This window comes from Apium graveolens, chromosome 10, assembly GCF_009905375.1.
Source record: "Apium graveolens cultivar Ventura chromosome 10, ASM990537v1, whole genome shotgun sequence".
NCBI lineage: Eukaryota > Viridiplantae > Streptophyta > Magnoliopsida > Apiales > Apiaceae > Apium > Apium graveolens.
The window spans coordinates 60647295-60719383 of record NC_133656.1 but is presented as its reverse complement, the minus strand read 5'-3'; the positions used below and the strand labels follow the sequence as shown (position 1 = coordinate 60719383).

Here is a 72089-nt window from a genome sequence, read left to right as displayed (position 1 = left end):
ATATACCTTTAAGTGTTTTTAACATTTAGATGTATACTACAGATTACAAAATGACTTCAAGAAGTGAAAAGAAGAAGAGATGGTCAGGAATAAAGAATGTAGCGAAGCAAGAGTTGCAAAATTTGGTTATAACGTGAGCAGAATTCAATAATGACATGGAAGAAATAAATATTTTCTTCTTATAGATGTATGTTACAATGGAAAATAGGCAATCTAAATTGTTTGTTCGTTCTATTGGCCTTGAGGAATAGTTCAAGTAATATTCAGATGTTTATCTGTTATTATGATTTATATTGCTTTATATTACAAATTGAATGGACTCAGTTTCAATATTTCACAGCGAAATTGAAAATACTCTGAAGAATGGATCAAGGAAAAAACGTGGAGAGTCATCACAAAGTAGTACTGAAATTCCACATTCTTATACAGGGAATTCATGCAGATTCCTAGGTGATACGTCCACATCTCTACATGGTCATGAGAAAAAATTCAAACATAACACAGAAGAAATGGTAAGTACATTTGAAAAGTTTGGAGATGGATGGAAAGAATATCTTAATAATTTTAATGCTCGTGCTGATATGTTGATTGAAGAAAGTGGAAAGCTTCGCATATTATTAGATGATTATGCTCGAAATATATAAATTATGTTGTAGTCGATATGCTGTGATGATGTATTGTAATTGTTCTACTTGGAGGACAGTGATAAACGCTTTAATGCAATAAATGCAAATATGATTGATTGTTTATGTTGGATTACTGTAGATGAATAAAAAGATATATATACATTGAACAAAAATTACAAATGCAGTTTATTCTATATACAAACATGTCTTCCTTACATGATCGACATATATCACATTCACATACATTAAAAGATTTTTAAACTTGCACAACCTGACCATCATTTGCTGGTTCGGGATCATTAACTTCAAAGTCTTGATATCATGCTTGCTCTGGCCCAATACCTAAATCCATGTTTAGGAAATTCTGTATATCTGCAACAGGCCTATCAAATGTTCGAAGGTCATGCGTATCCTGTCGTCCAAGTGTTGCCAAACGACGTGCAACTGCATTCCTATTAGGATGAACCAAAATAAGTTCATAATGGATATTCTTATCACTAAGCCTTGAAAGAATAAGTCTAAAAGTATGTCTGGAATGTGGTGTAATCCCTTCTTCTTTCTAATATTTGCATTCCCGATATGCTTGTATATTGTCGGTTTCATTGATAACCCGTTCGTAAGAATCCTGGAATGCACGGCACATGCCTAATAAAATAGCCCATAATGCATTATTCAAATTTGTAAGTCCTGGAATTGTGCCATAAGTAAGTCTGAGAAGATGACCTCATGCGTCTCTTACAACAACACCAATACCATTTATATTATCGCCTTCAGGAGCATGTTAGGTCACACAACACTGTAGAAGGGGGTTGAATACAGTGTAATTACAATCAAATCGATCTTGAACACAAGCAACAGTAAACAGATATATTCAATATAATAAACTCTGTTACAATGAAACTGTTCTCTCTCAGTGATGAACAAATATCAATAAGAGCTTCTAGGTTACAATGTATAATCTTCTCGAGAATGATAACACATATAGTGTAAACCCGAAGTTTGTGTTTATATAGTACACTGTTACAAGATAACTTCTAATTGATATGAAATATAATTTTGTCTCCTAAAATATATCAATCAGATATCTTTTACAAGTCTTCCAGTCTTCTAACTCTTTCCATGCATGTCTTCTTTTGTTTTAGTAGCAATCTTCTACTGTAAATCAGCTTCCTTCCTTATATGAAAGTCCTCCCGCACTTAAGTTCTGATATGACCTTAAGTTATGATATGAAGTTCTGACTTCCAGTAAGTCCTGATTTCAGTAAGTCCTGATTTGTCTTGTTGTTAAGTTCTAAAAACTAAACACAAATCATATTAGACATGACATCTCAAATATATCCAACAATCTCCCCCAACTTGTAAATTATGAAAAATATACAAGTTAATAGATTTGATGATGTCAAAAACATTTAAGTACAAATACAATAAGAGTTTAACTAGATAACTATCTACAACTTACAGTCCTTGTAGCTTTTACCAATCTCACTGAGTCAATCTGAATCCATAATAATTCTTGACAAAGTGTGATATCAGCTTTTCTTCTTTAATCCTCAGGACTCGAGAGAGTGTAGTCTTGACTTGCTTCATCTCTTCATTCTGACTTCCAATCTGGTAGATTGCAGTCCTTAAAGCAGAGATATGGTTTCTTTCTAAACCATCATTCAGTCTTATTACCCTAGGATGAGAAGAATCTTCATTAGAGCACATACATTTCTCTTTCAGTATCTCTTCAAGCTTAGCAGAATTCTTCTTCATTGGAATTTTACTTCCATCATCTTCAACAATATTAGGAACGAATTCTGTAACTCTTGAACCAGAAATTCTTGCTTTATCTCTGATGGTCTTCAATATGAACTTTGACCATCTCCTGGTAATATCAAACTTTACCTCTAAAAGGTAATGAAAGAATTGAAGTTCTTTCAGTGATTTGTTTAGCACATCTGATTCTATCATTTGATATGTCCTTCCATCTTCAAGAAATAGAATCAGATTTTCCTTAACATTGTGCTTGTTATGAACATCCAGTACCACTTGCACAAATATAACTTTATTAAGATATTTCTATGTAACATCTTCAAGAGGTCTTTCAGTCAATAGAAATGGATCCCTAGTAGCAACTTCAACTCCTGTTTTAATCTTTGCTTCATCAGAACCTAGTCCAGCCCTGTCTCTTGGTTCTCTAGCATTTAACCCGATAGTCATGAAAGTAGATAGCAGTTGGCTTTGCTTTAGCCTTTCGAACGAAAGTGTATTTTTTTTATTGTTGACAAAATTCGTTATCTGATGGTTTAACATTTTTCCACAGAAGTTTCTTTTTATCAGCTACTTCCATTTTGTCTAAATTAACTTGAGAACTATCAGAGGTTGACTTGATGACTTTATTAGAACTTTCTGTTTCAGTTATAGCTTGTTGTTCTTGACTGTGAACAACTTGAGCCTTGTCAGAGGTTGTCTTTGATTCTTTAAAATCTTCTTTCTTTTCAGAGTTTGAACATCTTTACCTTCAGCAAGAATATCATCAGTACTTTGAACCATTTTGCACACTGGCTTTATCAGAATTTGAGGAATTTTCATCTCCAGTGGCTTGGTTGGTTCATCAACTTTTCCTTTCCTTTTGTCTTTGGGATCAATCTCAGTCTGTGATCTAGTCTTGGCTTTAGATGCCTCACTTTATGACTTCTCCTTGATCACAATGCCTTTTTCCTTAGGCCTTGGAGGTTTCTTTGCAACAGAAGCTTTTGGATTTAGATTTTTCTTTTCATCTTTAAATCTAGCTTCTTCCTCCTTGAGATTTTCTAAATCCATTCCTGGATTATGTTTCAGAAACAATCTTCTAACAATTTCTTCATCAAGTGTCTGAATCTTGGGATCCTTGTAGTAGACAATAGTCTACTTTCCCTTGAGCTTCAGAGTTTGCATGAACTTTTGAGAATCTTGACTTCCACCTTGTATCAGAACATCAGGCATTGTCAAACTTTGCTCATCAGAACTTGATATCAGATTTTGAGTTTCAGTACTTGTTATTAGATTTTGAGTTTAAGAGCTTCAGAACTTGTCTTCTTTTGAGTAGAAGATTTGCTTGCATCAGTACTTAGTTTCCTTGAAGAAACCTTGCTACTCTGCCCTTTACTTTGATCTTGACCTCCACCCTTGCTAGGGTTTCCCTGGTCAACAGCTTCATCATCTTTCTTCTTCAGAAATTTATCATTTGAGCATTTGGACTTAACTATCTTCTCCCCCTTTTTGGCATCATCTGATAGTAGGAGTGAGAGAAGAAGTTCTATTGAAGATTGAATATCATTCAATTGAGCATGTTGAGAAGCTTGATTTGCCAGAACCTCAAAAATTTGGGCATGTTGCTTCTCTTGAGTTTTCTCAATTGCTTCTACCTTTTCAGAAATAGGTCTGATAAACCTCTTTTTGTCAAGCTTAGTCTTCATTTCTAGCTTTTCAGCTTTTTCTAGAAGCTTATCAACCTTTTCTTGAGTTGCACAGTGTAGACCTTGAATATTCTTGGTAGATAGAGCAGTGATCTTGAGCTGTGTCTTGACATCAGATTTATCACAAGCTCATCAGCTTTAGCAATGTGATCTATCAGAACTTTAGAGCTTGGAATGAAATCAATTTCATTCCACTTCTTGGTCCACTCTACACCTCTGTGAGTATCCTCCCAAGGAACAGGAGTAGCTTGCTTCACAAGCTTCTTAACCAATGCTTCATTTCCCAGAATGGGAGCTAGAGTATCAACGGAAACATTGGTTAAGAACTTGAAGAAGATTCATTATGTTCTGACAGCACTAGAGTGTGTGATGCAACTGGAGATTCAGCAACAACTTTATCAAAATTTTGAGCATCAGCATTTAAGATAGGAGAATGAGTTGGAGATTGTTGAGTTTCTGTTGGTGGAGCTTCCAGATAAAGAACATTGGGTATATTCAAATTGTGAATATCTATTTCAGAATTGGTAGCTTGTTCTTCAGCATCATCTGTAGCTTCAATAGGAGAGACATGAGGTGTTACCAATGTATCAGGAACAGTGTCTTGGTCTTTAGCTGTATGTGGCCGAGATTCAATGATAATTGGCTCTTTTGAGATCAGAGATTCCTGATCTCCTTCCTCAGCTTCAGTTGTATCCTCAGATGTAGGCTTAGCATTATACCTCTTTGCCCTCATTTTCTTCAATCTTCTTGCCAATGAAGGAGTTGCTTTAGCAGCAGAATTTACTGATCTATTTTTTTTTCAAAGTATCAGAACTTTGAGTTGCAGTTTCTTTCTGAGAAGTAACATTCTCAGCTTCAATTGTCACAGGTTCTGATGCATGAACCTGTGCTTCCTCTTCACTATCAGATTCATCCCTGAGAATCATTTTTCTTCTCTTTTGTGGAGGCTGAGGAACAGACTTTGTCCTTTTTGGCCTAGAAGGTGAAGGTCTGATAGTATGCGCTGATGGTTGAGGTTGAGAAGTTTGTGTTGGTTTGAAATATGTCCTGATGGTAGGGTGTGGTTGTGATTGAGAAGTGGTTGGTTATGTAGTGGTTGGAGGTTCTGATGGTTGAGGTTCAGATAGTTGGACATCAGGATATAGTGCAGTGTATATAACTGGATCATAGTTTATTAAGGCTTGTTTGACAGAAAAGGGAATTTGGAGGGGTCTCAACATAGCCTTCTTATTATCAGTAGATAATAAGTCATTAAAAGTTCTTTTACCTAGTCTAAATGGTGAAATGGACTCACTAGCTAATTGGGGCTTATCAGAATAACAAAAACTATAAATAAGCTGACAGAATCTATCAAAGTAAACTGTATTCCTATCTTTTGTCATCCTATCCCCAATAAAGCCTAAAATAGCACTTGCATAATCAAAATCAGTTTGATTAATGAGAGCATACCCGTTTTGTTGACTGAGAATTGGGACTGCATCAAAATTAGAACATTTGTTTGCAAAAGCCTTTGTGATGCAGTCAAAGAAGAAACTCCATTCCCTCCTTTTATTGGATCTCTTCAATTGACCCATCTTTGCCAATGTCTTTTCATACCCCAGACTGGCCATTAGCTGTTGAAGAACTGGCTCCTCAACAGTTGTATAAGTTCAGTTCTCAGGCAACTGCAGTGCTTGGCGTATTGTTGCCAAAGTCACTACATGCTCATCCTCCCCTGTTGAAAAGATGATACTTGAGGACCCATGAGCACCACCATCATCATATGCGCCACTTTTCCAAAACTCCAGCACTTGAGTTCCAGAGATTATTTCAGGTTGGGTCAAAGCATACCCAATATCGAAGTGAGCAAGGAAGTCCTGAATAAAGTGAAGTTCCGATGGAGCTTCATCCTTGCTAAGAATGGCCAAGTAATTGGTGGGGACAAACTTCGCTCCATTGAAAATAATGTCTTTTGGTGCCATTTCTGTAAGAAACAAGTGAGAAAATATATTGTGCACAAGGTGTTTGATAAAAGTCCTGTATAAAAAAGCTTCACAGAATATTAGAGAGAGAGAATAAGAGAGATTAAAAATAGAAAAGTAGATAAAAGATTAGAAAATCTTTTAACTCCCATATATATACTCTCTCCACCCAACAGTCCTTTTTAGAAGTAAAACTGACACATGTACACATGTCAGCCAGTAAATAGTTAAAGCAGAGTTAGTGGGCACGAGATATAAGCAATAATTAATGTGCACATGCAGTTTTTCAAGACAAACACGTTTACCACTAGCCCAAATGATTATGACTATTTTTATCTCACCTAATTATATTCTGATTAAATATGACCGTTACAGTATTTACCACAAATAAGTCAAGTAAAGAATAATGTCACGTAAGCATCAGAGTTTCCATCAGGATTTAATATCATAACTTAACTTTTATCAGATTTTAACAGTCATCAGAATATGGCTTATCAACTCAAAAAGTGAATGTTTGTATCTGTGCTTCTTCATACAAAGACTGACTTGATTCTTCAGAATTTAATCATCAGAACTTCCATCAGAACTTGTCCTCAGAATTTATGCAAATAACACTAAACTGTTTGTCAAAAACAACTTAATCACCACAGTAATTTTCATCATTCATATGGAGTGAGAGTGTGTGTATTTAGAAAAATATCAGATAAAGATTAAAGTCTGATAAACTTCAGTACATCTTAGAAATAAGGCATAACTAAGAAAAGTGCTTAAAATCTATCATTAATAATGAAGTCTACTATAGGATAAATTTGTGCATGAGTTCACCTCAACTGTTTGTGCTCATTTTATGCATCTTTTAGAATTCTTTTTTACAGTGGCTTCTCAGTGTAAGTGAGTCCAACTGCTATCAGAATTTATGCTATTATCAGAGTATTTCTCCAGTAATCAGAGAATGTGAAAAGTCACCAAGAAAATTTATTTGCTTTTCTAATGCATATAACTTAATACCAGCAATGCACTTGGGTCTTCACTTCCATATATTTACTCTAGATCTCAAAGGAGTACCTGACTTTCATTTTCTTTTATTTTCTTTTCTTTTCTTCAGATAAGTGAGGCTTATCAGCATTTAGTTCATCCTTAAGATTTACTGACATCAGAATTTGATAGATAAGAAGCAAGAATCTAGTTTGTGACATAGTAATAAGATACACAAAGTAAATTTGACTAAGCTCAAAATCAGAATTTGCTTGTGTTTATGAATTTCCACATAAACAACTAATTCAAATATGGGATTTCTAGTATGTTAAAGACTATTAGATCAGCATCTAGCACAGTAATCCTCATTGGATTGAATAGTCACTGAACATTCAAGTCACTATCAGAGTATATTGATCCACATCAGATAACAATCAGTATTTAATGTATTTCAATTTAAGTACAGATTACATGAAGATAAGACAATCTGTAAACACTGATCATAAAGTCTGATGCATGAGAACAAAAACTAAGCAGATTTAGAGAAAGAACCTGAAACCATTCCAGGTTCATTTACCAGTCTTGTAAAAGTAGCTTCACATAGTGGTTTTTTGAAGATATCTGCTAGTTGTTGATCTGTTGGAACAAAATGCAATCACACTGTACCTTCCATCACATGTTCCCTTAAGAAATGGTACCTAATGCTGATGTGCTTTGTCATGAGTGTTGAACTGGATTACCTATCATAGCAATAGCACTTTGATTATCACAGTAAATAGGTATTTTAGAAAATTCTAACCCATAATCCAGTAACAGATTCTTCATCCAAAGAATATGTGCACAACAGCTTCCTGCAGTAATATATTATGCTTCTGCAGTTGATGTGGAAATTGATTTCTATTTCTTGCTAAACCAAGAAACTAATCTGCCTCCAAGAAATTGGAAGCTTCCACTAGTGCTTTTCCTGTCTATTTTGCATCCTGCAAAATCTGCATCTGAGTAACCTATTAGCTTAAAATCTGATTCTCTAGGATACCACAATCCTAGATCAGTTGTACCCTTGAGGTACTTGAAAATTCTTTTCACAGCTATTAGATGAGGTTCTCTTGGATCAGCCTGAAATCTTGCACAAAGACAGGTAGCATACATGATATCAGGTATACTAGCAGTTAAATAGAGTAAAGAGCCAATCATACCTCTGGAGTTAGTAACATCTACTGATGAACCAGTATCTTTATCTAACTTGGTTGCAGTGACCATGGGAGTGGATGCAGTTGAACAATCTTGCATTCCAAATTTATTGAGTAAATTTCTGGTGTACTTGGATTGACATATAAAAGTACCTTCTTCATTTTGCTTGACTTGAAGTCCTAGAAAATAGCTAAGTTCTCCCATCATACTCATTTGATATCTTGACTGCATTAGTTTTGCAAACCTTTCACAGAGTTTGGCATTTATAGAACCAAATCTGATATCATCAACATATATCTGTACCAAAAGTAAGTTCTTTCCATGGTTGAGGTAGAACAATGTTTTATCAATTATGCCTCTGTGAAATCCACTTTCCAGAAGGAATTGAGCTAAAGTCTCATACCATGCTCTTGGAGCTTGCTTAAGGCCATAAAGTGATTTATTAAGCCTGTAGACATGATTTGGAAGTTTTGAATCTATAAAGCATGGAGGTTGTTCAACATACACCTCTTCTTCCAATTCTCCATTGAGAAAAATACTTTTCACATCCATTTGAAAGACTTTAAACTTTTTGTGAGCAGCATAAGCCAAAAAGATTCTTATGGCTTCCAATCTAGCAACTGGTGCAAATGTTTCATCATAATCAATACCCTACTGTTGAGAGTACCTTTAGCAACCAGCCTTGCTTTGTTCCTTATAATTATGCCATCACTGTCACTTTTGTTTCTGAACACCCATTTTGTGCCAACAACTGATCTGTTCTTTGGTCTTGGCACTAGGGTCCAGAATTTATTTCTTTCAAATTCATTTAACTCTTCCTGCATTTCTTGCACCCAATCAGCATCTTGAAGAGCTTCTTCCACTTTCTTTGGTTCAGTCTGAGATAGAAAAGAATGATAGAGACATTCATTTGATGTTGCAGTTCTAGTTCTGACACCTGCTTCAGGATCTCCAATAATTAAGTCAGGTGTATGTGATTTGGTCTACTTCCTTGCAGATGGAAGTTGATTTCTAGAACTGGATCCTCCCCTATAATCCATGCTATCTCCATCAGCATTTCTGATGCTCCCCCTGTAGTTATGCTCTCTGAAATTTCAGAATTTGAGTTGGTTCTTTCAAGATTTGAAGAATCAGAGTTTCCAGAATTATTAGAATTTGGCTCATCGGAACTTGATGAATCAGAACTTGAAGAGCCAGTGACAGGTTCTGATGCTTCTTGATTCTTGAGTTGTGGTAGGATCTTCAGCTTGTTCCCCGTGGACAGGTGCATTTTCCTTTGGAGTTGTTACCACATATCAATGACATCAGAACTTAACCCGTCAAAACTTAAAGGATCAGGATTTAAGTCATCAGAATTTACAGAATCGGAATTTAAATCTTCATTTTCAAATCTCAGCTGATCATGATCATTGAAATCTTCAAGTCCAGTAATCTTCTTATCATCAAAATATACATTGATAGATTCCATGACAACCCTTGTTCTTAAATTCTAGACTCTGAAGGCTTTTGTGGAAAGTGGATATCCAACAAAAATTCCTTCATTAGCTTTTAGATCAAATTTTGACAGTTGTTCAGGATGAGTCTTAAGAACAAACACTTACATCCAAATACATGAAAGTATTTCAGATTTGACTTCTTTTTCTTCACCATCTCATATGGTGTTTTTTCATGCTTGTTTATGAGTGTAGCATTCTGTGTAAAATAAGCAGTCTGCACAGCCTCATCCCAAAAATAGGTTGGTAGCTTTGCTTCATCAAGCATAGTTCGTGTAGGTTCAATGAGAGTCATGTCCTTTCATTCTACAACTCCATTTTGCTGTGGAGTTCCAGGTGCAGAAAATTCCTGTTTGATTCCTTGCTCTTTGCAGAACTCTTCCATCGTTGAATTCTTGAACTCAGTGTCATTATCACTTCTTATAAATATAACAGAATCTTTGACCAACTTATCCAGCTGTTTGACATGATCAGTTAGAGTAGATGCAGTTTCATTCTTCTTGTGCAAGAAATACACCCAAGTGTACCTTGTGAACTCATCCACTATAACCATAACATATTTCTTCTTTGTAATAGACATGACATTGACTGGACCAATTAGATCAATATGCAGTAGGTGATAAGGCTCAAGAATTGAGGATTCAGTTTTGCTCTTGAAAGAAGATTTTCTTTGTTTTGCCTTTTGACATGAATCACAAAGGCCATCAGGAGCAAATACTGATTTTGGAAATCCTCTCACAAGATCTTTCTTTACAAGCTCATTTATGTTGTTGAAATTTAAATGAGAGAGTCTTTTATGCCAATTCCAGCTTTCTTCAATTGATGCTCTACTTAACAGACAAATTGCAGAATCATCAGAACTTGTTGAAAGTCTGGCTTCATAAATGTTACCATGCCTGTAACCTTTCAGAACCACTTTGCATGTTGAATTGCTTACTACTTCACAGTGTTCTTCAAATAAATCCACATGATAACCTCTGTCACAGATTTGACTCACACTTAGCAGATTGTGTTTAAGTCCTGAGACAAGAGCTACTGTTTCAATGATGACATTCCCAAGATTGATATTGCCATATCCCAGAGTTTTTCCCATGTTGCCATCTCCATAAGAAACTCATGGGCCAACTTTCTCCATAAAGTCTGATAGCAGGGCTTTATTTCCAGTCATATGTCCTGAACATCCACTGTCCAGCACTAGGATATTTTTCCTGTTGCCCTGCAATCACAAAGACCACTAATGGTTAGTTTAAAGGACCCAGACTTGCTTGGATCCTTTGGCCTTTTTAAGTTTGTTAGTATTTGCAGCGGATTCAGTTTCAGAGTTTATGCTAACATCCTGTTTATCAGAACTTATATCAGACTTTGCATCAGACTTTACACTAGAAGGAATTAAAGTAACTTTCTTCAAAGAAGGTTTTATTTGATAATAATCATAGTACAAACTATGGTATTCCTTACAAGTATAAATGGAATGTCATAAACTACCACAATGAAAACAAGGATTTTGTGGCTTAAACCTAACAGACTGACTCTTAACTCCTGATCTAGGAGGTAAAGAGTTTATACTTTTATTTTTCCTGCAAAAAGAAGCAAGATGGTTAGAGTTTCCACAGTTATAACATTTCTTTCTAGGAGCATTAGGAACAGGCATATAATTATTGCTTTTATACACACCTTCCTTTCCATTTCTATTTTTCCTAGCTTCCTTTACCTTGTTGACATTCCTAATCTCTTTTAGCTTATGCTTAAGCTTCTTCTTTGTCATTAAGCCTATGTTGACTTCAGCTGGTTTATCATGTTTTAATTTATCAGAAGTTGACTTATCCTTAACTTCTGTCACAGACTCTTTCATCTTTTCAGAATCAGACTTTACAGTTTTAGCTACAAACTTAACAGGATTTATCTTTGGCTTAGCAGTCTATTTAACAACAATTGGCTCAATTTATTCAGTTCCTTTTTCACTTTATCATCTCCATAACCTAAGTCCTCTTTCCAGTTTCCACTACTTAACAAATTCTGAGTTTGTTGTGTATATGTTGTATACTTGATGATTTTATGAACAAAACACCTTGGTAGATTTTTCTTAGTGAAAATGTAGCACTCAACGGATAAGGATTATAGTCCCGACGGATAACTCATTTTAGTCCCGACGGATAATGACTTATTATCCATCGAGTGAGTAGCTTATGTAACAATAAGTCTGTAGCACATTTCTGTATACGCATTGTTTAGAATCTGTAGTAGTACTTAAGTCATGTTGACTTTAACTAGATATGCAGAATAGGTTGATTAATTGTACATAGATGATATCTTGTAATTCTGCATAAATGAAATGGAGTCAAGTGCCTGATTGCTACCCGACGGATAAACAACAATGAATTCGACGGATGATCAACAACCCGACGGATGATCAATAACTCGACGGATGATCATAAACCCGATGGATAAAGAATTCAAATATCTGTTGACAGTGACAACACAGTCACATGCGTCGAGTGTATGCAAATGGAATGTGGTAGCTTATTCAACTGGGTTTTCGAGAACAAAGAAGCATTGCCATTTCCATGCTATTATGAAGATATTCAAAGATGCTGGAATAGAGTAATGAAATAGCATTGTATTAGACTTGATAGTTTTTGTTTTATTATCCTGTCTTATTACTTTGTAATCTTGGCGATATATAAACCAAGAAGCAGCAATAGAATAGGAACCAAGGAACTAAACAACCAAGAGAGAAATATTTGTAAGCTGTATTCTTAGCATTTCTCTCGTTCTTAGTTATCATTTTATAAGCAGTTGTGAGCTTTTTGCACACAGAGTTCTCTCGATATATATTATATATCTCTGGTGGAACCATTCAAATCCACCAGAAAGTTTTTAAAGACTCTTGTTTTTAATTACTTGTGTTTTGATTCATTTCAGGTAACTATTCCGCATTCTGCTAATCAATTCACACTTATATATATATATATATATATATATTTTAGTTAGAACATTTTTATTAAAGAAAAAGTTTCAGGAATTCCATTCAATTCCCCTTCTGTAATTCTTGTTACATTGTTAAGGGACTAACAGAGTTGTTCTTCCAGAGTTAGTCCAAGTTCTGATAATCTCTCTTTCCTTTTCTAACTCAATATTTAGAGATTTATTCAATTTTAGTAATTCATCTCTAACATAAAAAGCATCATCTCTTTCTTTCTGAGTTTGATGGAACATAACTAACTCTTTTTATAAATAATCATTCCTTTTCTTAAAAGTAAAATTTTCAGAAGTTAATCTTTCACATGTTAAAGTTTGATCTCTATAACTAATAAACATGGTTTTAAGATATAATCTCAACTCAGTAATATCATCAGTATGAAAGGCATATGTTGTTTGAGGTACCTTCAATTCAGCAGTTTCAGGCATATCTCCTTTGCAGTTTTGCAATTAATTACCCTGTTTGACATGACATTATCAATGGCACTATGCAGCAAATGTCTTACCCTTGCATCCTTGGCAATAGATGAGATGTCTTCAGCTGTGTACTCACCTTTCTCCTTTGGTATGGTCATTGTTGGTTGATCAGCAACTACAACAGCGAGCTTGGTAGGCTTATGTGGTCTTTCATTAATTCTGTCAAGGTATTATGGATCTGTAGCTTCCAGAAACATAGCCATCTTCACTTTCCATATGGGATACTCAGAAGGTCTCAGTATGGGAACCCTAATAGTCTCATATCGACTGTGGGTTTGAGTCTTTTGAGTTTGTACTTCTTCAGACATGATTGTTTGGATCTTTACTGTATGTGTGTTAACAGATAAGCTCTGATACCACTTGTTAGGTCACACAACACTGTAGAAGGGGGTTGAATACAGTGTTATTAAAATCAAATCGATCTTGAACACAAGTAACAGTAAACCAATATATTCAATATAATAAACTTTGTTACAATGGAACTGTTCTCTCTCAGTGATGAACAAATATCACTAAGAGCTGCTAGGTTACAATGTATAATCTTCTCGATAATGATAACACATATAGTATAAACTCGAAGTCTGTGTTTATATAGTACACAGTTACAAGATAACTTCTAATTGATATGGAATATAATTATGTCTCCTAAAATATATCAATCAGATATCTTCTACAAGTCTTCCAGTTTTCTAACTCTTTCCATACATATCTTCTTTTGTTTTAGTATCGATCTTCTATAGTAAATCAGCTTCCTTCCTTATATGAAAGTCCTCCCGTACTTAAATTCTGATATGACCTTAAGTTCTGATATGAAGTTCTGACTTCCAATAAGTCCTGATTTCAGTAAGTCCTGATTTGTCCTATTGTTAAGTTCTGAAAACTAAATACAAATCATATTAGACATGACATCTGAAATATATCCAACAGAGCATTCTGAATAAACTCACTATGGACATTGATCTTCACTCAACCATTAGGAGGAAATTGCCATACACACTCAACATGTTCCATTCTCCCTAAATGTACAACACAAAAATTAACTGTTTATGGGTATAATTTGATTATATGAGATATTATTAAATGATTGTTGCTAGTATATAAAGAAAAGAATTCAATAGATGTGTCTGCTCCAAATAGTTGAAGAGTTTTACAAAATTAAAAAATAAAATAGAAAAGTTGAGGAGATGTGTCTATTCCAAAAAGTTGTGGAATTTTAAATAACTAATTTATTGGAACAGTTTAGATTGCAATATTCATCATAATTATGTGTCCAAAGTAGAATTATTATGTGGACAAAATTATAGAAATAATAGTAATTTCTTCACACATAATTTAATCAATTAAAACGTATAGTATTCCATTAGAAACACAATTTTAAAATACATGGTTCATAGGTTATGTAAAATAATATATTTTAGAAGATTATATTATATAAAATTCAACTACATATGATGAAAGCTAAGGTAAATTTAGATACATATACAATTATATTGAAAATTTTCTATTAAAAGCTTAATAGAATAATATCTATTATTATTACTAATAACAGTTTATCAATTAGTTGTCTTTATTAGAAATAAAACAATATTTGTTATAATAGTTTATGAATTAGTAATTATGATTGAATTTCTTTGTCAGGAATTAAATAAGTTTCTTCAATACCAATTAATTAAAATAGTTAAATTTTAAGTTTTAAAATAAATTTAATTTTTTAAAATAGTTTAAAGTGGATTAAATATTATATTAGTAATATATATATATATATATATAATTCAACCGAGAGAGGTATTAATATCTTATTTTCATTACATCTTTGAAATTTCATTTTTTCAGTAGATAAATATTATTTACGCAATTTTTATAGGTTATAAATGTTGTTTACTCGATTATTTCAGTTGATCGCAGTTTTAACACATTAACCATATAAACTCAAAATCAATTTTTGTCAATTATTACACGAATAAAATTAATATTTATTAAATTTAGATATAAATTTAGTTCAATATTACTCGGCGTCGCCTTACGGCGACCCCTCGCACTTTGAACTTTGAAAAAATACTTTGAAAAAATAAATAATGTAAATACTTTATATAAGTTATTTTAAAATATGTTAATTGACAAATATTATGTTATATTTTGTTTATCGTAGAAAACCCATAACCGCTACCCTTGGCTATGCACTGGGTAAACTCCTTTGACTCACGTAATAGCCTGCAAAACACTATGTTATATTTGATGTATACAATTTACAAAATTAAACATTAATGTATTAAGATTATTTTGCTAATATAATTTTTTTAATTAAAAAATCATTTTAATAATATTGATAGCCATCTTACACTCACACCTCCTAATTTAAACATTATAAAATTACTTCTTCAAAAAAATTATTATAAAATTAAAATATATTTTTTCTTGAGACAATTTGCTCTAAAAATTTAAAATTACATAAAATTACTTTAATTGTCAAAATATAAATATATACTGTAAACAAATAAAATTATATAATTATATTCAAAATAACTGAAATTTGATATAAAATTTAGTTCAATATCACTCGACGTCGCTTACGGCTACACTTCGCACTTTAAACTTTGAAAAAATTAAAAATATGATTATTGTAAATAAATTATTTTATAATATGTTAATTGACAACCACTATGTTTTATTTAATGTTTACAATTTGCAACATTAGTGCATTAAAATTATTTTGCAACGAAAACTTTTTATTAAAAAATTATTTTAATATTACCGATAGCCACCTTAAACTAACACCTCCAATTTTAAACATTATAAAATTAATTCTTCAAAAAAAAATTAAAATTAAAATATTTCTTTTCTCGACACAGTTTGATGTAAAAAATTTAAAATTACATAAATTATCTTTATTGTCAAAAGATAAATATATACTATAGACAAATAAAAATTATATAGTTATATTCAAAATAGTTAAATTCTGATATAAATTATAGTTCAATATTACTCCGCGTCGCCTTACGGAGACACTTAGCACTTTAAACTTTGAAAAAATATATGTAAATACTCTACATAAGTTATTTTAAAAAAATTTAATTAACAACCACTATGTTATATTTGATGTATATAATTTGCAAAAGTAAATATTAGTCCATTAAAATTATTTTGCTAACGGAAATTTTTTTATTAAAAATTTATTTTAATATTATTGATATGCACCTTAAACTGATAATTTTAAACATTATAAAATTAATTCTTCAAAAAAAGATAATAAAATTAAAATATATCTTTTCTCGACACATTTTGATGTAAAAAGTTTTAAAATTACATAAGTTACCTTAATTGTGAAAAGGTAAATATACACTATTAACAAATGAAAATTATATAGTTATATTCAAAATAGTTGAATTCTCATATACAATTTATTTCAATATTACCCGGCGTCGCCTTACGGCGACATCTCGCACTTTAAACTTTGAAAAAATAAATATAAATACTCTACATAAGTTATTTTAAAATTTTAAAATATGTTAATTGACAACCACTATTTTATATTTTTTTTATCGTAGTTAACCCGCAGTCGCTACCCTTCGGGTGCGCACTGGGTAAACCCTACGGGTTCACGCAATAGCCTGCAAACCACGTGAACCAAAGTAAACCGTATTTAAGCGATATGCTCTGACTCAGGAGGCATAATCATAAATTCTCCTCTCGTGGGATTTGAACCCGTGACCAAGACGATAGTTTTCCCCTCTTTAATCAACTGAGCCAACCCTTGCATATAATTTGCAAAAATAAACATTAGTGCATTAAAATTATTTTGTAACAAAAACTTTTTATTAAAAATTCATTTTAAAATTATTGATAGCTACCTTAAACTGACGCCTCCAATTTTAAATATTATAAAATTAATTCTTCAAAAAATGATAATAAAATTAAAATATTTCTTTTCTCGACACAGTTTGATGTAAGAAAATTTAAAATTACATAAATTACCTTAATTGTCAAATGGTAAATATATACTATAGATAAATGGAAATTATCTAGTTATACTGAATTTTGATATATAATTTAGTTCAATATTACTCGGTGTCGCCTTATAGCGATAGCGCACCTTGCACTTTGAATTTTGGAAAAAAAATATAAATACTCTACATAAGTTATTTTAAAATTTGTTGATTGACAATGACTATGTTATATTTGATGTATACAATTGGTCAAAGTAAACGTTAATTCATTAAATTTATTTTGCAACTCAAACTTTTTATTAAAAAAAATCATTTTAATATTATTTATAGCCAACTTACACTAACACCTCCTATTTTAAGCATTATAAAATTAATTCTTCAAAAAAAATATTTTCAAATTACAATATTTATTTTCTCGACAGAGTTTTTTGTAAAAAAATTTAAAATTACATAAAATAAAATAATGATTTTGAAATGCAAATAAATATAATTCTTCGAAAATGTAAACTATGTATGCATATATTTGAAATGCATAAAAATATTACATAAATATTCACCTCCATGAATTTTTACTCTAACATGATAAATTTTATAATTAGCATCAAATTATAGGAAATTTTTAAAAATAATAAGAAAAAACCTAATTGTAATTAATACATATAAGGGATCAAATATATATAAGTCACGGTCATTAGAACGAAGAGAGAATTAGAATTTAATATAAGAATGTTATCGATGTGGAAGTACTAATCAATAAAGATAATTTATTAAAAATATAACATTTAAGTTCTCATTTAAATTAGCATTAATTTAGATAATATGATTTAATAATATAATAATGTCATACTTTCTTAAAAGGTGAAACTTGTGGCCAACAAAATTATCATTATTTTTTATAATATCTCTTTTTTAAAATTTTGGAGATTTTCATTAATTCATTCAATATTTCAGATTTTATATCAAAATATAATAGACCTTAAAATCAATATTACATAAGGTTAAATAATTTATCATAATTTTATATTGCACTTTTATCTTTATAATATTTTTTTGTATATAATTTGAATGAGCTTAATAATTTTATTAGTTAAATACAATAAAAAGTATGCACATAACATAAATTTATTATTTACATACTCAAAAATTTGATTTTTTTAAGATAATGTAAGAATGAATAAACTTGTATTTTGACTTGTTAACAAAAAATCATAAACTTGTAATTTGCTGTATTTATACAAAATTATTTGATAAAAGAAAGATTATTGTACATCCATGTGAGGATATTAACCTTATTGTGAGCCCTAATTTTAAAATTTAAATTCTTGATTTTTATGCTATTAACATAGAAAGAAATGGAAAAATAAGAATTAAACCTTTAACAAATTAATATATAGATTATAGAATTTTTAAAATTTTAAATTTACAGAGTTCAAAATTTGTATTTAAAATCATCCAAAATATTTCAATATACATATTATAAAACAACACAAAACTTAAAAATATATTTTAGGAAAATAGAATTACTACTGATTACTAAAAAAGTTTTTCCTAAACAATCCCTAAAATTACTAAAAATTAAATGTGTTATTTATGTTCTGCACAAACGTTAGAATTTGGATATGTTGCAAGAACCTTTTAGTGAGTTATAATCTCCACTCCGGCTTTCATATCCTTAAGATGTGTGTCATAGTGAGCTCCTTCCAAATTTAAATTCATTCCAAAAATAATTTTCTTATAAGGTGCACAATGTGGATACATAAAAATATAAATTTTTATAAAAAAAATGTGTAGATATGTTTTCTCTAAATCTCAAATTACTTTAGCATTGCTGTAAATTATAAAATATATAAGTATGTTGAAATTTATCTTGTCTGTGTCAATTTCAGAAAATATGTAAAAAAAATTACACTCCAACCTTGTAACCTCTTAGTATAAATCATTTTTAGTTGACTATATTTGTACAACATAAAAACCCTTAGATATAACTTTACATATTGAAAATATAGATAATACCATTAGAATATAATTTCTCACCCCTCGGCTAAAATTCTAAAAAATAATTATAGCTAATCATATAGCCAACCATTTTTACATTTTGGCATTGACTATCATTATCTCTCACACACAGACAGTCACGTCCATATACATGAAATCATGAATCAATGTTACAGATAATAGTAAAGATTGATCAAGATCTTCTTCTCGCAACAGTTTTTTGTTGAGCATCAAAGTAGACAGCAACCACAGGGAGTCCTAAACCATACTCTTCAAAGTAGCATCCGGTGTTAAAATTGTCTCTAAATGATGGTGTTCTATTCACTGCATGCCTTTCTCTCTCCTTAATTAGACAATACAAACATGTACCGGTGGATCCCTATCTATGATGGCTAGTAGTACTTCACTACTTCCCTTCCTATTTAATATTGTATCCACATGTGTTAGTATTTATTAACACTACTAATCTTGTTTCGAGTAATGTGTGTCCTTATGATTACTATTAGCAGAAAAACTAACCGAAGGATATGTCTGTTGTGCCCGGAATATTAGTAACAATCCTAAAATTCATATACTATCTTTATTATTTAGGGCTTAAGGTGATTAATATGTGCACATTTTGTGTGTTATAAGACAAATGATGAGTGCTTAAATGATACTAACCAGTGAACATGCTCCTTCAGATATGGATCGCTGGGGCTTTGAGCATCTGGGTTAGTCATTACCTACAAAATGCGCACACTGCTAGATTCATACCAGATATCTCTTTCATATCATAGTGGTCGAGAGTCTAAAACTTGTGACAACTGAAATGAGTTTGTATGATTAACAACAAAGCTTGGACTCTACGGCAGAACGTACAAGTGTATAAGCTTCCCTTAAATATTGACCTTCGATCTCAACGCGAGGTCTCCAGGTAATGACAGTAGGCATCAGCTCATGACCATAACAAACTTGTTTTTACTGTTATAAGTAACCTTCATCTTCACACTTGGACTGAAAGTATCAACCACATCTCCTAACACTCTCCTTGCTGCAAGTTGCTCTATCATTTCTAAGGGAAACTTTGATTTAACAACTTTGGGTATGAAATAGCTTTATATAGACGTACAAAAGGGGAACTTAGGAGGATATTTGAAATATGGAGGATATACATTCAAGATTAGATTGCTATTATTTAAAACTTAGCTGGTCTTTTTTATTTTGTAAGTTTCCACGAAACTTTTGCAGTACCCAAGCCACAATCGATTTTTTTGGGGTCTGATAAACTGCAACAACAGACACAAACACAATCAGAGCCTTGTTTGCAATCATTTCACAACCTCAAGCTGAAAAAAAAATAGAGTCAGAGGTTAAGAAGACAACAGATGTGTTCAGATTATAATTAGATGTTATATAGATTATTAACAGACAAACATGGATTCGAATTCTAATGCAGAACCTTGGTCATTGGATAAAATATCTTTATTTACACCTTTCAGTGAACATGAACTCAAGGATGAGAGTTGTGAACTTGAATTCCAACTTCTGTTTATCATAATTAGTTTTAAAATATTTGTGACAGGTTCAACTGATAACTACTGTTTTCGCATCTGTATTAAAAATTTAGATCCACTGTTGATAAGTTGGATTTAATTTTTATATATGATTTTAAATTAGTAAGAGGATCAAATGAAGAAACTCACCATCAATGAGAAGATAGTTTTAACTTATACCCTTCATCTGCAACTTGATTCTCTGAGCCAAAATAGTGAGAAGATCTCGAGATAAGGTCCAATAATGAGGAATAATTAAGAATATTTGTGCCAAAGTTTAATCAGTAAGCTTCTGTAACTTAGATCAAAAGCTCCAATCAAGTCAATAGGTTCCCTAAAAAATTTGGTGTGAACATTGTTCTTATCAAAAGTTTTAGAATTAACATTAACACAATCACATTGTCCGACAGTAGATAACTTACAAACCTCAAAGAGAAAAAGATGGCAGTTCAAACACAAAGCATAACGTTTAGGCTCGAGATCAATACGTAAAATTAAAGTTTGTAAATGAAACACATGCAGAGTTAATATTTGAGAAGAAACCAGAACTCAAAAATCATAATATTCAGGTCAGGTTATATACAGGTGTACCTAAGTTGTTTCTTCAATTGAAAATTTTGTTTAGGACTGTATATACATAAATTGTTGGTTCAATGACTCTTAAAATTAGCCATGGTTGTCCGTGATGCGCCAGCGATGCTTATAGGTATAGAAACACATGTCAAGTGTAATACAGGAAACACATGCCAAGTGCAATACGGTTTTGTGTAATGATGTCATGAGATTATTTTTAATTTCTTTCCATACCAACTCCATGCCTTTATATTTTAATAAGATGTATATCAGTAGGTTGGTACGGATAGTACATTTATTATTATTTCATGTCATAGAATTGATAGGCATAAAGTAAATGATAAAATGGAGATGAAGGCTACAATTTATACAATTCTAAAATAAAAATTACAGATGAACTCACCGAATGAGGGCTTTGTTTTCACTGAATTCTTATCATGCCAATTAAAAAAACACAGTAACAGTGTTTATTCAGAGAGGTATTTCACCTTATTTATCATGCTTCTTCTTTACTTTATCGTGGTGCTTGACAGAGTATTTTCATTGTGATTACATAATCAGAAAATAAATTACAAATCTACAATAAATATGTAAGCAACAAAGATGGATGTAAAACAGACACATGTGGACAAACATATATCAGCATAAATTTTAAACGAAGAGCGTACACCTTAATAACGTAGATATTATAAAGAGAAAGCGCAGATGGACAAACCTTAAGAAACGCAGAAAATAAAAGCAGATCATCTAATATCATTAGAAATGAGAAAGTTTTTAACATATCAACATTGTATCTGGTAAAAATGAAATTTAATAATCAAAGCTACAAAATTACAATAAACAGAGAATCAACATGAGAAAAAAGATAATAAAAACAAATTCGTCTCATCCAAGGATCACACAAAAGATAATAAAAATTAATCTTACATATTAAAATAATGGAGATAACAATGGTCTTGACATTAAAGCTCTTTTGATATCCACTTTCATTGATCTTTAGAGAATCATCACATTAAAAAAGTCAAATAATATTGATTTTAAAATATAACAAACACATATTGGATATGCATATAATATGTAAAAGTATATATTACTAAATCGTAGGAAGATGAAGAAAAATAAAAAAATAAAAATAAATTGAGAAAAATGAGATGCTTGAGATTTAAAATCAAACAATTGGTGTACATACCTTGATTTGTGATTCTATAACTACTGTTGCAGAATTAATCAACCAATATCCATCTCCTAACTAAATCAAAATAAATATAGGTAAAGAATAATAATGCAAATATATTAATTCTATAAAACAAATAATGCTGTAATTACATAAAGGAGGGAGTGAAGAGACGAATAAAAAGAAAAATTGAAAAAAGAAGAAATATGATTTGCTAACCTGTTTGTTTGTTGTATTGCATTAACAATACTGTAATTACATAAAGGAGGGAGTGAAGAAATATATTAAATCGATTTAAGAAATATATGTATAATCTGTATAAACACATACATAATCAATTTAACAAAAATTCAATATTCATATGTAATCGATGGATCATACAAAAAATTATAAAAAAATATGCTTAAAAATTAGAATAGACGAGATAGATATGTACTCTTGATAAGAAAGTATTGTGTAATTTTTTTTATCTTTTTCTCTGTAAAGAATTAATATATAATTGTAAATCAAATAAAGCAAATATAATATATATGGTTGAAAGTTAATCTTAAAGGTGCATTGATTAGTGTCCAATGTAGCGTTACAAATAGAGCTTTTAGATTCACCTTCTTAACCATGCCTATACTTCCTCCTCTTTGGTGCTTACAATTTGTCTTATTTGTGAGTGAATCATCGGAAAACAATCTGCAATAGCATATGAAAATAACTAAGCAACTATACAGATGACAATCAACTAATAAATTTCTAAAACATGCAGAAAACATAAAGAAACATGTTCCCGACTACTACATAAAATTAAAGAAGCGAATCATGTGGAAATCCAATTCATCACCGATATCGACGAAAACTTTGAGCAGAAGCAGAATTTATCAAACATGTGGTGTGCATTAGGCTAGTCTACATATCACAAAGATTATCAAAGTTAAATAATACATGTAGATGCTCTTAATCTCACATTCATCATTCTCAAAACTCAATACATAAAAATATAAAAATGTGTTGGTTATAAAATAAAAATACATACCTTGATTAGCGATTCTTAACCACTGCTGCAGAATTAATCAACACAACATCATCCTCTGCCCAAAATAAAATAAATGTAGATTAAGAATATTTTAAATAGACTAATCAATACAAAAAATAATACTAAAATTACAAAAAAGAAAGAGCAAAAGAGACGATACCTTCAGAAGAATGTAATGTCCGATTTATCACATGAAAAAGTCACAAATAATAAGCAAATTGATTATGAGTAAACATTGGTTAGAAGCAATACATTGAGATTCCATGATTAAGTTATCGTTTTCGTGCCATGATATGATATGATTATCAGATGCAATGGTGATCCTCTTAATTGAGAGAGAGAGAGAGAGAGAGAGAGAGAGAGAGAGAGAGAGAGAGAGAGAGAGAGAGAGAGAGAGAGAGAGAGAGAGAGAGAGAGAGAGAGAGAGAGAGAGAGAGAGAGAGAGAGAGAGAGAGAGAGAGAGAGAGAGAGAGAGATTGGAGAGAAGAGTGAAAGAGTGATGTAATAGACCGGAGCAAATCATGCATTATTTGATTTTTTTTAAATTATATTCCATAGATAGATTGATTTTGAAATTCAAAAGTGGTCAAATATTAATTAAAATGGGTCAATTGAAGTTAATTGGATAATCCATGGATACAGCAAATTATATAGGATTTGTGTCATGAGTAAAATAAGGAGTAGTCATTAAGATATATAGATAAATAAGAACAAATGAAACAAGTAGAATATATTAATAATAATAATAAAATAAAATTATATCCAATAATAAATCATTATAAATAAACGAATGTACGGAAAAATCATAAAAAGCAAAAACAATAAAACAGAGTCTAACAAAAAAAATCTTTAAACACTAAAAGAAATAAAATAATATATAAATCAATATACTTATATAAAGGAGAAGACGAGACCGTTTAGGTGGTGCCTCTCTAACCGTCTCATTCAATTTTTCTAATTTTCTCAATTTTTATAATTTTTTTATCGTTGTTAATGCAAACCACGTGAACCGAGGTAAATCACATTTAAGCGACAATCTCTGGCTCAGGAGGCATTATCATAAATTCTCCTCTTGTGGGATTCGAACCTGTGACTAGAGGTGGCCAACAGTGCGGGTCGTGCGGTCCGGGCCGTGCGGTCCGGGCTTGAACCGACAGAAGCAAACTCGTACCCGACACTGAGCTCGTGAGCGAGCTGTGCGGGCCGCGGGTTGAAGGGTTCGGGCTCCGGGTTTAAATAATCTGTTTGTGAGTCATGGACCCATGTATTAAGTTTGCATGCAAACGTTGTTTGTGAGGTTGACACGTGTTGTTTGTGTAAAGTCTAGAGGCTTATTGGAGTGACACCAGAGGAAAGCTGGGACAGGTGTCAAATGAACAAATACAGGAGAAATATATGTTGTCTTATGTACAGTAAACTCTGCAATACTTGCATCACCAAATACAAAAGTGGTTATCATACTTAAATACAAATTAACATACATATCAATTAATATGCTTTAATAAAAAAATGTAAGACTTTGCCACAAGATTATCAACAGAATTAAAAAAATGTGCGGAATTGAGATTCAAGCCCGCACACCCGCGAGCCTGTGCGGGCTGTGCGAGTCTGTAACCACGTGCAACTCGCCCGGGTTTCGTGTGGACGGGTTAGTGCGGGCCGGTCCCGGTCCCAGTTCTCCAGTATTACATTCGTAACCAGCTCGATTGATTTAACGAATTGTGCGGGTTTGAACCGGCCCGGTTCGGGCCGAATAATTACGGGTTTCCGTACGAACCGGTCCCGAATGTGCGGTTCAAACCCGCACATTTGGCCAGCTCTACCTGTGACCAAGAGGATAGTTATCAACAACTGAGCCAACCCTTGCGGCCAATTTTTGTTGTTAATAAATATCACAAACTACAATTACCTTATATTCTCCTTAATATATTAATATCATTCATAATAATCTCCTAAAGTTTCTACATCTTCCATCAACATTTTTTAAATCAACTTAGCATCATAATATTCTCCTAAAACTTCTTTTTTCTCTTTAAATATTGATCGTTTATGTGGCGCCTCTCAAATTGTCTCATTCCATTTTTCTAATTTTCTCAATTTTTTAAGTTAATAAATATGACAAACTACAATTACCTTATATTCTCCTAAATATATTATCATTATTCATAATAATCTCTTAAAATTTCTACAACATCTTTCATTAAGATTTTTTAAATCAACTTACCATCATAATATTCTCCTAAAAGTTCTACTTTCTTTTTAAATATTATCCTAAAGTTTCTATAACAGCTTCCATTAAGATTTTTGAAATCAACTTACCGTCATTATATTCTCCTAAAACTTCTACTTTCTCTTCAAATAAACATACCATCTTTATATTCTCCTAAATTTTTTTTCATGTCATTTTTTCTCTTAAAATCAACTTACTATATTAAATTTTCTTAAAAAATTCTTTTAATATTTAGACAATGAAATATTACAAAAAAAATATTTATAAATATTTATTATCATTCATAATATTATCCTACGATGTGTACATCTTTTAAAATCAATTTACTATCATATTATTCTCCTAAAATTTCTCCTTTCACTTTAAATCAACTTATCGTCTTGATATTCTCCTAAATTTCTTTTTTAACACAATTTCTCTTTTTACTAAAATCAATTTACTATATTATAGTTTCCTATTTTTTTATTTTTAGCTTATGAAATATTACAAAGACAACTATATATATATATATAAATATATTCTCAATATTTTTTAAAATCGATATATCATTATATTATACCTTTTTTATCGTAGGTAACCTGCGGTCGCTACCCTTCGGGTGCGCAATGGGTAAACCCTACAGGCTCACGCAATAGCTTGCAAATCACGTGAACCAAGGTAAACCGCATTTAAGCGACATGCTCTGACTCATGAGCCATAATCATAAAATCTCCTTCCGTGGGATTGGAACCTGTGACTAAGAGTATAGTAATCCCCTCTTTAACCGGCTGAGCCAACCTTTATGTAGAGAAAAAGTCGAGAACGATAAGGTAGCGCCTCTAATATATATTTTTGTAATTTTTTTAAAATTATATATTATTAAATAAAAAAATATTAGATTGATTATTGACTAATAAATAATATATTTTATTATATTAGATTTGTAAAAAATGAGAGAGCTCTCAGCTCATTGAAGTAAACATGTGTAATGAGAGAACGGCCTTTTAAACTTCTTGATTTATTTATATTTATATTTATTATTTGTAATTTTAGTATGATTAAGATCAATTAAAAATATAAAAAATGGAACATCATTTTAGAAAACCGCCGCCAAGCGCGACTCAGTAAACAAGTTATTTACCGCAGAAACACGGACAAACAAGCCAACAAAATTGTACATGATCGCATGATTGCCTGGAACTGGAAGTGGCCATAAACAATACCATAATAGCTTTCAATCAATGCAAACAAATTTGGAACAAGATACTAATAATCATCATAATCAACCTTCGTGAAAACGTTCACAAATCACGAAATAAATTTTGATAATAAATAAGTATAACTGAACATTTCTGTGCAGCAAGATTGACGAACTATACCAACAAACGAACACATCATTCGAAGGTGCTCATTGCAACATATCCAAACCATTCGAATAGCACACAAATTAAATTAAATTAAATTAAATGAAACTAGCCTTGAATTCTGTAATGTATTTTATAGTCAATCTTTTTTAAAGAAAAATGAATATTTATCCACAAATAAACACATAATTCACAATATCAAAGTATAATTTAAAAAACTCATTGAAATATTTACGCAAATATCTTATAATCTCTATTTTTTCTTTATCAAATTGAACGTTTTGAGAAATCTAATTGAGTGCTAATGACGTGAAGAATTTGAAAGATGATTTTAAAGGGAGAATTGAAAAGGAAGTTAGATAGTTCATATTAGATGAAGTCATATACGAGGGAGAAGATTGGTAAAAAATAATTAAAAATTCACAAAAGAAAAATAATGGTAAAAAATGAAATCAAATTGAAAAAACAATTTATTTTTAAAATGTCAATCTGTAACCGAATAAAACTTTTAATAAACCGTAAATTTCAGTTTGCTAAGTTTGACTAATTTATGCTCGCCTATAAATAAAATGATTGAAAAATCAAAAAAAATAATGATGAGCCATCTGATACACCATTCACAAGCCTACCCCGTCACCGAAAGTAATGAATTAAAAAAATATGAAAGACATTAAAAAAACAATGAAAATAATGTAGACTGAGATGTATGAGATGTATCACGGGTAGGGATGGGCATTCAGCCTCTCATGCCCGACTCACTCCGATTCCCGTCCTCTGATCGGTGGTTTGGGAAATTTTTCGGCGATGGATAGGAATCGAAATTTTTTTTATAAAAATTTCTGGGATGAGGGCGGGATTGGGGATTAATATCTCCCCTCCCCGATCCCTTGTGTATATATATATATAAGTAATAAAATATTTAAATATGTATGTATATATATTATACTAAATTATTTATTAAAAATAGATAGTTTTTATAATATTATTAGAATTTAAAATAATCTATAATTAAAGTTTTATATTATAATATAATATAATATATTTTGATAATTTAAAATTTGTCGTTAATTTATATTATAAATCAATTTTAATATTATTTCATATTAAAAATATAAGATAATATGAATATATTTATATATTGCTAATTAGTAGATTATTTTTTAATGTTAAATATAATATATAATATTACATTATTATAATTTTTAATAAAAGATAAATTTCACGAATCTCTACGTAAGATGTGGATCGGGGAGCATTTAAAATTCGGGACGGGTTCATGAATCAGTATTAAATTCGGTGATCGGAGACAAGGATACAAGTCTCTGAATTGTCCCGTGCTCATCCCTAAGAACTAGTTAAAATGGTTGCTGATGCCTGATAGCCCCTAGATTAATATTCACTATTCAGGGTAAAGGTGTTTATGATGGGTGAAAGGGAAGAGAGGCATTTGCACACCTTTTTATTCCAAAATTGATCATAAACGTTAGTTGACCCTGGTTAAAATAGGGAAAAAATATTTATTCAAATTCAGATTATAACATAATGTACCTCTTGATATCAAATTCTAAATATCAAAATTAATTTTGAAGATGTTAATGAGCTCAAATCTCAAATTCTAGTAAGAAAACCGAAGTTCTGGTCGAGTCCCAACAAATTCTAGCCTCCAATTATCGAAAGAGGTAAAAAAAAAAAACTCAATTTTAAGGTTCATATTTCAAATCAGGGGTTTGATTTGTGCATTTTTCATAAATTTTGATACTCCCTCTGTTTTTTTTATTTGTCGCTTTGACTTTTGCACACATTTCAATGTTCTTTGACCGGTTAGTTAAAATTATTATTTATAAAATTTTCTTTTTGTAAATAAATGTAGACAACTTATATTTTAATTCCCAAAAAAAAAAAATTAAAATCATATTTCTAACTAACCGGTCAAACCACATTAAAATACGTGCAAAAGTCAAAGCGACAAATAAAAAAACATAGGGAGTATAATAGATAACCTTCTCTTGTCATTTGCAATCTATTTATTTATTTATTTATTTATTTGTAAGTTTTATGTTTGATTTAGTAGAAAACGAAGATTGATTTCTGAAATTTGTTCTTCATAAATTATGGATTTAAATCTTGATTATGTTAACTGAGATTGTGTTCTGTAATTTGGATTGAGAAATAAAAGGGAATCCATTTTCTGTTCATCAAAATTTATGATGATCGGATTTTGACGAGTTGTCTTTGATAACCGGAACTTTTCGTATTTAACACCCGGTGTTACTAACGGTAACGGCTCTTATATAGGGTTTAAGAATTTTAAAGTTAATTTTAAATAATTATCTAAAATTAAGTGAGTTTTTAGTACTTTTTTTAAATTCAAGGGAGTTAATTATATTATTACAAAATTTTCATTCAAATTTTATATGTAAAATCTCAATAATTTTAAATAATTTTTTGAAGTTAAATTTAGGAATTTTTTTCTCATATATAAAAAAAAAGAACAAAATATGACAATATATACATATATAAGTAAAAATATTTACATTTTTAAACGTCAAAGGAAGACGTTCCAAATATTTACTCTAAAAAATTTTCCGCACGAGATAACATAATATATGATTATATTGAATCTGCGTGGCTAATATTTTTAACTCTATTAGAAAAGTTACCCATTGTACATGTCGGTTTTTGTATAAAAATTTACTGACGAATTTTGGGCTATCTCATATATTGGGATATGGATAAAAAAATTAAAATGCTTGGAAAAAGAACTTTTTTTATTACATTGAAAAAAGAAAGTTGATTATTCACTTTATTTTTTTATATGTCGTTCCTTTAACCGCGTATATAAAATAATAATTTTTAATATATTTTTTTTGTTAATTATAATTTAAGTTATATATTTTTATTAGAAAAAATTAAAAATTAAAAAGACTTATTAGAAATGTCCGCAGAAATCAAAATCTTATAAAAAAAAAACAAAACAGAGTACTTGTTTTATTCTTGTTTTCAACATAAAGTTGACTACTTTGTTATAAAAATCCCAAGAAACAAAGATCAAGTAGTAGTAAAGTACACAAAAGCCTCAGCTATAATCTCCAAAACAAAAACAAAATGGGTTCAACTCAAGAACAAGAAGCTCCTCCAACAACAACAAAGAAAAGGCCACTTGATCTTCAAGACTCCAACTTCTTTAAAATCAGAGCTATTTGTAAAGATCTTCGTCCCCATTTCATTCAGGTACCCTTCTTCTTTTTTGATTTCTAATCATGCATCTTTGTTTAATTGGCTTGTTTTTCACGGCGTGGTCTAAATTCATTTAGTGGGTCGGGTCGGGTCGGGTCGGATTGTTTGTGTTTATTCATGTTTTGGGATTTTGTATCTGGGTTTGTGTTTTTGATTAATAAGATTAAAGTTAAGTAATTTAGTCCATATATGATCCTGGCATGCTCATTTTTATGTTTATATATGTTGCAGTTAAGAGTTTTAATTTTGTCTAAAAAAGTCTTTTTGTCCATCATTCTGTATAGTACCAGAAATGTTTACTAGTAATTAATTTGGTTCCTGGAAATTCACTACGTTTCTAATACCTTAGGGGGTTTATATAATTGATAAGAAATTGATTGAAGCCCGGAAAAAGTTATACAAGTAGGTTTAATGTAGGGGTTAAGTAATTTAGCTACTCGGCCTCTCGGAGGCAGGAGTCGTTCAGTAATAGTATATGTAAGTTTACAATTTATGGCTACATTGTAGACTGGTCAGGTGTGTGATTTTTATCACTGCTGAACTGTCTGGACTAGCTGGAGCCTAGGTGTTCCTTTCGATCCTTAAGTTTGTAGCATAGTGGATGCCCCCGTCTTTTTGTGATAATTGATAGGGTATAAGAGACCCGGCTAGGATTCAACTTGGATTTAAAGGATACCAGGCTTCGATCGATGGACCGAGACCCCCCCTCCCAGAACAATCAAATGGAGAGGCCAGGCCCGGGCCCATCCCATGACCCGGATCTGGATCCAACCCGGAGCCCAGAGCTAATGCCTACCCGGATCCGGATCTGGACTCAGACCACCGTGAGGGGGTCCCAGCAAACACATTCACATCCCACAACCCGCCAAGGAGGGGTGACAACTATCAACAACCAACGCACCAGACAAGCGCGACGCGTGTCAGAAGGCCGTTAGGACACTTTGGAGGTGATCCTCCCCTGGACACGTGTAAGCAATCCACCCAAACTAGGCGCCCTCTGGTCCCAAGATCCAACGGCCCAGATTTGGAGGTAACTACCCCTAAACCCTAGGGGTTGGAAAATATTCACTCTTACACACTCACACACTCTCATATATTCATTAACACACAGCAGCCATCACATATACACATCCACACACACAGCAGCCTCTACATTACATATACATACCTTCATCTTCTTCAAGGCCCTGTTCTTATTCTTACACCAGAGGCGCCGTGGGAGCTAAACCCCCCTTCCGGTGTTGTTTTGCAGGCGCCCAACCAGCAGCTACACCTTATCCATACCCAAAGAAGGTCCAGGAACGGCGTCGGACGGAGCCGCCCGCTCACCGGAGTTATCAATAATAGTTTCCAGTTTGGGAGTTGAGGCGTGAGGTCATATTTCAAATTTCTGCAATTGAGTTTTTAAATAAACATTTTTTTAGCGGGTATTGAACCTTATGGTACTTGCACCCCATGTATAGAGCTACACCAGAACGTGGATGGTGGATACTAATAGTAGGTCTTTCCTGTAATGTGATTGCTTGTGATTGTTTATGTCAAACGTTGTAAAACTCGGAAATTGGATATTGGATCTACTGAGATACGTTTTTAAAATCCAAGTACTCGGCCAATTTTCGAGTACTCGTATTCAGCATCAAGTACTCGGTCGAGTACTCGCTTAAATCCCAAATCGGCTCACCTCCGATTTCTGAGTACTCGTCCGAGTTGACCGATTTTTAGAACACTTTATGATAAGGTTATAAGTTGCACCTAGCTGCCAGTACATTCTACTGTTTAAAATTTTATTTCATTTCTAAAGGTCGAGGTGGCCTTGGATTTTATGGGAGCATTCTTCAAACTGGGTGTAACCTGAGGGATTATTTCTGTTTCTTAGCTGGTTAGCATCTGAGTAACGTGCATATAGTAATATGGTTTTAACTAATTGCCTGAATTTTTTTCATTTGTTATATTGAAGGTTTTGCGGACTCCAGATTTCCAAAATTGCAAGGCTGCTTCTGAAATCCAAGAAAGTAAGATTGTTAGAAGATTAAATTTTCAAATTTGTAGTATTGTACTTTGTACGTTCTCTGTCTAGACAAGCTCTTGGCTGAATCAAAAGTATACTTATTAAATAAATCAGTAACTAAATGTACCGACTGAGATTAACTCAAATTAGCTGTGTCCTGCTTCCTAATACGATTTTTAGCAATCAGTAACTCTATGTGACTATATCACCTACCTGACAAGAAGGTTGACTGTAGCAGTAGTGTGAAGTTTGTGGGTTGGTTAGTCACCCTTTATGAACTTTAGTTTAATATGTACCTTGGATTATCTCGGCTTTGTGTTACTGAGATTTGCTATGATTCTCTACAGGCAGCAGCATTACTATCTAAGACATAAAATTGTAATTTTTTATGTATGAGAACCCTTTACTGGCATAACTTTACCTGAGTTTCTTAGTGAGTGCTTTAGATACACGGACACATCTTTGCAAACTGTAGTTTTGGTTTAGTATTTGCAGGCGATGGAGTGTGATCACATGTTTTTATGAAAATATTAATTGACTAAAAGAGGAAATTTTTGGTACTGCTTACTGTACAAATTAATTAACGGCTGATTAATCGAAATATGGCCACCATGGCTCCTTGAATGCGATCAAATAATCTTAATTCAATGTTGTACTGTAAAAAAAGTAGTAAGATGAATAGTACTTATTTGTGGACTATGCTTATGCTTTTGTCAACTGCAATTCGCAGAACTTAAGGTTATGATGGACCTCTACGAAGAAATGATTGCCGATACAAATACTTCAGAAAAGTGTGAGAATGTTCGTCAAACCCCACCTTTGTCAGATGAAAATCATGACGGGGCTAAACCAGACCGGGGTTCCATGAAGCCGCCAGAAGATAAATCAGTCTTCACAGGGAACATATTTGAGAACCAACAAACTGAAGCCGTGAAGTTGCAGGGTACATATGTTGTTGGAGGATCAGCTTTTGGTTGGAATTTTATCACTTTTCCAAGCACAAAAGTCGTCTACTATGGTAGAACAAAGGAGGCTTTCCGCTTGCAAAATCCCGTACCCATGTGAAGGCCACTGGTAGAAAAATAGAGGATGATCTTCCCCTCTTAGACAATTGTATCGATTTAATGTGTATCTTTCTTGCTCCTTTCACGGGATGTGTGTAACTAGCAAAAAGAAATGATTGTAGAACTCTCAGATCAGAAAAGTCGGTGTATTGTCTGTTGTAGGCTATTTATTATCAGCAAGAGATTTCGGAGGGGCTAAAAAAGTTGATACAAGTATTTGCCTAGAGTTTTACTCGAGGTTGTATTTCCAGCTATTCAACCCAGTAGGTTGTATTTCTAGCAATTCGAATTCCGTGGATAGCATTATTGACACCGAAAAATGACAGTTAGTTTTTAGTATCTTCTATTTTCTTCATGGTGATTATTATATGTGTTTTGTATCCTACCTAAAAATATGCATCTGTTATATAGCCAGTATATAAATTATAATTTAGGTCATCATTATATGATTTCTCATTGTAAATATGCATAAATTGTAAATATATGTTGTGGTTACTTGGGACGTATACTTGATTTTCCAAGTCAATAACAAAAACATATACAATTTGGTAAGAGTGAATTTTTGCTATTTACATATTGTATGAAAGTTCTAATATACCGAGTTCTATCCTTTTTTTTATGGTTCAAATTTTGGTAGATCAAATTTCTACAATTGTTGGATTATATCAAACTACTAACGCGGTATGCATCCAAATATATTGAAAGAAAAATTGAATAACTTTGATCTACAAGTCCAAAGGAGTCATAATTGCTTTCATCTTTTAAATTTTAATACACAATTGCCTGGAAAAGATATACAATGACAAATATAGATGCAAGAGTTTCTTAAATAAGACTGAAAATATGGTAATGTCACAGTATTCAATGGACAATGTAGCAAAATACTCGGTTTCTTTTCTGATACGTGATTTGAACGTGTTTCTTTACTACCGGGCTTGAGTATATGCCCATCGACAGGGCTCCGAATGTTCGTTCTCGAGAGAAACAAAACGAAGATCAAACAGAAGATTTACATATCTGTATGTTACTCTTTAGTGCCCAGAGGTCATATTTCTTTTAGCTTCAAGTGCTGAACCCTCCTTGAGTGCTACTTGTGCTTCTGTCTCCATTTTAAGGGCAAAAAGTGAGGCTGCTTGTAGATATGATGCAATGTGCCAAACTGGAGAAATAACTTGCGCTTGCATTGAATCACCTAGCGCTTCTTGTGGCATGTCACACAGGAGATAAGACAAACTACGCCGAGCAAATACTGTTGGAGAAACCACTGGACCAAAATTCACAAACTGCAACCCCAAAAAGTATAAATAAATAATAAAGAAGTTAAGTAGCTAAAATTTACTTAGAAGGAAACTAGTCAAGGCAACACCAGGTAATTGCATTCCTTGTGCCCATTATTTTAATTATATAACAGTGCTTATGACATCCTAAGACATAATTAAGTTAATATACTCGATTGTAAGTACAGCATGTAGATATTCAATTTATAATGACTGTATTTTCGTTGTTCATCTAAAAGAAACATCATTCACAAACATAGAATCTCCTAAGTAAACCAAGACATATTAATATACCAAATACATAAAGCAGTAACCTGTGTGTAGCATTCGATTGCGGTTTGAAAGTCCTTGTGCCTGAAAGCAGTATCACCCTTTTTCTTGGACTCCAATGACTCTTGCATCTGATCTGTCCACATTTGAAATGAGAGCTGCAGTATTAAGAGAAAACAATGAGCAGTATTACAAATAGAAGTCTCTTTAATATATGTGGATCAAGGCTGTGTATATTCTACTCGCTTTTTGAGTGCAGATTAAACACTGAGAAAAGAGAGAAAAAGGATTGGTATTGTAATTATATTGAACGCAATCGTACTGGCATAAAGAATGTGCATCCTTTAATAAGAACCAAGCATACAGGAAAATTACTGGTTGATATGTTTCTGCGCTACCAGTTTAATAGTTTCTACTATAAATCACAAGATATTTTTTTGGCTTAACGACACATGATCAGTAACGGACCTGGTGATGAGATGGATAGAAAATGAGCACTTACTGAAAGGAACTTGGATGCATTATTATTGCACCAAATGTCATGCGGCTTGTATATGCTAAACAGTAGTTGGACATCACAAGGGATAACATATACTACTGATGACACCAACATATTTCAATTGTGAAAGTTTAAGATGTTCATCTGACTAACCTCATTTGTCGCTCCCTCATCGTCTTTATAAGCAATCTTTTCTAGAATCTCGTGTATAGCAGTCAAGTCCATTCTTGAGCAAGCTTCGCCAAGTGGCGTTTGAGGTAAGAATGAAGCAGTGCTTGCAATACCCATTAAAACATAAGAAGGAACCTGCACATTGACAAACAAAATTTGGTTTAGTCAAACATATCTTAGTACAACAAAGACAATACATATATTAATAGATAGTAACTTTATAACAAGACAATAGCACAATATTAGGATAAAATCTGCTCCCATCTAGACCAATCATGAAGCATGCAACTGTTATATGCTCTGATCCAAAACTATTTTGCAGATTATAAAATAAACTCATCATCCAAGCATTGCTAGGTCTCATGTATATTATCTCATTTCTGAACCGAAACCAACCTCAATCGACGATATCCAACCTTGATAACTCAAAATCGGTTGGAAGTGTCTGACATGTATACGTGTCCAAGTGTTGGACTCGGCAATATTTAAGGTACAGGTTTCTCGCCTAAAGTATGTGTCGATACCCTTGTCTGCATGTCGAGTGTCTGACATGGATCCTTGAGCCAAAATGAAGAGTCAGGGTAACATAGCTCAAAACTCAAAGACTCTGTGTTTTGAGTTTGCTGGCCTCATTCGAGACAAGTACATTTAAGTTTTAACAATTCAAGCCTAAATTATTCTACAATTTCCATTTGGAAAACTTGAAATCCGTAGGCTAGTGTGATTTGTATAGAAGAGGCTTTGACAGTTATGAGTGTTCTTCATTTATAATTATTTAATTAGATGTATTTGTGAAATTTTCATAGTCAAATTATTAGTAAAAGCATTAAAGCAGTAATTTACATTCAAAAGATAGAATTGACAGATTGAAAGGATATCTTCCACAGATTTTATAGAATACGAGTACTCTGATCTAATGTCACCTGTCATGTACAAGCAATGAGATTTTACGGTCTATACACATTCATTCTCGAACAGTACAAGCCTTGGGCAACTAGTTTCTCAAGGAGAGAGAAATCATTATTTTAAAGTCATTACCGCGCATACAACAAATGGAATGTATACGAGGTCTAATTCAAACTTTTAGCCAATTAACATTACTTAATAAAAAACAAAGTCTTACTTAAAGCCTAGAATCATTTCTCAAGAATAATATATTATAATCAGGAATATTATTTAAACAGTTAAATTAGTTTAGCAGTACAGAAAAAAAATAGATAATTTTTGTTACTAGCAAGGTTTCAGATATATTTATAACGTTGGGCAAACTGGTCATGTTAACAGTTAAGCCGTCAGACATTTTAACAAGTGAAATATGATGTTTTTTATACAAATGGAATAATCATGTTGCTTATCTTATGAAAGCAATTGTCACCGACCTCAATTTCCTTTTGTAAAGGTGTCAAAGCCGACACTAATGACTTTGAATTTGGTCGTTCTCGTGGTTCGTATTGCAAACAGCGGGATGCCAAGCGTACTAGCTCAGTCCCATCATCATTAGAAAATTGTCCTTCCAAGCAGGAATCTGTCAGCATCTGAAGGTTTCTATCTCGTATCAGGTCAAGGGCCTGAAACAATTTTCCATGTACCAGATTTAGAACCTTAATTTCAATTATGGCATCTCGATATATCAATACTAGATGGAGTAAGATTTCTGTCAACTGAGTCGATGATTTATTTAAAATATTTATTCTAATTCTGTCTTTTCTGGATTAATACATAATGAGGGTAAGAAGAGAATACGTACATGGCTAGGAGGAATGTGTTTTCCACTGATAAGATCTAGCAAAAGTGTTCCAAAACTATAAATCACACTTTCTGGGGTCACTCTCCCTACATCAATAAGAAAAGAAGGATCATGAAGACGATTGTCTAATAATTAGCAAGTCATCCCAAAATTCCAACTTCGCTATAACATTTAATCTGACCAATTGTCATGCCATTGAAGTACTAAAGACTAGATACCAGGTATAAGAAAACATATAAACACTTCTTTTTGGTATGCTCACAAGACATGGATATAGAGCATCTCATGTCCCTTACTCCGTAAATATAATGATATATTAAGTAAAGAAGTATTGTGCTTACAGTATTACAATGTGTATAATACTTTAGATTAGTCTGAAGCTAAGGTATCATTTCAACATTCAACATGAATTCTAAATTGAAATTTGAACCAGGTTTTTAATAAAATTATTTTTGCAAAGCAATTTCCATCGTATCGCTGTTTCCAAGGAATACTAAAGCAGAACTAAATGATAGTAGTTAGTAGCAGAAAGATTTAAAAGCTGACACAACTACACTCGCAATTTCCATCGTATCGCTGTTTCCAAGGAATACTAAAGCAGAACTAAATGATAGTAGTTAGTAGCAGAAATATTTAAAAGCTGACACAACTACACTCAGGTTATGTGTACATAATTGACAACCTCGGATTTCTATTTACCCAAGACAAATATCCTGTCTGAACAGATCCTTACCAGTTCTTAGATACTCTGGAGGGGTAAATGCCAAATTTGTACTGTAACTTTTTCCATCCCTACTATTTTTCATAAGGCCAAAGCATGAGAGTCTCGGATTACCATCCTGCAAAAATGTGCCCAATTCATAATTAGGGAAATAGCTGTGGAATCCATTTGGTATATAACGCATTGTAACGAATGTAAATATATAATTACCTCGTCAAACAGAACTCTGTACGCATTAAGATCATGATACAAGGCACGACCTTTACTTGTACAATATTCAAGGGCTTCAGCAAGATGTAAAACCACCCTTAATCGCATAGCCCACTTCATTGGTTGTGTCTCCCCTGATTTAGTAGATAAATTCATTATTGTAAAGAGCATTATATACGCAACTGAGTAAGATTTATTCACAAAACAGACTATAACCCGTTCCAGTGCTGACCAATTCAAAGTTTTTTATGCTAAAACAAGGGTATGAAAATGTTACAAATGACGGCATACACTGACTACATTCCTTTTAGAATAAAATCATATAGATGTGACCTGTATTGTACACATTCACTATCACATTCATATTCAATAATCCGATTTTCCATGCATTCCATTTTCCCATATAGTCCATATATTACACAATACTCCCTTTGTCCCACTCAATTCTTAACATATATGGATTGGGTATGGAGAACAGGAGAAGTGCAGAAAAGAAAAGAAATTATATGCAAGTTAGTGAACTACTAATATTAAGGAAGAAAGACTTGCCGTTTTAGAAAATGTTAAATAATATGTAGGACATCCCAAAAAGAAAAAGGTTAAGCAATGAGTGGAATGGAGGGAGTGCGATTTACACTGAAGAAGCCCTGGTGGAGAAAGGGTAGATAAAAGAGGGAAAAACGTAATAAAACAAAGTAATAAAGTGATTACAACCACCAAACCAAAACTGGGATTACAATTGACTCAAAAATACTTTACTTGTTATCTCTTGTTTCTTCTAGCTCTTATACGTCTGGTGTTCTTTGGAAATAGTTTATGAATTTACCGTGATTTATTTTGCATCAAAGGCATTGCTGAGTTATGATGAGTGTCTGCCTGTCTGGCATTGTTTGGGAGGAAAACCTCAAGAACAAGTAAAGAAACAAATTTGAACTGACTAAGAAGTTCGAATAGATATAGTAATCACAAGCACTTATGAATGTAGCCTTCATATGCAGACAAAGCATTTCAAACTTGATAACAATAATTGATCAAGCAACTTACAGTGAAAAAGGTGTTTGGCAAGCGTGTTATTCGGCATATATTCCGCTACAAGTAACCTCTCATCATTTTCGCAACAGCATCCAAGCAAATTTGCTAACCTTGGGCTGCGGAGTAATCCTACGGATTTTGCTTCTTCCTTAAGTTGGAAAAGGAAAAATGATTAGTTAATACACACAGAAAATACTAATTGCCTTTTTTTCCTGATGTAATTAGATGATGAACTAAAGATACCAGGCATACAGAACACAGACACATGATTGTTACAAGAATGAAGTACTAAAGCAGGGTAAAATAGTTGAAAAATATACATAGGACATTATAGATCTGATTTTTTGTAAACAAAAATTAAAGATTCCTTTGTTGGATATAGATATGCACATAGAAGATAGATAAATGTCAGCCAATTTTGGAGCAACATATACTCCCAGTGTGCATAGCTCACTAGGAGTATATATCTGTACAATAATGGAAAACAATATAAAATGCTAAAAAAAGTTTGCTAGAGCTGTAACAATGAAAAGAAAAATAAAAGATCGATCAGTTAATTGAGTTCAAGTAGATCAGGATAAGACTTAAAATTAATTTGGAACGCGGTAAGGGTCAATAGTGGGGAGGATGGAACCAAACAGTAGCGAATATGAAACATGAACAATTCTTAAAATGTCATACATATATAATAATGGCTCACAATACTGGGCACAAGTTAAATTTAAAAAAAAACAGCATAAGAATTATGTTGTTTATAGAATTATGGAGCATATCTTTGTTAGCAGGTCTTAAGAACAAACATATATCACAGGAAAAGACAACGGAGAGGCAGAATGAATCGATAAAGAAAAAAAAATGCTAATACCATGAATTGCCGGGAATCAGGCCAAGCTGATCTATTAAAGCGCTTGACAGCGATCCTCTTTTGATTATCCAGTTTCCCTTTATAAACAACATTAGGAGCCTTTTCACCATGTTCAGAAACTATGTTTTCCACTGCAAAACCGGATGTGGCATTTTTCAGTTGTTCAAGTGTAAATTCACGGAATGCAGGCAAACCACCTGCCTCACCACTAACGTCATCTACTGCAACACATACAAAAACTCATCATTAGTAATCTAAGCAAAAACATATAAACAATACAAAAAGACATCAAAGAGTATCCCAATACTAGTATCTGGCGCCTCGACCATCGAAGTCTTATATTCCGAAACCAAGCAACAAGGAATGAGCTTTGAGCCTTGACAACCCATATCAATCTAATTTACAGAAATCCCTTTTGTGCCTCTGAAATAAAACAAAATACAAATTTCAACTCCAATCAATTTAATCTGTCTAGTTTATCAGCCATTTCCTAAAAATCCTCTTAACATAGATAGCTTATCTCAAAAACTCAAACAAAACACATAATATCCATGCACAAAAAATGTCACCTTTATCATCAAAAATTGCATTAAAAAAACTACTAATTCCATCAATCAACTAAAACTACAGAAGTTACAAAAAAAAAACTACATTTAGCAACAAGTAAAAAACCATTCAGTTCAGAAACACACACAAACACTTACTTTACCTTCAAAGATGAGATCTTTACAAGTCAACTCTCAAAGATGCTTCAAGAAAACAAAAACCCACATTCCAAAACAAAAAACCCACAGAAAGTAAGAGCTAATATCAACCTCTACACTGCATTTAATACAACCCCACCTGAAAAAAGTCTTTGTTTTTTATTTTGTGCAGTACCCTTTTGGATCACATGAACATTTATCTTTATTATCCCACAAATTTCACATCAAAAGAGTTAATCTTTAGCACAAAGGTAGAGAGACAATCCCAAACTCTATACACCCCTCAAGATTCTAAAACTTGGGTATTTTTTGAAACCAACAAAGACTAAATTCCAAATTTAAGTTTTTCTTGGGACCAAAAAAATTATGACAAGTGAACCGAAAAGACTTGAAAATATCAGATCCCCATTACATGAACTATCCAAGATTTTGTAAATTTTTATTACATTTTATAGTGAGGACATAGTACTGCTGGTTAACTCCTGTTGTAATTATTGATGCTCCCTGATTCTTTTTATCATTCATTTTAGATTTCTCATGTGTTTTTATATTTGTTAAAATATTTATTAAAATTTTCTCTCCGAATAAAGTTTCAATTTTCAATTTAGCAAAAAAAAAAGTTTCACATTTCATTAATTAAAATAAATAAATAATTAGTAATTACAAAAAGTGTAATATTTTCCCCTATATTTACTGTATAAGTAAATGTGTATAAAGCTTTTTGATAAAATAATTAAAAAATATGACTCATAATATAAAAAAAAGTACTCCCTCCGGCCCAATTTATCCGTCATATTTGACTTTTTGCCGTCAAATTGATCCGATTTTGACTGAAAATTGCACATAACATATTATTGAAAATATTTATAAAAATTATATTATTAGAAAGTATGTTCAATTTACTTCAATACGTATTTTTCAGTTTTACAGAATAATGAAATAATAAACTGATATTTATGATCAAAATTGAGTTAATTTGATCATCAATAAATTGGCGGGACAATACGCCAATAGAAACTAGGAAGTGAGTAAGAAAGCAAATCCAAAAGCTAAAGACAGATTATTAGTTTAGATTACTTTCTAAAACAACACTTATCTGTCTTAATCATTTGGTTTTCTGCCTTTTAGTTGCCTAATCATTAAAAGGGGTCACTTTCATATAGATTTACTATGCAATTTTAATCACAAAGGGTGTTTATGTTTGTTGGCGAAAGTTATACTATTACTTGTATCTAGCCTTTTCAGTTTGTACCTTTACCGAGGTCGTAAAATTCACAAATCGGATTTACACCGTTATGCTTTCAAAATTCAACTAAACCAATTCTTCAGTTACTCATTTTCGGCATTCGAATATTAGTTTAAATTCAAATGGACCATTTTTTAATTTCCAATCTAAGTTGACAAATCTTTAAAACACTAATGGCCCGTTTGAACGGGAGGTTGAGAGGGAAAGGGTTAGGTTGGTATGGGTTAGGCTAGTTGGGTTGGATTGGTTTGGGTTGGAATGCGATAAAATCAGTCTTCCAGAAATCGTTAAGCGTCCGATAACGGTGAAGGTAATTTTGAGAGATTAATCGGCAAGTTCGAGATTAATAGCACTGATTAATCGAACATTAATCGGAAGAATATAAATATTATTTTTAATTTTTATAATTATACAATGATTAATATGTTAAATATTTGTTTAACAAAAGAAATTAGAATGGTATTAAACAATATCATACACATTTGACATTCGTTATGTACCAATTATTGAGTTTATAATATTAACTTATTTTAATTCACACTTCTAAACTAATTGCAATATGTCATTTTTATATTTTAAGTGAGAAAAATAATATATTAGATTACTAGTTACTTTTTACCAATATTTTATATTAGAAATTGACATAATATTATGTGAAATTATAAAATTAATGAATTAAAATCATAAAAACGTATAAAAAAGGAATTTTTAATTATTTTTCACCTAGGACCAATTTTTGACTCCATAGCCCGCCTAATCTCGATTTTTACCCGATTTTTTTTTAAAAAAAACGCCTAAATCACCTTGGGTCCAAGTCGTGGCGTTTTACTACCGCCTAGGCGGCCGCCCGTTTTTTTAGAACACTAGATGTGATAGGTTAGGTTGAACTCCTACCTCATTTGGGGTTCGACCCTTGTCTTATTTAGATGGAGGGTTGGGTGTTTTATTTATATTTATGATTTTGTGTAAAGTTGGGTGCGGTGAATGGTTGGGCTCAAGAGATGTTTAGCAAGAAAAAAAATGTATAATTTTAAAAATGATATAAGTTTTTTTTAATTTAAAATATTAGAAACCAAAATTTAAAACATTCATTTATACAAACATTTTTTAAAAGGGAAATTTAAATTTAAAAATCGGAAAAACTCTAAACTTTAAAATTAATATTTTTTTTGAATAAAACGTACTTGCATATATTAATTCTTATCCAAATCAAGGTTACATGAAATGAAATCAGGAGCAGCACCAACCCACTCCCGAGAACCTGACATAGAATATGCAGTCTGAGCTAATCTATGAGCTACACTATTCTCAGATCGACTCACAAAAATAATAGACACTTCCTCAAAGTGTGTAAGACTCTCGCTACAAGCTTCCACTATAGTATCAAAATTAGATCGACCTCTAATTTTGTGAAAAGCGTCCACTAGTAGCATGGCATCTGATTCAAAGATGCACTTGTTTGTTCTCCACCCTCGTATCCATTTCAACGCCTCTCGAAGACTCCATGCTTCAGCTTCTCGGACCTGCGTTGTTCTTTGTAGTACATTAGTTCTCGCTCGAAGGAAACACCATCTATCATCCCGCACAACACAGCCAATACCAATCCTATCAGCCCCTGCATAAAATGATGCATCCAGGTTTATTTTAACCCACCTTTCTGGCGGTTTACACCACGTTTTGGAGTGTCCAAGAGCAACAGTTTTACCCAGAGCCTCCGTTTGTCGTGCTCGTTTCCAATCAGACACTAGATTTAGTGCCATTGCCTTCATACCAAAAGCAGACATGTTCACGCTTTCCCATATCCATTTGTTCCTTCTCGACCACAAGGCCCAACACAACAACCCATCCATCACAGATTGCTCATGTGTACCTGCCTCAAATACTCGTTTGAGTATTAACATGACAATGACATTCTGAGTAACATGGACCAAATCAAGCATTCCAACCGAGTTCCATACTTCCTTTGCAATACTACAACTAAACAGCGTGTGAATAGCATCTTCAACACTCTTATGACACCATGTACATACATCCGAAATATCAACTCTTTTACCTCTCAAAGCAACAGATGTTGGCAACACATTAATACAGGCTCTGCACAGAAAGTTCAATATCTTGCCAGACAACTTTAAACCCCAAATCTTCTTCCAGAATCGTTTATTCCCACCTGCAGATTCCCCTCGAAGACGTCTGTAGCAGCTTTTAACCGAGAACTCCCATTTATCTTCAAACACCCAGTACCAAGAGTCTTTTTTTGCTCGTATAGGAAGTGGAATTTGTAAAATTAATTGTTGGTCTCGTTCATCAAATAAGTCAGATATCACCTCCACATCCCACCTCTTTTGACTTTCATCCAACAACCCGTGCACCAGTACATGTTGTGGCTGTTCTGGAGCTTCAGTTGCGAGATAGCCATTATTCGCATCCGGAAGCCAAGGCTGAAGGCACCTTCCATATCCTAGTATTCATCCCATCTCCAATTCTCCTACGCATGCATTGTTTCATTATTGTCTGGGTCTCAAAGATGCTTCTCCACATATAGCTCGAATTCGATCCAAGTGATGCATTTAAAAAATCCGACTGGGGATAATATCGTGCCCACATAAACTTGCTCACTAGAGGGTTGCTTTCAATGATCAAACGTCATGCTTATTTTGATAACATTGCTAAATTAAACTCCGCCAATTTCTTGAACCCTGGACCTCCATCTTCTTTAACGTACACATTCGATCCCATGATAACCATTTGATCCCACCATTCGTCCATCCTTTACCCCACCAAAAGGCATTCATTATCTTTTCTAATTTATCACAAACTGCATTTGGTATCAACAGCAACTGCATCCATAAATTTGGAATGGACTGAGCAGCCGTCTTGAGCAATGTTACTTTACCAGCCCTCGATATGGTCTGATTATTCCAACCCTGCAATTTATGATCGACTTTCTCTATTAAAAGCCTGAAGTCTGCCACCTTATTTCTTCCAATATTCATTGGAACACCGAGATACTTTCCTGGCGAGTCTGCTTCTTGAACTCCAAGCTCGTGGCAAACAACACTCCTACATTCAACAGTCGTATTTGGTGAGAAACTTATAATTGACTTATTGTAATTCACCATTTGACCATAAATCTATTCATAACGATTCAGAATCCTCTTCATTACCCCTGCTTCTGCAGCATTTGCACGAAATAAAAAATAGCAATCATCTGCAAATAATAAATGAGAAATTATTGGCGCTTCTCTTGCAACTGTGCATCCATGTAGCAGTCCCACATCCTCATTCCTCCTGATTATAGAACTCAAACCTTCCGCACACATTATATAAATGTAGGGCGAGATAGGATCACCCTGACATAAGCGCCTTTGAGGGGAAATATTACCAAATTCCCCATCCTTGTGCAAGAAACTGTATGAAACAGATTGAATGAATCTCATTATTCGGTCAACCCATATGTCATGAAACCCGAATTTTTTCATCATATTGAGTATAAAATCCCATTCCAATCTATCATACGTCTTAGAAATATCTATTTTCAATTCTGCTAAGCCATTCTTCCCCTGTGTTTTCCTCTTCAAATAATGGTTTATTTCAAATGCCAACATCGCATTATCTGTAAGAAGTCTCCCCTCAATAAAAGCACTATGTCTATCCGACACAATTTCAATCTATTCGATATTACTTTAGATAAGATTCTTACCAACACATTACAAAGTGAGATAGGTCTTAGATCAGACATAGTTTGAGGCAATTTCTTTTCTGGAATTAAACAGATAAGAGAGTGATTTATACCAGCTGGAAGCAACCCCGTACTCATGAACTGCTGGCAAAACCGAAATATGTCTTCCTAAACTATACTCCAGAATGATTGAAAAAATGCCGGATTTAGCCCATCTGGACGAGGCGATTTATCCGGGTGCATAGAAAAAACTGCCACCTTTGCTTCCTCCATTATCACCTCAGCTATCAATTCCTCATTCTCCCTTGTTGTAACTTGCGAAACCAGTTCTCTATCTGATAATCTACCGCCCGTATTTGCTACAGTAAACAACTGGTTAAAGTAATCCTCTACAACAACACACACTTACTGGGTTGTCTCCTTCCGCTCCCCATTCCCATCCTGAATGCGCTCCAAATTATTAGTTTTCCTCCATCCTGACGCAAATTTATGAAAGAATCCTGTGTTATTATCTCCCTCTCGTAACCAAAAACTTTTAGCCCTTTGCCTCCAATAAACCTCCTGCTTCTCCAACAAATTCATATACTGCCATCTCACCTCATTATACATGTTTATTCCCAAAGAATCACGATGAGATCGAAGCTTCCTCAACTTAGCACGAAATACCCGACCCTGCTGTTTATATTCATTAGCCAGCCCACCTCCCCATTCTTGCAACTTCAGGCCACAAAGCTTAATATTTTCCATAATTTCAGATGCTAATGCTTCATTCCATCCATTGTTAATCACGATTTCACACTCCTTTTCACGCAGCCAGGAGTTTTTAAATCTAAAACGACGTCCATTTGGCTGGAAAACTTTTTTGTGTAAATGCAAATATAATGGTAAGTGATCTGAAGTGGCCATTTCCATCACTTGCACTTCTTCCTGTGGAAACAAATCACTCCATGCACGGTTCGCTAATCCCTTATCCAGCCTCTCCTGAATCCAATTTAGTTTACCTCTTGACCTTTCCCACGTGTATTTTTCTCCCACAAAACCTAGGTCCACTAAACCACATTCATTGACAACCTCGATAAAACCCTGAAGCAAATTAAAGGGATGTGGTCTCCCACCCCGTTTTTCATCCGTGCTCATCATATCATTAAAATCACCAATAATACACCACGGTAAATCCGATTTATTCGCCAGCTCTCGCAATAAGTTCCATGACTCTTGTCTCTTTTCCCGCTCTGGACAACCATAGAAACCAGTATATCACCATCTCTCAACCTGCTCGTTGAAAACCTCAAAGTCTATATAATGTTTACTTCCACCCTTGACTTCGCATCCCCCTTCGTTTTTCCAGAATAAAGCTAATCCACCGCTATGCCCCTGTGCATCCACTGACCAACAACCAGCGTAATTTAAAGTTTTACAGACATCAACTACTTTTTTTTTGAAATAGTTTCTGAAAAAAAATAATACTAGGCTTTAATTGTTGGGTAAGCTCCTTTAAAAAATGAATTGTCCATGGTTTATCCAGCCCACGATAATTCCATGATAGCAGACTCATTGTTGTAGGCGGGCCTGTACAACAGGTCCCACATCTAGCAAATTTTTTGGCCCAATATTTGATATATCCAGCCCTTTTGATTCCTCATTAACTACCCCACTTGAGTCTACATTAGTATCCTCATTCCCCCTCTTACATTTTGAATTCGTGATAGTTGTTTCATGTTCAATTATTTTCCCGCTCATCTCCATATCTCCCGTGATTTTAGCACCGAGATTTGAATTGCCCTGATTAAACTGTATTACACATATCTCTCCTGTAATTTCGGTGATGCGCCCATCTACCTCCATGAATCTCGCACCCATATTTTTTGCCTGATCGGCAGTGTTTGACGTCCGATCCCCACCGGAATTCGAATGCCAACTCTGACCTCCTTCCCCCCCATTACGTATCCACTGTGCACCAATGTTCTGATTTCTCCCACCCCAAACAGGAGCTTGTAAACACGTTCCATATGATCTCTCAATGGTTTTATCAGGATTTGCATAGACAATGCCACAATCCCGATCGGAGTGCCCCATCAAGCCACACACAAAATAAAAGGTACTCAATCGTTCATACTTAAAGTTTATCCATGACCATGCACCGCCCTCCCTCCTAAGTTTTATCCTCTTTTTTATCATCTTGTTTACATCCATTACAAACCGGATACGATAAAATATTTCCCCCCCTGGATGTTCTGAGGATCAGCTTTCACAAAGGTACCAACATAATTACCTACACTTTCTAATAACTTTCATGACGCCATACCTACAGGCAGATCACAAATCTGAACCCATATCTCCATTTTATTCAATTGAACCGTATGTGTTGTTAGTGTTTGTGCCCTAGAGACAACACTATTATGTTTATATTATGAAACATTTGGATTATTAATTCTGATTATATGGATTATTCTTTAGTAATTTATTATATCTTTATTTTCTGCGATAAGATGTTAGATTAATAAATGTCCTTGGAATATGATATGTAATTTTATATCTCTAAGTACGTGACTTAGAAATGAGATTATGAGAATAGTATCGATATTCCTAAAGATCCCTAGTCGAGTATTATTATTAAGGGACAATAATAATACATTAAGACTAGTGTGAATGTTGACTGATGATCACATCTCATTGATCATAGGTATAGTGATACTAAAGTCAAAATACAGGCACATGTATTATATACATGGTGCTGGAAGACCCAATGTGAGATTCTACATGTCTGTTGTGTCATAAGTAATTCTCACGGTGATAATGATGTATTGGTCCTTAGACTTGAAATCATTATATTTCTATATGAGAATTAATATACTTTGGTTGCATTAAAAGTTACCTTTGACCGGGTGATGATAAAAGTGTATATTGGGTATATTATGAATCATATGAGAAATATGAATGATCTAGAAAGGATTTAACCCTCCTATTTAAGGAGTGATATTATTGGCCTCTTGTTTGAGTTAGACTATGAAATGCATGGCCATGCTCAAATGTTGATTTGATAGTCTACTCATCGATCAAGGAAACCTGGATTAAATTATGAAGAGGATAACACATAACATGTCTCGAGTTTAATCTATAATATATGGTTAAAAGGATTATAGTACATTGTACATTATACACAAAAGGTTTAATCGATCACCGATTTAATTATTATTACTTGGGTAACAATGATGTATTACTAGATGCCGCTCATTGTTTATGATTTTAAATTAGATTTAAAATTGTTGCCAACGTAATAATAACCTAAAGGGTCGCACAAAGAATGATTGGAGGATTATTTAATTTAAATTCGGATTTAAATTAAATGTAAATAATTCGAATTATTTGTTATTAATTAAGTGTGACTTAATTAAATAAATAAATAGGAAATTCGAATTTGATATTAAATCCGAAATTAAGTTATTGGATGATTAAGTGAAACTTAATAATACAATAATTAGAATTTCGAATTTAATAATAATAATAATAACTATAAAATTAAGTCTAGGGTTGGAGGCCCATTAGCTCTTGCCTATATAATATCTTTTTCTAATAGAATTAGGGTTACACGTTTTATTTTGATAAAACATAAACCCTAGCAGCTTGAAGAGAGATAGAGAGAGCAAGAAGGCGGCCTCAAGAACGTGCTAGTACACACCCATCCTCCGGGCGATCATTTGTGTGGATACCTTCAAGGCGTAGATCGTTCCAGCTACGGGCTATGTGGTGATCATTCAAGACCTCCATCTTTCCATTAACGTAAAGCTTCTTAAGGTAAACATACTGAACTACGAATTAAATATTATTTTTTGCATGGATCCTGCGGAGTGTTTCATTTTTTAAGATTTAAATTTACGTTTTCGTTGCGTTTATGTGCTAAAAACCCTTCAATGGCATCAGAGTTACTTGCGAAAAGTTTTTAAATCGTTTATGTGTTTATTCGTTTTCGATATATGAGAATGTACGTGATTCGCCATGATTTGATGTTGATATAATATACTTATATATGTATGGTTTTGAATATATGATATTCATGTGAGTTGTATAATCATAAGATGATTATGCAATATGTATATATACTGATATATACATGATTTATGTTTGTTCTAATAATGAGAATCATATTAGATACGGATTCTGAATTGGCTGCTGTAAATTTGCTGAAATCTGGGTCTGGTGTCCGATTTACGCAAACGAATACCCTATTCGATAGGTAAACTAGCGTCTGAACAAAACTGATAGCTAAAGCTATCAAGGACTCGTCTGTAAGGCGTTTGACGTCGTTTCCTGCCCGTAAACAGTGATTCTTGTTTTTCTAATTTGATTATGATTTTTCTGATTTTTGTCATATTTTTTTATGATTAGATCATGGATAATATGATATGTTAAGATCAGATTATATGTTTTAACATGCTTTTATGTGTTGTATGAGCATGGTGGATGGTTATAGCCTTTCGACCTTAGTGTAATGGTTTTGGTTTTGGTTTTAAATACAACTTGCATGTCGTCAATCTTTGTAATCATAAATCTCGAATGTAACGCGAGTTATTCTTGTAAGTTCATTAGATTAGTTTTACTTTCAATCATGTAATATAATTGAAGAGTCAAGAAGGCTATCCAATGGAGGTGATTCAAAGAAGAAGACGAGACATACAAGAAGTCTAAACAAAGAAGAAGACTTATGTAATAAGTAGTTGTATTTATTTCCATCACCATATTAGATTGACCTTGATCTTTATCATGAGCTTGATAAAGAGCACATAGGATGGGGCCATAACCAAACACATTTACTTTATTGCACTTTACATATTGATGTATGAATGTATGTATAGAATAGTTAATGATGTATGCTTTAATTAGATTAATCATGCATGAATATATGTATTAGATACGTCACCCATGCCGTGCCTAAACAAGATAAAATTTATAAGACTCAAGATTTTAAGATTTACAAACGATTATGAGATTCTCGTGTTTATGAAACACGGAATGAAATACGAATCTTCTTTATTTCCGACATGGGGCGATTTTGTCAACAACGGGTTCATAGAACTTGTAAGGCTGTGGGTTTTAAGCGAGACCGATGCGACTCCGCCACTACCTGGAAATCAAACCATTGACGAGTATTGATTTGAAGTATTCTATTCAAGGAAAAATTGGGAATCTCTTTATGATGGGATCATGATCGTTATAATACTAACAAAACCCTAATGTTTATATTAAGTTATTTAGATGCCTTCCAATATGTCCAACACGTTAACCCCTAAATCGATAAGGAGTGGGTTCGCCAGAGCGAAGTACTCCCATCTATTGTGGGATGGCGTGTTGAAGTATATGATACTTTTTAGACCTTTGGGTTTTAACTTAACTAAGTTACCACAATAGGATTGTGAACTTAGAGGCATATAGTTTGGTGATATTTATTGGATAAATAAGGATAAATATTGTTCTACTAAACTATCCAAGAGTTATATAGTTGATATAATTGACAAATGTTGTCTACCTTATTGAATCATGTTTTAGGAGTAAAGCCAAAGCTGAACTAAAACGTTGTGAAAATTTGGATCTTGGCTCACTAGAAAGTATATAAAAGATACTCTTTCCGAATTAATAGTTAGGGCTATTAATTTGATAAAATAGTGGGAGATATATATTTTGAATATATATGAATAATCACTTGAACATAATTTAATAATTCTCTGTAAACTAATTTATCTTATGCATTTTAAACATTGTAGATATCAAATGGCAATCAATTCAAACAACTTCTCTGTACGATCAGTCCTTGAGAAGGACAAACTGACAGGAACAAACTTCCTTGACTGGCAGAGGAACTTGAGGATTGTCCTCAAATAAGAGCGCAAGCTCTATGTCATAGATATCCCTCGCCCTGTACCTCTCACTGAAGGAGCATCCCGTGTTCAACATAATGTTTATCAGAAACATATCGATGATGACACGAATGTTCAATGTCTCATGTTAGCGACCATGAGTGCTGAACTTCAGAAACAACATGAGAATATGGATTCTTATAATATGATTGAGCACCTTAAACATATATTTGAAGGACAGGCTCGTCAGAAGAGGTTTGATACTTTCAAATCGATGCATGCATGTAAGCAGGGAGAACGTGATCCGGTTGGACCGCATGTTCTAAGGATGATTGGGTATATTGAGTACCTTGCCAAGTTAGGTGCCCCGATTGCTGTGGAGCACCAGATTGACCTAATTTTGCAATCTTTAAACAACAGTTATTCTCAATTTGTGATGAATTACAATATGAATGAGATAGATAAGAAACCCACCGAACTGTTGGCTATGTTGAAAACTGCTGAGACCAACATTCAGAAGACATCCCTTACTCCCATGTTGATGGTGAATAAGGGGAAGGCCAAAGGAAAGGGTAAATGGAAAGGGAAGAGGAAGATGGGATCTAAATTGAATGCCAATCCGAAACCTGATCCGACCAAGGCTTTGAAGCCTAAAGGTGGTATTCCAAAGGTTGGTGATTGTCACTATTGCAATAAACCAGGTCATTGGAAGAGGAACTGTCATGCATATTTGGAGGATCTGAAGAAGAAGAAGGCTGTTGTTACTGCTTCTGATTCAGGTATTTATGTTATTGAAGTCAATTTGTCTACTTCTACATCTTGGATATTAGATACTGGATGTGGTTCTCACATTTGTATAAATGTGAAGGAACTGCAGGGAAGTAGGACATTGGCGAAGGGAGAAGTCGACCTACGAGTTGGCAATGGAGCAAAGGTTGCTGCTTTAGCTGTAGGGACTTATCGTTTATCGTTGCCCACTGGGCTTGTTTTAGAACTAGATAACTGTTTTTACGTGCCTGTGATTTGCAGAAACATTATTTCGGTTTCTTGTTTGGACAAGAAAGGTTTTTCGTTTTTGATTCAGAACAATAGTTGTTCCTTTTCATTCAATAATGTTACCTACGGGATTGCACGTTTGTTTAATGGTTTATATATTTTCTTGATATAGATACTCCTATCTATAACATAAATAATGATAATAAACATATTAAGATGAAAGACTCAAATTAAACATACCTTTGGCATTGTCATTTAGGTCACATAAATGAGAAACGCATTTCCAAATTACATAAAGATGGTTACTTGGATGAGTTTGATTTTGAATCATACGAAGAATGCAAATCTTGTCTCATTGGAAAAATGGCTAAAGCTCCTTTTACCGGACAAGGTGAAAGGGTCATCGAACGATTAGGACTTATACATAGTAATGTATGTGGCCCAATGCGTACGATGGTAAACGGTGGCTTTTACTACTTCATTACTTTTACTGATGATTTCAGTAGATATGGATATGTGTATCTTTTGAAGAACAAATCCAATTCTTTTGAAAAGTTCAAAGAATACAAGGCTGAAGTGGAAAAGCAAACAAGGGAAAGTATAAAAGTTCTACAATCAGATCGTGGAGGAGAATACTTAAGCCTCGAGTTTAAAGGTTTCTTGAAGGAGTGTGATATCGTATCACAAGTTACTCCTCCTGGAACGCCTCAATGGAATGGAGTTTCTGAGAGGAGAAATTATACCTTGTTGGACATGGTGCGATCGATGATGAGTCTAGCAGATCTTTCAATAAGTTTCTGGGGTTATGCTCTAGAAACGACTGCATATACACTAAATCGAGTTCCAACTAAATCGGTTCAAAAGACTCCATATGAGATATGGACTGAGAAACGTCACAACATGTCTTTTATGAAAGTATGGGGATGCGAAGCGTTTGTGACACGCTTGGTGTCTGACAAGCTGGGACCAAAATCGGATAAATGTTATTTTGTGGGATATCCTGAAGAAACTAAAGGGTATAGTTTCTATAATCCTACCGAGAACAAAGTGTTTGTTGCTCGAACCACTGTATTTCTTGGAAGAGAGTCACTTTCATAGAAAATTAGTGGGAGGACTATAGATCTCGATGAAGATCGAGTTATACAAAATAATATTGAACCAGAGTTGGAAAATGGGCAGGAAGTACATCAAGATGTTCCTACTCCGGAAACACAGGTTGTTCATAGATCTACTAGGGCACGTCATGAGCCAGAGAGATATTATGGATTTCTCTTGACTCAAGATGATGATGTAATGCTCATAGATAATGATGAGCCTCTTACCTACTAAGATGCTATGAACAGTCCAGACTCCGAGAGATGACTAGAGGCCATAAAATCCGAAATGGAATCCATGTATCAAAATAAAGTATGGACTTTAGTTGATCCACCTGAAGGGGTAAAACCTATAGGGTGCAAGTGGGTTTTCAAGAAGAAAACTGACATGGATGGTAAAGTACAGACCTATAAAGCACGACTGGTGGCAAAAGGTTTCAAACAAGTTCATGGTATAGACTATGATGAGACCTTTTCACCAGTTGCTATGGTCAAGTCCATCAGGATTTTGCTATCAATAGCTGCATACTACGACTATGAGATTTGGCAAATGGATGTCAAAACCGCTTTCTTAAATGGGAGCCTTGAAGAGGATGTATACATGATACAACCTGAGGGTTTTGTCGATCCCAAGTTTGCTAAGATGGTTTGTAAGTTGCTTCGATCTATTTATGGATTGAAGCAAGCCTCAAGGAGATGGAATCGTCGTTTTGATGAAACAGTCAAAGAATTTGGCTTTATTCAAAATAAAGATGAACCATGTGTTTACAAGAAGGTTAGTGGGAGCCACGTGGCATTCCTGGTACTATATGTAGATGACATATTACTAATAGGGAATGACATACCTTCTCTACAGGCTGTTAAGACTTGGTTGGGAAATAGTTTCTCGATGAAGGACTTGGGTGATTCTACCTATATATTAGGGATCAAGATCTATAGAGATAGATCAAGGAAATTAATCGGCCTAAGTCAGAGTACATACATTGACAAAGTATTGCATCATTTCGGGATGCAAGAGGCAAAAAGAGGATATGTCCCAATGTCTCATGGGATATTGATCTCAAAAGACAACTGCCCTAAATCATTAGATGATAAGGGCCGTATGAGCAAAGTTCCATATGCTTCGGCAATTGGATCTATAATGTATGCGATGATATGTACTCAACCTGATGTTTCTTATGCCTTGAGCATGACGAGCAGATACCAGTCTAATCCTGGCGAGGGTCACTGAACAACAGTCAAGAATATTGTTAAGTACTTGAAAAGGACTAAAGATTCATTCATGGTGTATGGAGGAGATGATAAGCTGGTTGTAAAGGGTTACACTGACGCCAACTTTCAGACAGACAGATTCGATTCAGTATCTCGGTCAGGTTTTGTGTTTTGCCTTAATGGAGGTGCTGTAATCTGGAAGAGTTCAAAACAAGAGACAGTAGCTGATTCTACAATGGAAGCTGAGTATATTGCTACCAGTGAAGCAACCAAAGAGGCTGTTTGGATACGGAAATTCATAACGGGACTTGGTGTGGTTCCATCGATCACAGATCCAGTTGATCTTTACTGTGATAATAATGGAGCCATCTCGCAGGCTAAAGAACCAAGGTCCTATTCCCGGGCAAAGCATATACTTAGGAGATATCACCTCCTTCGAGAGATTAATGAAAGAGGATATATATATATATATGTAAAATGCATACTGATGATAATGTTACAGACCCACTGACTAAGGCTTTGTCGCAGCAAAAGCACGAAGGTCATACTAGTTCCATGGGTATTAGATATATGGGTGATTGGCTCTAGTGCAAGTGGGAGATTGTTAGTGTTTGTGCCCTAGAGACAACACTATTATGTTTATATTATGAAACATTTGGATTATTAATTCTGATTATATGGATTATTCTTTAGTAATTTATTATATCTTTATTTTTTGCGATAAGATGTTAGATTAATAAATGTCCTTGAATATGATATGTAATTTTATATCTTTAAGTACGTGACTTAGAAATGAGATTATGAGAATAGTATCGATATTCCTAAAGATCCCTAGTCGAGTATTATTATTAAGGGACAATAATAATGCATTAAGACTAGTGTGAATGTTGACTGATGATCACATCTCATTGATCATAGGTATAGTGATACTAAAGTCAAAATACAGGCACATGTATTATATACATGGTGCTGGAAGACCCAATGTGAGATTCTACTTGTCTGTTGTGTCATAAGTAATTCTCACGGTGATAATGATGTATTGGTCCTTAGACTTGAAATCATTATATTTCTATATGAGAATTAATATACTTTGGTTGCATTAAAAGTTACCTTTGACCGGGTGATGATAAAAGTGTATATTGGGTATATTATGAATCATATGAGAAATATGAATGATCTAGAAAGGATTTAACCCTCCTATTTTAGGAGTGATATTATTGGCCTTTTGTTTGAGTTAGACTATGAAATGCATGGCCATACTCAAATGTTGATTTGAAAGTGTAACGCCCCCTTTTAATAATAAAAGGGGATATTACCTATAATCCACAAACCTGCAAATAGAGTACTAATATATTTCTAAACAAAAATTAAACTGTCTTAAAATCTTCAAAATAATATTAAATCTCCAAAATGTCTAAACCAATAATATAAATGCTGAAATCTCTAATAAGAAATTAAGTCTAAAATTCTAAGAACGAAATCCTAATCAACGAATTGGGGTAGCTCTCCATCACACAATCCCAGATCCCCCTAAGCACCTGCCTGAAAAAGAATACGGCATGAGCCAAACGCCCAATACGGATTTGGAATACAGTTTATAAAACAAGAGATCATAAATAAATAATCAGCAATTTATAATAAACAACAATTTTAAAAAAATAAGTAAGGCTGAAGCAACGAGAGGTTAGGATATATCATACCGAGATCAGAACAGATACAAATACACACATCATAGGGTACCTAATGCGTGCAACAGAATGAATAACGTGTACGGCATATACAACGTCACCATAAATCAAATCAAAAATCAAACTCTGGGTGCACCCACGTATCCTGAACTAATATAAAATGTGCAAAAACTCCTCCCAAGAGCTAACAGAAGGATACGCCGTGACCAATCACACTGTCACGGAAGTGTCATGTCACTGGTGCCGCAATGACATGGCTGTAGTACCCCTACAGCTGGTTAACTCGGTATACCCTAAATCACACTAAGGGTTCAAAATAAAAATATTCTCGCAAAATTTAAAATCACTCGACATAAATAATTCAGATTTTTAAAACAGAGGGTGTCATAAATAATTTTGAAAATTGCATAAACAGATATTTATAATTTTCCAAATCAATTTTTAAAACAATTTTCAGAAGTCAAAATATCCAAACAGTTTTAACGGAGCGAATAAAATATGAAATTCAAGAAAGCAGAGATATTAAATTTATAAGAAGAGGAGCGCTGAATAAAAAGGGGACATAATCCGTACCTTGAATATCGCAACTTAAATACTAACCAGTTCCGTAAAAGTCCCTCTAAACTTCCGAGTCCCGATCTATTTACAAAGATCATAATTTATTATTAATAATTTATTAATCATTTATTTTTCATTTAACAGAAACATACTAGTTCACTGTCATTATTTACTACCATTATCTAATGAGCTACTAACATTCTACTAAGTCAAATAGACTAGACCTCATTCATTCTTTTATATTATTATTAATGTATATACTAAAAGAACTAGTACATAAACTCTATACATCTAGCTGATACCAAATAATGATGCCTTCTGCATGAACCAATACTAAAATTGGGTCATCATAATAATTTTATTATATTATTTTTTAACTAAGCTAATAAAAATAGATGACATGAATATTGAACCTACTTGTACATATTTAATATAAAGCTGGGCGACAACATAAAACTTGTAAACTAGCATTATATAAAATTTATGGCCAAAATAAAACCTTGTTTACATAAAGATAAAAAATACATAAATATGTAAACTAAAATATTCGATCAAAAATATTCAGCCCACAGCCCTACTCATGTTTCAAAATTTGTGACCCCATGTACAAATACAATCAATACAATCATAGCACTTAAAATATAATTCTTTAGACTCACATAACAACAAACTTGATAAAATAGTGGATATTAATGAGAGAATTCATATCCATAAACGTATAACAACACTACTATTATATGGTACATGATAAAAGAGTTACCTTCTCCTTTTAATAAAAGAAATGGTTAGAAAGCAATTCCCCTGATCTCCTTTCGTACTTTTTGCGGCTTACTCTGTTTGTTTCTCTTCCTTTAGGGTTTTGTCATTATTTAGTTTGTAGTTTTATATAGCCCTCTAATATCCTATAGCTAATAGAAGTCTTAGAGAAACAAATGATTTCAATTTAAAATAGAACTAGTAAAGAGATTATAAAAAGTTTGATATTAATTATTAATAACAACTTAAATTACTAATTCTTTTCCTAATCAAATTACTAAACTAACTAATATTATTAATTCTATTCTAATTCAGATTTATTATTATTATTATTATTATTATTATTATTATTATTATTATTATTATTATTATTATTAAAATTCACATATATTACAAATACTCTACTCATCGATCAAGGAGACCTTGATTAAATTATGAAGAGCATGACACATAACATGCCTCGAGTTTAATCTATAATATATGGTTAAAAGGATTATAGTACATTGTACATTATACACAAAAAGTTTAATCGATCACCGATTTAATTATTATTACTTGGGTAACAATGATGTATTACTAGATACCTCTCATTGTTTATGATTTTAAATTAGATTTAAAATTGTTGCCAACATAATAATAACCTAAAGGGTCGCACAAAGAATGATTGGAGGATTATTAAATTTAAATTCGGATTTAAATTAAATGTAAGTAATTCGAATTTTTTGTTATTAATTAAGTGTGACTTAATTAATTAAATAAATAGGAAATTTGAATTTAATATTAAATCCGAAATTAAGTTATTGGATGATTAAGTGAGACTAAATAATACAATAATTAGAATTTCGAATTTAATAATAATAATAACTCTAAAATTAAGTTTAGGGTTGGAGGCCCATTAGCTCTTGACTATATAACATCTTTTTCTAATAGAATTTGGGTTACACGTTTTATTTGATAAAACATAAATCCTAGCAGCTTGAAGAGAGATAAAGAGAGCAAGAAGGCGGCCTCAAGAACGTGCTAGTACACACCCATCCTCCGGGCGATCATTCGTGTGGATACCTTCAAGGCGTAGATCGTTCCAGCGACGGGCTACGTGGTGATCATTTAAGACCTCCATCTTTCCATTAACGTAAAGCTTCTTAAGGTAAACATATTGAACTATGAATTAAATATTATTTTTCTCATGGATCCTGCAGAGAGTTTCGTTTTTTAAGATTTAAATTTACGTTTTCGTTGCGTTTATGTGCTAAAAACCCTTCAATGGCATCAGAACTACTTGCGAAAAGTTTTTAATTCGTTTATGTGTTTAACTGTTTTCGATATATGAGCATGTACGTGATTCTCCATGATTTGATGTTGATATAATATGCTTGTATATGTATGGTTTTGAATATATGATATTCATGTGAGTTGTATAATCATAAGATGATTATGTAATCTGTATATATACTGATATATACATGATTTATGTTTGTTCTAATTATGAGAATCATATTAGATACGGATTCTGAATTGACTGCTGCAGATTTGTTGAAATCTGGGTCTAGTGTCCGATTTACGCAAATGAATACCCTATTCGATAGGTAAATGAGTGTCTGAACAAAACTGATAGCTAAAGCTATCAACGACTCATATGTAAGGCGTTTGACGTCGTTTCCTGCCCGTAAACAGTGATTCTTGTTTTTCTGATTTGATTCTGATTTTTCTGATTTTTGTCATATTTTTTTTATGATTAGATCATGGATAATATGATATGTTAAGATCAGATTATGTGTTTTAACATGCTTTTATGTGTTATATGAGCATGGTGGATGGTTATGACCTTTCGACCTTAGTGTAATGGTTTTGGTTTTGGTTTTAAATACGACTTGCATGTCGTCAATCTTAGTAATCATAAATCTCGAATGTAACTCGAGTTATTCTTGTAAGTTCATTAGATTAGTTTTACTTTCAATCATGTAATATAATTGAAAACTCAAGAAGGCTATCCAATGGAGGTGATTCAAAGAAGAAGACGAGGCATACAAGAAGTCTAAACAAAGAAGAAGACTTATGTAATAAGTAGTTGTATTTATTTCCATCACCATATTAGATTGACCTTGATCTTTATCATGAACTTGATAAAAATCACATAGGATGGGGCCATAAACAAACACATTTACTTTATTACACTTTACATATTGATGTATGAATGTATGTATAGAATAGTTAATTATGCATGCTTTAATTAGATTAATCATGCATAAATGTATGTATTAGATACGTCACCCATGCCATGCCTAAACACGATAAAATCTGTAAGACTCAAGATTTTAAAATTTATAAACGATTATGAGATTCTCGTGTTTATGAAACACGGAATGAAATACGAATCTTTTTTATTTCCAGCATGGGGCGATTTTGTCAACAACGGGTTCATAGAACTTGTAAGGATGTGGGTTATAAGCGAGACCGATGTGAGTCCTCCACTACCTGGAAATCAAACCATTGACGAGTATTGATTTGAAGTATTTTATTCAAGAAAAAATTGGAAATCTCTTTATGATGGGATCATGATCGTTATAATACTAACAAAACCCTAATGTTTATATCAAGTTATTTAGATGCCTTCCAATATGTCCAACGCGTTAACCCCTAGATTGATAAGGAGTGGGTTCGCCAGAGCGAAGTACTCCCATTTATTGTGGGATGGCGTGTTAAAGTATATCATACTTTTTAGACCTTTGGGTTTTAACTTAACTAACTTACCACAATAGGATTGTGAACTTAGAGGCATAGAGTTTGGTGAGATTTATTGGATAAATAAGGATAAATATTGTTTCACTAAACTATCCAAGAGTTATATAGTTGATATAATTGACAAATGTTGTCTACCTTATTGAATCATGTTTTAGGAGTAAAGCCAAAGCTGAACTAAAACGTTGTGAAAATTTGGATCTTGGCTCGCTAGAAATGTATATAGAAGATACTCTTTCTGAATTAATAGTTAGGGCTATTAATTTGATAAAATAGTGGGAGATATATATTTTGAATATATATGAATAATCACTTGAATATAATTTAATAATCCTCTGTAAACTAATTTATCTTATACATTTTAAACATTGTAGATATCAAATGACAATCAATTCAAACAACTTCTCAGTATGATCAGTCCTTGAAAAGGACAGCTGATAGGAACAAACTTCCTTGACTGGCAGAGGAACTTGAGGATTGTCCTCAAAAAAGAGCGCAAGCTCTATGTCATAGATATCCCTCGCCCGACACCTCTCACTGAAGGAGCATCCCGTGCTCAACATAATATTTATCAGAAACATATCGATGATGACACGGATGTTCAGTGTCTCATGTTAGCGACCATGAGTGTTGAACTTCAGAAACAACATGAGAATATGGATTCTTATGATATGATTGAGCACCTTAAACGTATGTTTGAAGGATAGGCTCGTCAGAAGAGGTTTGATATTTCAAATCATTGCATGCATGTAAGCAGGGAGAACGTGATTCGGTTGGACCGCATGTTCTAAGAATGATTGGGTATATTGAGTACCTTGCCAAGTTGGGTGCCCCGATTGCTGTAGAGCACCAGATTGACCTAATTTTGAAATATTTAAACATCAGTTATTCTCAATTTGTGATGAATTACAATATGAATGATGTAACGCCCTCCAGACCCGGGGTATAAGTCTGGGGGTTACTAGCTAATCACCAAACCTGTACAATCTGATTAACAATTAATAAAGAAATGAAACTAAACCCCTTTAACACTAACCAGGATCTTTTTAGGTTGAAGTATGAAAACAAGAACCTCTAACTACTTTATTACAAACCAAAATTCAAAATCTCACAAACTCTTTTTATTACAAACCATTGTCTATATAATTTTAAAACTAAGTTCATCTTTTATTCAAACACACACACTAACTATCTACACTCCACCTGCTCGGGCAACTCAAAGCTTTCTTCCTGGATTAGGATCAACACCTTGGGTATGAGAGGATCCCGAGGCTTGACCCGCTTCTTTACCACTCGAGTCCTGATGGGTTTCGTATTCCTTCTTAACTGAAAACAATAAGGTGAATAACAACAAAAAGGGTGAGCCAAAAATTGCTCAACAAGTCCATAAAATATAAATAGTATTAAAGCAATTTAAACGAAACCGCAATCCCGGGTATATCTACAAAGATATAACCCCACGAGAATAGAAAGAAGGCCATCACTGGCGAGTACAAATAAACTAAACTGGACACAAGTTTGCATCTATATTCTGACTGATCTATATCTCCATATATAGATCCAGTCGGGTAACCAGGCACTACGGCCCATATCGAGGTACCAGTCATATCCCGGTCCTCAGGATTAAGACACACTCAATCCCCAAATATCATTATCCAGTCCATCACATAGCAACCGGAACAATCGGTATGCTTTGATATATTCTAATCACCAGAATATATCAATATCAATGTGTAACCAATGAATTATGAATCAAGAATTCAAGGAAACTGAGAAAATAAGAATCGAAATAAAATATGAATAAAGGAATAGTAAATGTGTATCATTGATTATGCACAAGAATTAAAAGAGTGCAAACGTGATAAGCATCTGAAGAAATGTCACTATTTTGAAAGTAGAATAGGGGAAAAACTTGCCTTCTGCGCGACTTACTGCAACTACGTCACCTTCGTCTATTACCGACTCAACCTGCCTTGCTGGCTTAGCTTCTGTTAGAGAAATAGGCTGATTTAGTCATTTCGTACTTCGATTGCATCTTGAATCGACTTCACACCGTTCCTAACGTCTACCCATGCGCTTATGACTGACTCATGTATTATTTATTAACAAGTAAGACTCGATTAACCACATAATACATATAAGCACATAGTCATTTTTATAGTTAAAATAATTTTTAGAATCAAAATCGACACGCTGATCGCTCAACTGATCGTTATCTGACTCGTTTCCCATTTTTTCCGGAATTTTTCGGACTCGTCTCGGCAAGCATTTCGACTGACAATCAAACAAGTAACAAGGTCAACTAATTTATAGAAGAAATTAGGCTTTAATAATATTTTTAATGGAAAGAATTCATTTTTCTGAGTCAAAGGGCTTTCATTTCGCTCGAATCGGACTAACGGTCTAATTATTATCAATTAAACACTGATAATTCAATTTATTATTCAGTATAATTAATTATTACTAATTTTTAAAACCCTAAAAGAATTTTTAAATAATTAGTTAAGAAAAATCAGAATTAGAAATGATTTTTCTATAATTTTTTGGAATTAAAATGAATTTATTATGATTTATTGAAAATTATTTGATTAATTATCAAAATAATTAATCATTTTTAAATAATTAATAAATAATAAATAAATAAATAAATAATAAATAATTGAGAAAATAATTCAATCTGATTTTTAGAAAATAATTCAGAATTATTTATAATATAAATCAATTAATTAAATAATTAATTAATTAATTTATGAAATAAATAAAACTGATTTTATAATTTAAATAAAATAAAAATAAAATTAATTCCCAGAAACATCTGTCAGAAATCAAATCCTACAAAAACAGATCAAACCCGGTTTGCAACCGGGTCACCAAGAACATCCCAGGTTGGGGAGGAATTGGCCGGAAATTGCTTAGAATCCGGCGACCGGCCAGGATTCCGGCAAACCTGATTTATGCCCAAAACAACTTCGTTTGATACAGTTTTAAGTTCAATTCATTCCAAATTACTTCCCCAATCTATTTCAGGCCAAACTCGACCAAAAACATCCCTGCAACAATTTCTCCGGCCAAAATCCTATCTTTTGATTCTGTAAACCAAACTCAACGTTCTATAGTGCAAATCACAGCTAAGAACACATACAAACTAACCCCTAACATCACAAGAACCAAATATTCACAGAAATCATCGAATTGTGATTTGAAAATTCGGTATAAACCCTAGAAATCGTACTTTGCTATCTTAGTATCATTTGATCAATTAAATACCATGAATCGACTGTAAATCATCTAACAAAGCTATATAAATCATCAAAACATAAAAATAACCCTGAAATTAAAAAGGCCTAATTCGAACATAAACTCTAGAAATCGAAAATAAAAAATGATGTATTAAAATATGAAATTGATATAAAAAACAGAAAGAACTTATCAAAACCTTTGAGTCTGTCAAGTGAAAATCTTTCATTAATCGGTAGAAAATGTGCCGACTTCGTGAGTCTGTCAACAATCACCCATATCGCATCATGATTTGCTTTAGTCCGTGGTAGTCCTACCACAAAATCCATCGCTAAATGTTCCCATTTCCATTCTGGAATATCTAACGGTTGTAATAATCCGCTTGGACGTTGATGTTCCGCTTTGACCAGCTGGCATGTGTAGCATTTACTTACCCATTCTGCTATTTTCTTCTTCATATTCGGCCACCAAAAGTTTTCCTTCAGATCGCGATACATTTTTGTACTCCCTGGATGAATGGAATACTTCGAGCTGTGCGCATCTCGCAATATTTCTTCTTTTAGTTCTGCCACGTTAGGGATCCAGATTCTCGATGCAAAGTGTAGAATCCCTTCATTATCCTTCTGAGTTGTTATTTCTTCTCCCGTTAAGTCGTCATCCTGACTCATCACTTCTTCTTGACAGCGGCGAATCTTCTCTAGCCACTCTAGTTGAAAAATCATAGCATAGATAGCTTCTGTAGATTCATTGGGAACACGAATTTTGATTTCCAACCTATCAAATTCCTTGGCTAATTATTCGCATGAAGTTAACAAATTCAATCTTTCTTTCCTGCTCAGCGCATCTTCCACAACATTTGCTTTTGCTCAGTTCCTTTTGCGTAAAGATGTACTTCAGACTTTTATGATCTGTGTAGATTTCGCATTTCTTACCATAGAGATAGTGTCTCCAAAGTTTCAACGCAAATACGATCGCTGCTAATTCCAGGTCATGAGTAGGATATTTCTGTTCATGAGGTTTGAGCTGTCTCGAAGCATATGCAATGACGTTACCGTGTTGCATCAATACACATCCTAATCCGCGATACGAAGCATCGCTGTAAATGACGAAATTCCCATGCTCGTCTAGCAATACGAGTACCGGTACGGTTACTAACCGATTCTTCAGCTCTTGAAAACTTTCTTCACATTTGTCATTCCATACGAACTTTTCACTTTTTCGAGTTAACTTGGTCAACGGCGTTGCTATTTTCGCAAAATCTTTGACAAATCTTCTATAATATCCTGCCAATCCCAAGAAACTTCGAACTTCTGTCGGTGTCTTTGGTCTTTCCCAATTCAACACAGCTTTAATGTTCGCTGGATTGACTTGGATTCCTTCTCTACTGATGATGTGCCCTAGAAATTGTACTTCTCTCAACCGAAATTCACATTTCGAGAATTTCGCATACAATTGTTCTTTCCTCAGAATTTCCAAAGCTATCCTCAAGTGCTCAACATTCTCTTTTTCTGTCCTTGAGTAAATCAAGATGTCATCAATAAATACGATCACAAATTTGTCCAAGTATTTCTTGAATACCCTATTCATCAGATCCATGAATGTTGCTGGTGCGTTAGTCAAACCGAATGCCATTACAAGAAACTCGTAATGTCCATATCTCGTACGAAACGCAGTCTTGAGAATATCTTCGGCTTTAATCTTCAATTGATGATAGCCTGATCATAAATCTATCTTCGAAAACCATGCGGCTCCTTTTAGTTGATCGAACAAATCATCGATTCTCAGTAAATGATACTTGTTCTTGATAGTTAGCTTATTCAATTCCCGATAGTCAATGCATGATCGCATACTGCCATCTTTCTTCTTCACAAACAATATCGGTGCACCTCATGGGGATATACTGGGTCGTATGATGCCTCGGTCTAGCAGATCTTACAATTACATTGACAATTCCTTCATCTCGACTGGAGTCATTCGATATGGAGCTTTCGAAACTGGTTCTGTACCTGGTGCTAGATCAATCATGAATTCAGTTTCTCGATCTGGCGGTAACCCTAGAACCTCGTCTGGGATGACGTCCGGGAACTCACATACAACTGGAATGTCTTCTAGTTTAGGACTTCCTTTTTCAGTATCTAATACATAAGCTATGTACATTTCACATCCTTGTCGAAACAATCGTTTGGTCTGCATCACTGTTAGAAATTTCTTCCGCTATTTTTCGCCCTTGAACATTACCGTTGCATTTTCCACAGTTCGCAATTTGACTTTCTTATTTGCGCAATCGATGTGAGCATTATGACACGCTAACCAATCCATTCCCAAAATGACATCAAACTCTACTAGCTTAAAAGGAATCAAGTCTACCGAAAAATGATGTCCGACTATTTCTACATCGCATGCAGCACATACTCGATCTACTGGAACTGGGTCATCATTCGCTAATTTTATAAATAACGTCTCGCCCAACCACTCGATTTTGCAATGTAACTTATCAAGGAATTCTTCAGAAATAAATGAGCGAGTAGCTCCAGAATCAATTAATACTTTTGAACTTATAGAATTCACCAAAAGCGTACCTGCGATTACACTCGGACTCTGCACTGCTTCTTTCATTGTCATGTTGAAAGTTCTTGCTCTGGGTTGATTAGGCGGCGGCGGAGGTAATGCCAACACTCTTGAAATACTGGCTGCCATGGCTGGTCCTTTGCAATTTCTAGCAATATGCTATTTCTTTCCACACTGGAAGCAAGTAAATACCGCTGTCATTCCCACTGGACATTGGTTAGAATAATGCCCTTTCTGCTTACATCGGTAACACATCACTTCCTTTTTAATACATACGCCGGTATGTTTTCGATTACATGTCTTGCAGTACGGCACTGAGACTCTGACCATTCCCTACTGGCTGGGGGCTTGGAAACGATTACCTGTTTTCTGGGTACCTTGTCCTATCCTTTTGAAATTCAAATTTGTCCGGGCTTGAAATCCCGATTTTCTCCTGGAGCGGTCTTAGAAACTTCTCTGTCCTTTATCTTGCTGAGATCTTTCACTTTCCCCTTCAATAATCAAAGATTTCTAGACTACGGTGGTGTTATGGATTAAAACTACTATATATAATTGCTGTATTTAATACTAAGGAACGTGAGCTTCGAGGCTCGGTTTGACTGCTCTTATGTTTCGTGACTCAATCTGCCTTAACAAGATGCCTACGTACCTTGCTGATTGCCAAGGATCAAGTCAAAAAACGTAGTTCTGATTGGTGGGGGTGAGACCCCTTATATAGATGTGGGAGTCCTTGAATTGGACTTGGTATAGGAGACTTGGTGGATAAACCTCTGAATTAGGATAGACTTAGGAGTCCTAGGAAGTAGGAAGCTGATTCCTTATCCTTTTAGGTCCCCTTGAGGCTAATCTCTAAGGACTTATATCCTCATCGGGACTCTTTTCAACATCTGATTTCTCCCTTATTAATTAATTACGAAATTAATTAATAATCAGGGCTTTTTGGGCCTTTTTTTATTCCACCAGGCCTGATCTGGTCCGTCAGGCTTAACCTTTCTGGTCTGAATATTATACATCTTATTATTGGGTCCAGCAGCCCATTATTAATAAAATCAGGATTTATTTATCCCTATCATTTGCCCCCCAACTTTTGGGAAACATTGATTAGGTTTCACAGAAGTTAAGTCTATTCATTCCCTTACAGGGTTTCGTTCTTGCGTAAAGTGTGGAGCGACCTACACGTTTACAACGAGTTTTTCCTTTTATTCAGGAATTATTTTGATTTCCAGGAATTTTTCCCTTATTTCCGGGATTTTTTCCCTAATTTCTGGATTTTTCCCTAATTTTTATGGGATTTTTCCTCATTTTCTGGAATTTTCCCTAATTTTTCTGGGATTTTTCCTTATTTTCTGGAATTTTCCCTAATTTTTCTGGGATTTTTCCTTATTTTCTGGAATTTTCCCTAATTTTTCTGGGATTTTTCCTTATTTTCTGGAATTTTCCCTAATTTTTCTGGGATTTTTCCTTATTTTCTGGAATTTTCCCTAATTTTTCTGGGATTTTTCCTTATTTTCTGGAATTTTCCCTAATTTTTCTGGGATTTTTCCTTATTTTCTGGAATTTTCAAATTTCCAGCCCTTTTTTCGACCAGGATCCTAGTCGAAATTTCGACCTGGATCCTAGTCGAAAATAGGGGTCAGCCTTATCATCCTGGTCGAAGGATTTCGACTAGGATCCACGACCTGGATTTCGACCAGGATCCTAGTCGAAATTTCGACCTGGATCTAGGTCGTCAATTCCCCACTTTTAGTTTCTGATTTTGAGCCCTTCGACTAGGATTTCGACCAGGATCCTGGTTGAAATTTCGACCTGGATCCTGGTCGAAAATTCTTTGGTATTCTTGATTCCTGGTCGAAGAATTTCGACTAGGATTCACGACCTGGATTTCGACCAGGATCCTAGTCGAAATTCGACCTGGATTTTTAATCCTTATTTCTGTAAAATGCTTGTCTAATTCGACCTCATTCCTAGTCGAAGTTTCGACCTCAATTCAGTTCTATTTTTTCCGCTTTTTTCGTGAATCTAGTCGAAAAATTTCGAGCAGGGATCACGACCTGGATTTCGACCTGAATCCTGGTCTTTTTTCTCCGTTATTTTCGGGTGTCTGCTCGAAAGTTTTTGAGCAGGATTCACGACCTGGATTTCGACCTGAATCCTGGTCTTTTTTCTCCGTTATTTTCGGGTGTCTGCTCGAAAGTTTTTGAGCAGGATTCACGACCTGGATTTCGACCTGAATCCTGGTCTTACATCTTTTTATTTGGGCCTTACATTTTTTAAGGCTAAAACTGAATTTTCCAAATCCTAATTGGATTTGGGCCTGGATTTCTCTATTGGGCTTTATCAAATATTACTGGGCCTCTTTATTGGGCTTTATCAAATATTACTGGGCCTCTTCATTGGGCTTTATCAAATATTACTGGGCCTCTTTATTGGGCTTTATCAAATATTACTGGGCCTCTTTATTGGGCTTTATCAAATATTACTGGGCCTCTTTACTGGGCTTTATCACACCCTATTTAGAATGCCCTAGAATTCCTAGGAATATTCTGGAAGATGCTTTTTCCTGGGCTTTTTCTCATGGGCCTTTGTTCTTAATGGGCTTTTTGTCCCTTCAACTTCTTTTTCCTCCTATATAAAGGAATGAGGAAAGGTCACTACTCCTCACTTCCTCATTTCTTTGTTTTCTTCTTCATTCTCCTGCTAAGATTCTCAGAGCAATAACAGCAAGTCGGAGCTCAAAGCCTTTCTCAGGAGTGCTTTTTCAGGTAAGATTTCTCCCTTTGTTTTTTGTGTTCATTTTTCCATTGTGTGCCATTTTAAGACAGCCTATTTACGTGCCTCATACCTTTTTTCAGATGGCTGACAAAAGAATGACTCGTTTGGCCAAGATGAACATGGCTAGAAAGTCCAATGATTTTCCTATTCGATCGAGGTATACTTCCTTAATCGACATGATCAACACTCGAGGGGACGAGTATCCGTCTGATGCGCATCTGGACGCACACGATCATATCAGCGCCTTACGGGATCCCAAGGAGCTGGAAAAGTTAAGCGGCTGCTTCAGAATCAAAGAACCTTTTAAGCTGGTTCTTGCAGGTCCGGCCGACAGGGCCTGTCAGTGGAAGAAGGACGCGCTATGCGTCTATAGGGATACTCTAAGGGCAGGTATTAGACTCCCTTTTCATCCATTCATCCCTTTACTTTTGGCTGATGTAGGCATCAGCCCTTGCCAGCTTCCCCCCAATTCCTGGAGGTTGATCCTATGCTATCTGTCGCAATGCGCCAAGCACAGCATCCCCACATCTGTTGCTGTTTTCAGGAAGATTTTCCAGTTCAAGAACAGCCCCGATAAAAGTCCGGGTTGGGTTTCTATCAACCAACGCCCCACTATCCCCCATATTGTGAATGGGAAATCCATCCCTGACAACAATTTGGGGTGGAAGAAGGATTTTTTGTTTATAGTTTGGGAGGGTGGAGACTGGGGTTCCCTATTTCGATCTTCTTTTGGGATTGCCGTGGATGGGAGCCCAAATGACATAGCTTTGTCTGAGGAGGAGGCTAGAGGTTTCAACCTCCTGACGCAAGACAACGGCACCTCCCATTCTTGGGATCTTATCCGGGAGACTGTCTTGGTAGAACGCGGCCTCTCGCCCGTTCATAAGAAAAGTAAGTTCCTACCTTCATCTACTTTATTTCCTGCATTTTTATTCCATTAGTTTTCAACTGACTTTGCTTGCCGCAGTGGCTGAGAAGATTGAGGAGGCTACGAAGCCAAAGGACCTGGAAACGACCAGGATGAAGAGGGCTGGGAAGATTTTCAAAGATCCTAGGCTTGGTGATCGCTTCCCTGAGTTCCTCCTTCAGGCTATGGAGCCAAATGAGGAAGGTCCCAGCCAGGTTTTGCGCACCAAGCAGAGGCCAGGGGCCTATTTTCAACCTGCCTGGGGGATCCGGGGCAAGGACTCAATATTGGGCAGCACAGCCCTGTCCAAGGAATGGTCCAAACATTCCATCTCTCCGGTGGACTATCAAGACTTTGTCCTCCAACAGGACTTAGAGGGGAACGAGCTTTTTGGAGCCCAAGCCCTGGCGACAGTACGCACTTTACTTATGCCTTTTACACTTTTCTTTTCATGCTTCTTTTCTAAAGTTTTGCTATTTCTCTTGCAGGCTAACGCCCATTTTCAAGGGGCAATTCACCAAGCTAAGGCTTGGAAGGTTGGCCTGGAAGATGCCAACAAGAAGTTGGAGGAGGCCAACCAAAAAATTGAGGCCCTTGAAGCTCAATTGGCTTCTTCCACTTCTGACCTGGAGACGGCCCGGGCTGAAAACGTAATCTTGAAGGCGCAGAAGGACAAAGCCTTTGACGGCTGGATGGATACCCAAGAATTCAAAGACCTGATGGTGGAGCATGACGCCCTTCTTCACCCAGTCAGCTACAAGGAGGGTTGGGACGCTGCTGTGGAGGCTATCCAGGATGAGTTTCCCGAGATCCTTGAGCAGTCGCCCTTTCCCTGCCCTGTGCGGGTTCCAGAGCTTGGAGGCGTTACTGAGAAGCTTGCTGGCATGATCAGGGATGGAGAAGAGGAGGATTCTTCTGAGGAGGAACTCGAGCCTGCTACTAAGAAGGCAAGGGTGGAAGAACCTTCAAAAGTAGTGCCTCAACAGCCATCATCTCCTGCAGAGGGAACTTCCACAGGGACTTCGGAGGGTTCGACTGAGACTTCTGAAGAGACGACTGAAACTTCCGAGGAGTCGTCGGATAGTGGTTCTGAAGAATCTCAACCTTCCAAGGCCTAATTTTTTTATATATCTTCTTTATGAACTTTATTTTTATCAGAAGTTGTTACCCTTTGGGGTTAAATTTTGTATGTTGCTCCTTCGGCCTCTTATCATTATAGTCTTAATGTGTGTTTAAACATCCTTTAGATAGAAATAACTTAAAACTCTTTAACATGAAGTCTGGTTTTTCAAAACCTTACATAGCATGGGTTCGACCCTAATCAATAATAACTTGACAATGTAAATTCTACTGGAATATAAAATCCTACGCAAGCAAAGCTTCCAGGTGCTTTTAAACCTACTTGCCATAATGACAAGTGAGAATCGTACTTCGCCTATCTTACACGTAGTAAACCTTCAGGTTTTGTGCGTGCCAGGTCCTCGGGACTTCAAAACCATCCACAGTCTCGAGCTTGTAGGTTCCTCTACCTTGAACACTCTTGACTCTGTACGGCCCTTCCCAATTTGGGGCAAGCTTCCCTTTTTGTCCTACACCAGATGCTTCTATCTTCCTCAAGACTAGATCGCCTTGTTTAAAAAACCTTTCTTTAACCCTTAGGTTGTAGTAGAATGAAGCTTTTTTCTGATATTCTACTATCTTTGCATGTGCTTTATCTCGCACTTCATCGATTAAATCCAGGGCTAGCTTCTGCCCTTCCTCATTTTCTTTCTCATCAAAAGCCTGAATCCTTGGAGAAGAATGTGATATCTCCACGGGAACTACTGCTTCTGCCCCATATGCCAACATGAAAGGGGTCGCACCTGTCGTGACTCTACAGGTAGTCCTATATGCCCATAATATGGGAAGTATCTCATCCACCCAATTGTTTCTTGACTTCTCGATCCTCTTCTTTAATCCGTCCAGAATTATTTGATTTGCAACTTCTGCTTGCCCATTAGCTTGTGGGTGAGCGACAGAG

General features: G+C 34.0%; 3 protein-coding genes and 1 pseudogene across 7 annotated transcripts; 1 reads left to right on the top strand and 3 right to left on the bottom strand.

Moving 5' to 3' along the window:
• Positions 1 to 19123: 19123 nt before the first annotated feature.
• On the bottom strand, positions 19124 to 21029 carry LOC141693106 (CEN-like protein 1; annotated as a pseudogene).
• An 8930-nt stretch (positions 21030 to 29959) lies between these two features.
• LOC141692253 (uncharacterized) lies at positions 29960 to 33608 on the top strand. Of its 2 annotated transcripts, XR_012562783.1 has the most exons (5): positions 29960 to 30191; positions 30714 to 31227; positions 31450 to 31571; positions 32155 to 32209; positions 32936 to 33608. XR_012562783.1 is itself a non-coding variant. In XM_074496993.1 (3 exons), the coding sequence occupies exons 1-3, from the start codon at positions 30066 to 30068 to the stop codon at positions 33268 to 33270; spliced, it is 516 nt and encodes a 171-aa protein (XP_074353094.1). In that variant the 5' UTR covers positions 29980 to 30065; the 3' UTR covers positions 33271 to 33608. The 2 variants fall into 2 exon arrangements, 1 of the variants encoding a protein (XP_074353094.1); XM_074496993.1 differs by lacking the exons at positions 30714 to 31227; positions 31450 to 31571 and having other exon boundaries at positions 29980 to 30191.
• A 400-nt stretch (positions 33609 to 34008) lies between these two features.
• Positions 34009 to 41197, bottom strand: LOC141692473 (serine/threonine-protein kinase BSK7-like). 4 transcript variants are annotated; one of them, XM_074497333.1, is made up of 11 exons: positions 40766 to 41197; positions 40369 to 40484; positions 40062 to 40279; positions 39209 to 39344; positions 38165 to 38298; positions 37967 to 38072; positions 37234 to 37319; positions 36866 to 37054; positions 35469 to 35621; positions 34861 to 34974; positions 34009 to 34552 (listed from the first exon to the last, which is right to left on the bottom strand). In XM_074497333.1, the coding sequence occupies exons 2-11, from the start codon at positions 40448 to 40450 to the stop codon at positions 34301 to 34303; spliced, it is 1470 nt and encodes a 489-aa protein (XP_074353434.1). In that variant the 5' UTR covers positions 40451 to 40484; positions 40766 to 41197; the 3' UTR covers positions 34009 to 34300. The 4 variants fall into 4 exon arrangements, with proteins under 4 accessions (XP_074353434.1, XP_074353433.1, XP_074353432.1 ...); XM_074497332.1 differs by having other exon boundaries at positions 40771 to 41196; XM_074497331.1 differs by having other exon boundaries at positions 40062 to 40282; positions 40766 to 41195.
• Positions 41198 to 45142: 3945 nt separating this feature from the next.
• Positions 45143 to 47245, bottom strand: LOC141690607 (uncharacterized). Its single transcript, XM_074495393.1, has 5 exons — positions 47158 to 47245; positions 47001 to 47075; positions 46100 to 46922; positions 45892 to 46033; positions 45143 to 45679 (listed from the first exon to the last, which is right to left on the bottom strand). The coding sequence occupies exons 1-5, from the start codon at positions 47243 to 47245 to the stop codon at positions 45143 to 45145; spliced, it is 1665 nt and encodes a 554-aa protein (XP_074351494.1).
• Positions 47246 to 72089: the final 24844 nt, after the last annotated feature.

Excerpts from the sequence above, each read along its gene's own strand:
- LOC141692253 (XM_074496993.1), top strand. The coding sequence starts at position 30,066 with ATGGGTTCAACTCAAGAACAAGAAGCTCCTCCAACAACAACAAAGAAA. Across the intron at positions 30,192-32,154 it reads TTCGTCCCCATTTCATTCAG|GTTTTGCGGACTCCAGATTT; the intron begins GTACCCTTCTTC and ends GTTATATTGAAG. Across the intron at positions 32,210-32,935 it reads TGCTTCTGAAATCCAAGAAA|AACTTAAGGTTATGATGGAC; the intron begins GTAAGATTGTTA and ends TGCAATTCGCAG.
- LOC141692473 (XM_074497331.1), bottom strand. The coding sequence starts at position 40,450 with ATGGGTTGTCAAGGCTCAAAGCTCATTCCTTGTTGCTTGGTTTCGGAA. Across the intron at positions 37,320-37,966 it reads TCCAGAGTATCTAAGAACTG|GGAGAGTGACCCCAGAAAGT; the intron begins GTAAGGATCTGT and ends TTATTGATGTAG. Across the intron at positions 35,622-36,865 it reads CTTTACAAAAGGAAATTGAG|GTTCCTTCTTATGTTTTAAT; the intron begins GTCGGTGACAAT and ends GTCAATGTGCAG.
- LOC141690607 (XM_074495393.1), bottom strand. The coding sequence starts at position 47,245 with ATGAGTCTGCTATCATGGAATTATCGTGGGCTGGATAAACCATGGACA. Across the intron at positions 46,923-47,000 it reads ATGCGAAGTCAAGGGTGGAA|AGCGGGAAAAGAGACAAGAG; the intron begins GTAAACATTATA and ends ATGGTTGTCCAG. Across the intron at positions 46,034-46,099 it reads GAGCGGAAGGAGACAACCCA|ATTATCAGATAGAGAACTGG; the intron begins GTAAGTGTGTGT and ends TACGGGCGGTAG.